Below are 60,948 nucleotides of genomic sequence, written 5' to 3'. Positions count from 1 at the left end.
AGAAAGGAGAGTGTCCACCTAGACAGGGAATTCTAGCATATGACAAATTTATTAATAAAATATAATAGACGGTCAAAGACTCTGAACCTCATAAATCCAGCATGGAACTGCTCATGGTCTGAAACCTATAGCCTGGAAGATCGTCTTTTACTATTGCAAGCAGATGGCAGTAATCCTACCCTGAGATTGTCAGATGTGTTCCAATGGGTAAATAGTCATAGACATTACAGGGTGGTTGAGGAATATTATAAGCTTGTCTGAAGAGGTGGGTTTTCAGAGAATGCTTGAAAGTTTGTAGACCAGAGGAGAGTCTTAATGTGCGAGGGAGAGAATTCCATAAAGTGGGTGCAGCCTGAAAAACTCCTGTAACCGGGAATGGGAGGATGTAATGAGGGTGGATGAGAGACGCAGATCTTGTGCAGAACGGAGTTGCCGAGTTGGGAGATATTTTGAGACAAGAGAGGAGATGTATGTTGGTGCACCTTTGTTGATGGCCTTGTAGGTTAGTAAAAGTATTTTATATTGGATTCGGTAGAAAACAGGCAGCCACTGTACAGACATACAGAGTGATTCAACAGAGGAATAACGATTTGCATGGAAAATCAATCTTGCCGCAGCGTGCAAAATAGATTGTAGGGGTTTGGGTCTGGTTTGGGGAAGACCAGTAAGGAGGGAATTGCAATAGTCAATGCGGGAGATGATGAGTGCATGAATTAAGGTTTTTGCAGTGTCTTGTGTAAGATATGTGCGAATTCTGCAAATGTTTTTTAGCTGTACATGACATGATTCAGATATAGAGTCGATGTGAGAAACAAAGGATAGTTCTGAGTCAAAGATCACACCTAGGCAGCGAGAGGTGGGGTTTAAGGTCATGTTATCAGCAGAGGTAGAAATATCTGGGATAATCTGAGAAATTAATTCTGGATAACCGCTGTTGTACTTCAGTGCTGTCAAACACTTAAATGTAGAGCGTCGGATATGGTATAACTGTATGCAGATATGTTGAATGTTATCAGAAAAATAATGTCATAAGTAGACTTTACAGAAGTTGTGCGAAATGGTGAAGGGGGACATTAAAATTATTTTTAGGGCCAGTTAATTGGAACAGCCAGAGCTGTAACTTAGAATTCTAGCGCCCTGGGCGAGAAAGACAAATGCCACCCCCCTAGCCCTCAATTTTAACCAAATTAATCTAAAATATTCCTAAATTGCGCCCCCCTTCAGCGTTGCCCCCTGGGCGGTCACCCCTGTCGCACAGCCCTAGTTACAGCCCTGGGAACAGCCCTGGCCCAAGTGTAGAAGTACCCAATAATTAGTAATACCTTTCTGTTTAACTTTGTAAGTTTTATTTCTGTCAACATTTAAAAAAAAAAAAAAAAAATGTTTTTGGCACGCATCTCTGTGTTCTGGCAACAGTTAATTAGAAACGACCCACTTCCCTTTAACTTATTCAGCTTATCAGAACTGTCCATCAGCAGCTTAATCTCATGATTAGTCATGTGTGGTGTTCTCACCAATTATGGCCGGGATGCCTGGACCACAGACTGACAGCTGACAGGCCTATATCTGTGACACTCACGCGCACAGAAGCACATTAGGAACTTCCTGCCCAGTGGCTTGTGAAAAAAAAACCACAGCAAGCACTTGACAAATTGTTAACAGTACAACCCTCTAAAAGGGAAGTTGGATGAACGGACGGGTAAAACGAAACAGTATTTGCACTTCGACTCCTGGCTCGGCCCTAAAACACATTCCCTCACTACGAGACGAGAAGGACGATGAAGATACAAACATTCACGTTGCTTTTCCTGCTCACATGGAGCGCAAATGCAATGGTTAGGTAAGTGATGGCTATGTGGGAAACTATATCAAGTGTATATACATTCACCACTAATCTTGTGTAGCTCAAAAAGAGCTTCACACGCATTCATTCTAGATCACAGATTTAGGAAGTAAAGGCGCACAGGTGATTGTATCACACTATGCCAGATTGATATCTTTCTTTGCCTAGTTAACACTTTGTATTCCAAAGAGTTAGGCTGGGTACACTCTACAGAAATTTTCTCCCGATGCGATATCGTTAACGATTTAACCAACGACTGAGTCCCGATCAGCAGCCGATTCCTGTGCACACACTATACACGTTTTACAAATGGTACCTTCAGATCTGTGCCCTTCACCTGTCATAACCATCGGCTGAAGAGATCGTGACTCTGTAAACTCTATGGCGATCTGCCTATACTGCTGGTCGTGAGTGCAGACACACTGCAGAATTGGAACGGCATTGTCCCATCACTTATAGAGATTAGTAGTATGTTTATAAAATCAAATCAAACGATGCAATGTGCAATGTGATAATCGTTGATCGTTGGAGCGTGCACACTAATGCGATAACGGTCTTTTATTGTATGATTGGCACGATATTCGAGTGGAAAACATTAGTTCATTCTAGGTGGTTCAACTTACTCTGAATTGTTTTGCAATAAATACTGTTCTGTCTGTACAATGAAATAGTAATGCTTTACGCGAAGGTCAGCATATCTGGTAAATTATAAATATGTGCTTGGAGGCCGCATTCCATTAAAAAGTAATGGAATACAACAGAGCTTATAGTCTTTCTCAGACACATTGACAATTAGACAGTGCTGTTATGATTTGTTTGAAAGCCTGTAGTAAAATATTATTTAACCCTCAAAGGAAACAAAGGAGTGTTTATGTAATACTATCCATTAAATCAAACATAGCAAAATAAACACAAATATACAAAAATATGGCATATTTTGACAATAAAATAATTGTTAATAGTTTTTTTTAAAGCGGTGCATCCTGTATTACTAACACTGGGAAGTGGTAAGCAGTTGTTTTCTGTCTTGGTGTCTGTAATACAGTTGACAATTGTTAGTTTCACCATGAGCAACACTAAGCACGGGGTCAATTGCAGTGATGATCATTTCCTATTTGCACCACTGCGGCCGCGGATGCCCCTTGCATATACCTATTGTATATACAACTACAGATGCAGCCAATATTAAGTCATGTTTTATGTTAATCCAGATGACTAACTTGAAAACCTTTTGCCAAGCTGCATTATTTTAAGCTAAATGATACATATTCAGGGGCAAACGCAGGATTTGTAGAGGGGGGTTTCCACACCACGCCGCCAGTGGGAGTGACCAGTATGCATGGGGGCGTGGCTATAATATTAGACAGTGCTTGGCTGCTCTCCAACTCTTCCTATCCCTATAATATACATGGGCAATGCTGCGTGCACTACTGTTAGGTGCACGCAGCTCTCTCTTTTCAAGCAGAGCTGTGTGAAGCAAGAGCAGGGTCCAGCCACCTCAATTATACAGTGCCCCAGGCTTGGATGGGGGGTTTCCAGGCATTAGAACCCCCCCTTCGGTTTTCCTATGATATTATAGGGCTCTAACATACACAGAGCTCCAGCACTCCATTTCTGTGACCGGTGGGCCTGATACATTAAGGGACATAAATGACAATTACTCTGCGCTTGCCCAGAACCGGACAATACTCCACAGCAAAAAAATCTTTGCGCGCCAAGGACACTACAGCCCACGATTTCAGGGAAGGGATGGGGCGGGAAAGTGGCGTGTGCCCATAGTCAATGTACAGTAGGGGTGTGCCAAACTCTAGCGCCCTCAGCAGCATCCGATTCAAGCTTCGGGCATCTCTCAGGTACTTGTTTTTCAGCCGTATCTCTTTTTGCAGCTACAGGTCTAGTCTAGGTGCCGATTACTAGTGATGGCGGCTGTGTACGCATGCTATAACGTGTTTGTAATCAGGAGCAACTGTAAAAAATGTATTTTATGTTCAGTAGACATTAAGAACAACCTAATAAGTGTATTTCATGGAAAGAAAAAAAAACAATGACTATATTATTAACAGGTGATATTAATTAAATATTTTCTTTTTATTCCTGAGTGTTCTTTTATGACTTTATTTTACACATATGTTTTGGATGTTTCCTGCAGTGTATTGTCTGGTAGAGTAGAGCAGACCTAGACCCGTCGTCATCGTCACACGTATCTTCACATCAGCTCTTCGCTGAACTCAGTCGTACGTAAACTCAATTTACGTAAGTTTTAAAACATACGCATGTTGCGCTCAGTATGTGTGCCTTAATGCATATCAGGCCCAGAGTGCCACCAGGAAAAATATTTAGATATTATCTACTATATAAATGCCTAGTGGCGTGTGTGGGGAAAAAAAAAACAAGCTGCAGCGCCACCTGCTGGGCAGAGTTATACACTGACCTATATATTTCTTGAAGGAGAAGTGACAGTTGGGAGTGGTTGGTGGTTGCCGGGGGTGACAGTGGGGAGTTTTTAACACCTTAAGTAGCTTGATGAAGGATGTGACGATGAAGATGAAGGATGAGGTGATGGAGAAAAATGATGAGGTGGTGACATGTGGACAAAACCACGTTAAAAAAGGGCGCTTGCGTCGGGAAGTAACGCTCTTCCCCTGAGGAGGCCTGGGCTAGGCCCAAATGCATGACAAGAACCTTTTTAACACCTTAAGTAGCTTGATTTGACTAGAATGCATGAGTATCATTCACGGGTTAACTTGTATATCATACTTGCCTACTTTCAGCAAGTTCTGTCCAGGAGAGGGGCGTGACTGGAGGCGGGAGGGGGTGTGGCACGGCCAAACGCGTCATTTTGGCCGCGCCCCCGTGATGGGGCCAAAATGATGAGATTCACCGCGAATCGCGTCATTTTGGGAAGGCAGTGGCGGGATGCGGGTGACTTGCCTGCTCTCCCGGGAGTCCGTGAGACCGACCCGAATTTCGGGAGTCTCCCGGACATTCCAGGAGAGTTGGCATGTATGTTATATATAGCACAGTTCTGCTAAAAAAGGAACAGAGGTGATGGAGGATTTTGACTCAGGGAAGATGGAAGAGAACAATGCAGGTCACATGGTAATGATTAAAATCTCTTCCATACGTGCGCACCATAGCTCCGCCTTGACTCCTCCTCTAGCCACTCCCACAATGGATGGAGGCCCAAAGTGGACATCTGAAGGCAAATATTGAGGATTAGGAATTGCGTTGCCTTTACAATATGCTGTAGGTCAATGTTGAAAACAAACTTACAACCCAGAAAATATATAAAACAACACTCAACACAAAGTGTCAACAATAATAATAATGACAATGGTAATAATTATAATAATAACATTGAACCACTGTGATGCTGCTACATAGTGCAGTTTCCTGATCCTGTATATAAATGTCAAGAAATATAAGATTCTAACGCAAAATCACAGCTTAAAAACGTATAAATCTTTCAAACATTGGAAAGGGATAAATGCTTAATAAGTGAATACTGCCATTAAAATGACAATTGTTAATAAGGGAAATTCAATCCATAATCAAATAGACATATATATGAAAATAATATATAGTAAAAAGTTTATTGAATATACTATGCAATAAAAGAGACAAATAAATAGTGTTTGTGCAGGATCTGTCTGAGATGTCTGCACCATTCATCAGTCCTCACAAAATTACCAGTACCTTCTGTATCCCCATAGCATGAAGCTATTACCTCCATACTTGTGGGCTAGTGTTACCTGACTGGTATACAGTGCTTCATTTACGCTATACATAGCTCTTAGCAGTTAGGCAACAAAGTTTTAGGGCTAGATTTACTAAACTGTGGGTATTTGAAAAAGTGGAGATGTTGCCTATAGCAACCAATCAGATTCTAGCTATCATATATTTAGTACATTCTACAAAATGACAGCTAGAGTCTGATTGGTTGCTATAGGCAACATCTCCACTTCCTTTTTCAAACCCGCAGTTTAGTAAATATACCCCATAGTCTCATCAGACCATAGAAGCAGAGGAGATTATATATTGCATGTGACTTGGGATGCGGGACAGACTTTCACACATGTGCAGTGAGCAACTTATAAATCATTTCCAGAGATGTTCTGACATTCACAATGAGACAAGGCTGTACCACTCACCCTCTACAACCTATGTAAATAGTTTTCCAGGTTATGTTCTACAAATGCAGTAACTGAAATAGGATCACAAAGAATATTTAAACTAGTGCTGCCTTTTTCACCAAATGTAAGTTGGATGACCACTGTCGGTCATCTCTTGTGAGTGCACCATCGGAAGCCAGTGATAGCAGAAGTGACCAGCTTGATGTTGTCCAATTTCATTATCTACATGGGCTAGACCTTGTGCTCTGTGCTGGGGCAGAAGGTCAGAATCGGTCCTTGCTTGGCCAAGATTAGCTGAATATAGATTACTTTCACTTCTGCAAAACAAAACTAAACACCATTTTTCTTTTCTGATACAGCAAATTTTTAATAGTGGTGATGCTTGTGATTTTGTAATAGACTAATATAAGTGAAGCGTTTGACAAACATTGTTCAAGTACACAGTATACGGTAGATACAAACTTAGTTGGTCAGGCAGTCTTCAGAGGTCAGGAAGATTGCAGACTTTTAAATACAAGGGTGTTATGTGGTGTCATTTCATTTGCAGTATAAATAGTGCCTTGTTTCTCGTATGACACCGCCTACAGTACTGCAGACTTTGTCAAATACTCAACAATAGAAGCATTACTGCAATACCATGTGAACTGATCAAATTGATTCATATATTAAAGCATTTTTTTTTGTTTTGCATATGCTGTTGTTTATCTTTGTGCAAAATTGTTGAATATAAATTTTTAATACATTGCTATCTTGGGAAATTTGTTTGGTTTGGTTGTTTAAAGTAAACCCTATGCAACAATTCAACAGATTACATGGAATTTATTTTTATTATGTTTTTGTTGTCTTTTGGTGCACATATAAATACCTTAAAGTTGTTTATTACCTATCTACTTGTGAGCTGGAGATTTCACCTAAAATGTTTCATTTTAGAATGTTAGAACTTTGAGTGCTCACAATCACTGATAGTTAATTTGTTGCAGGTCTCTGCAAAACAACCCCTTAGTGTTACAAAGAAGCTGATTGTTTAAATATTGGGGTTTTTTTCAGCAGGATAAAAAAATAATAAAATGCTTGTAGACCAGTTTGTATTTTCGGTTGGCAAATATAATTTACTTTGCAAATTGCTAACACAGGGCAGGATTAAATTCTCAGCGATGAGCCACGAACGTCATCACAATGTTCAGCTGCGCACATCTCCTAGTACTACGTTACCCTAACGTAGCCTATTTACCTGTTCACCTCTATGGATTGCAAAATAAATGCACGGTGTTACATCGCAGAGAGGGCTTCCGCAACCATTCTGAATGCACTCTGTAGCACATCGAGGAGAACTGAATTGGCCCCACAATATTTAGTGACACAAAGTAATAAGGAACACCATCATCATCAGTTATTTTATATAGCGCCACTAATTCCGCAGCGCTGTACAGAGAACTCATATACATCAGTCCCTGCTCCATTAGAGCTTACAGTCTAAATTCCCTAACATACACACAGACAGAGAGAGAGAGACTAAGGTCAATTTGATAGCAGCCAATTAACCTACCAGTATGTTTTTGGAGTGTGGGAGGAAACCGGAGCACCCAGAGGAAACCCACACAAACACGGGGAGAACATACAAACTCCACACAGATAAGGCAATGGTCAGGAATCAAACTCATGACTCCAGTGCTGTGATGCAGAAGTGCTAACCACTAGGCCACTGTGCTGAACACCATCTGCAAAGAAGATGGTTTCGAGCCTCTCTTGCCTTATATTTTCTGTCTGAAGAGCTTTTAGTCACGGATTAAGGGCCTGATTCATTAAGGAAAGCAAAGCAAAAAAAGAGTAACTTTTCACCTTGACAAAACCATATTACATTGGAGGAGGAGGTCAATTTAAAATATGGGGACAGATTTATAATTGGGGTAGGGCATGTCCTAGATCAACTCTAAATGTCAGTGTAAAAATAAAGCTATCAAGAATGTGTGTCCTACATGAAAAAACAGTCAGTATTTTCCTTATGTACAAAATAATAAACTAATTTGCACCCCTTCAATTGCAACATGGTTTTGCCAAAGTGCAAAGTTACTCATTTTTTTTTTTGCCTTACTTTCCTTAATTACTTTTCCTTTCCCTAAATCTCTTTGTGGACATCACTTTAACCCATCAATCTTTAAGCCGTTTACCCACTGATGTTTGAAGAAAACAAGTTCTAAAAGCCAGCGAAACCCTATGTTAAATAAGTTTGACATGCAATTGCGGACTTTGCAGTTCTGCTCTTTTCCTGAAGGTCAATGGAGTTTGACCACAATGCATTTAAGTTGCATTAAGCGCACTGAAGGGAGCGAGCAGCGTTTAGAAATATCTGAGAGAATGCAGGGTGCGTGGGACGGATGGATTGTTTAGAGAAGAACCTGACTTTCAAAATTTTTATAATACATATACATCAATTTAACAATGTCTGTAACATATTTAAGTTAATGCTAAACATTGCTTAAAAATTCATATTTTGCTGGTAATTCCCCTTTAAGATAAGCATTTGCAAGTGTGGCAGACGTTACAGGTAATGCTATTGCATCTCATTCTATCTTGCGTTTACTCAGCACAAAGGAATGTTATCAGGCAAATATTGAATGTGTACATGGAGTATGAGATTCCTCTTATGTTCTACTTGTTGCTGATGTTAAATGCATCAGGTTATATGTATGCAGAACTGTTGTACAAATAAGAGGGCACAGTATGTACTCATATTAAAAACATTGTGCAGTTTTATACTTGTTGCAGAATACGGTTTTAAGATAACACTTCTATTTCCCCTGCTCTAAACCCCCAACGACATTCACAAGCCCTTCTGAGAATCTACTTTTACATCTGCATGTGTAATATGTGTCCATATATTTTCTTGCTTCCTCTAAATGACCTAACCAATTGCTTCATGGATGTCCAAAGAGCAAGAAAAGCCACAATGTGTGACATTACTATATAACAAAAGTTGTGTATTACTGAGCTGAATAACATGCATGTTAGGAGGGAGCTGCTTCTCTACCTAAATAAGCAGAGAATGACTGACAGCTTTGTAGACTTGCTTTGCAGACTTGCTTTGCAGAAATGTAAAGTGTAGATTGGTTGATTCCTACACAGGGGCGGGGCCAGTGATGTCACAGCAACTCAGCCCTTTGACCTGCATCATATTCCATTAGGATACTGTCCTAAGGATGTATGAGGTTGTCGAGATAACACTTTAATTTTTAACAGCGCCGCAATGGAATGTCAGGGTAACACTGTATGTTACCTCCGTGGTTCATTAGAAAATTTTAATTTTGATGGTCTTTTAAGCTGACCATTCAACTTACTGTACTGTGGGTTCCATAGGTGTGGTCTATACAGTACCTTGAAACTAGCAACATTGCTTTGTTTTTCTTCATACTGGAGATACACTCTTGAAATATATATATTAGTGGATTATTATTGTGTTTTTAAACAGCTATGAATTAAATAGTTAACAATTTGAATATATAAAATTGCCATTCTTTTTTTGCATGTACTCTTACAATTGTAGCCTCTGCTGATTTTGAATTAGGAACAAAGCATAAAAAAGGAGTCACTCTTATGTACCCAAGCCTTCTGCCCTTGCTTCCTTCCAAATTGTCTCTTTTTGCATCTTACATAATATCCTACTGTGCATGGATTAACCCCAATGCCCAACATTGGCTCACAAAACTATCCATCGCTTACATTTATAATAATATCCATGCTGCTAGTCAGTTCCTTATGGTGTTGATAGATGTGGTTTATGATCACTTGTATCCCATAGTCTACCACGGTGTGAACATGAGTTTATGGGAAACTGATGGGTATGGGAAATATTTGGGGGTAAAGGACTACATCCAAAAATTGCTTCTCCGCCAGAAAAACGTTACTTTGGATCTCAGTATTTGTGAAACCATTATTACATCTGTGAATGTTACTTTAAGACATTAAGGTTTCAAGGTCCTCAAGTTAGACATCATACTCAGCTACTATTGTAAAAGCGACTTTCATTTGTCCATTGTCCTATAGACACAATAGGAGGCCGGTTAGGACACATTCAATAACTTTCCATTTACCAGATACATTAGCTATGCATTTTCTATTATTTATAATTCAATCATTTTAATAGAGGTTCTTCATTCTTTGGGACGTCTGATTCCCTTACACGTATTTTGGCAAAGGATTGCAGGAGTGTATAAAACTTTTCTGGCCATATTGAGCACATTATCAAAGTACAATGTCATGAAACTCTTTGGAATCTTCATTTAGTGAAGTCTTTATACTGTGTATATTTATTATATAGGTCAAGTGAGTGGAAAACTGATTTTATGTTCATAACGGATAAAAAGTTCCAGAAAAATGGACCCTTTATTCAAGTTACAAAGAGAACCACAGTTAAAAAAAAATTGGGAGGCTGAGGTGGATTGGGAAGAATATAGGGAATAGAGAGAATTATAACTTCACTGGATCATCATCATTTATATAGCGCCACTAATTCCGAAGCGCTCTACAGAGAATGCACTCACATCAGTCCCTGCCCCAATAGAGTTTACAGTATAATCTCCCTAACACATACACACACAGACAGATTAGGGTCAATTTGATAGCAGCCAATTAAACTACCAGTATGTTTTTGGATTGTGGGAAGAAACCGGAGCACCCGGAGGAAACCCACGCAAACACGGGGAGAACATACAAACTCCACACAGATAAGGCCATGGTCGGGAATTGAACTCATGACCCCAGTGTTGTGAGGCAGAAGTGCTAACCACTGAGTCACCGTGTTGCCCAGATCAATAGTATGTTCAATATGAGAGGAGATGATTATGTCTCTATTTGAGGTCATATTAGTCTGTATCGGTGTCAGACATATATGACCTCTAATTCCATCAGTGTTGTGTTAGAGGTCATATATGTCTGACACTGAAAATTATCATCATCATCATCATCATCAACATATATTTATATAGCGCCAGCAAATTCCGTAGAGCTTTACAATTTGGAACATACATTAATAAGACAATACTGGGTAATACAGACAGACAGAGAGGTAAGAGAACCCTGCTCGTAAGCTTAAAATCTATGGGAAAATTATGAAGGGCCTTGAAAAATAACCCATAGAATACAGGAAATTGATATGAAATAAACTTTGTCTATATTCACCAATCCATGGCAATAACACGCATTTTAAAGTAGTAACTTTCTTTAATTGAAACACAAACATACTGTATGGTGAGATACAATAAAGTAAATAATTATTAATATAATATTTCAAAAATGTGTATTCTTTGTATCCAGTTGATCTATGATGTACTACCTTCAATGACCAGTGCTCAGTTATCATAATGTTTCAAATAAAGTGATCACATGTACTTTAAAAAGTAGATAAAGCCGGTTACCATTTCGGTTTGAAAAAACATTAATTCAATAACCAGAGACCATATATGGCCTTCACACTTCAAGAAACAAAATATTTCCTAAAAAGGCATCTTTATTACACCGTAGCTTACTTTGTTCTCGCCTCACTGTCAACTCTAGCCACTAGAGTCACACCAGCACATTGTCAGGCGCCGTCCCCGCTGATCCCCTGTCAGTCGGGGATGGACGCCTTCCTTCCGGCCGCAGCGCTCTGTTGCTAGGCAATGGTCAAGCTGCGGCTTCTATCTGATCGGTCTGTCGGGTGCATGCGCCCTGCCTCGCCCCATTGCCTAGCAATGGGACGCTACTTTCCTCGCGGGATCCCCGCCTCCTGGCTCCTCCAATACTCATTGTACCTGCCCTATTTAAACCTGACTCTGGCGCCATTAGGGTGCCAGAGTAACAGGTTCATACCTAGTGTCCTGGTTCTCCTGCTTCCTTGTTCCCTATTGTGCTTCCATTATTCTGCTCTCCGTTGTGCTTGGCGACCATCCTTATCTGTGTGACCCATATTGTACTGTGACCTCGGCTTGTTGACTACCCTCTCGGATTCTCCCTGGTACCGTATATTCCTGATTGGCTCGACCCGGACCGTCTGACCCTTCTACACTACACCAGCAACTGGCTAGTAGGACCGCAACCTGCGTACCCTGTGCAGCGAAGTCCAAACCTCCTTACGTGGGTCCCTGGCGAAAACCAGGGGTACGTTAGACTCCGCACCTGCTAGTTCAGTAGCGATAATTCCGGTTAGTGTTCAGTTACGTTATACTCCTCAGAAGGCCTGCGGCCTGACACATCCATACAACATACATCTGCTTTAGCAATTTAAAAATAGGATGATTTTGTTTTTGAGCTTTTTGTCATTTTACTGTTGTATACTCAAATTTATTATAGACCTATTTTGTTTGTTTGTTATAGTATCTGGTTGAACTATTTCCTAGCACCCCCATAATCCTTCTTTCTGTGCAGTACGGAGGTAAGAGAGAAAAAACACTGTGGTTTAGCCATCACCGATGCTATAGGAAACATGGTCGATAAGAAAACACTGTTCCTGGGTTTAAATCCCAACAGGGCATGTCAAGCCTGCTACTTAGAATGTTTAAAATTGGTAAAAAAATTAAATTAACTGGTTTGGCTGGTGTGCGTCAGCATTGATGTGAGTTTGGAGTATGGTGAAATAAATCAAATTAAATGATTCTGCATTTCAGGATCCCCCTAAACAAGTTCCAATCCATCCGACGTACAATGAGTGACTACATGGCCATTGAGGAGATGTTGAGCAGATTTGCAGATCATGAAGTCCATCGTCTGGGAGAATTCCCTGAGAAACTCACCAACTACTTGGACGTGAGTGAGAAGGACTCATGTATTCATGCTCTGATTCAAGAGCAAACATAATATTTTAGGTATCCAAAATAGGATGTGAAGTGCTTCATTATTTCTGTATGTGTGTGATTGAATAAATGGATGGAGTCAAGTCAAAGAATGTTTAAAAGGATTCAGCACCTGATTGGATGACCACCATCCAATCAGGTGCCATATTCACTACATACTTCAAGTCCATGGTTAAATATCTCGCCCTGTTTAGACGTTCTGCAACCTCTTTCTGCTCTGAAATGACTCAGCTCAGTGGAGAGACTTCTAAAATGAAAGAGGGGGGCAGTTATTAAAAAAAATGGGATTCTCCCATTGCAGACAACCACTTTAATCAATCTAATCCCCTCCCAAAGCATTTAAGGTTGTGTGATTCTTTCCAAATAAGTTATGAATGTAGACATGGAAAATATTCTAAAACATGTTAAACAATGTTGATCACAACCTATATCTTGCCCACAGTTCCTTAAATGCGTACTGCCAATGTTTTTTTAGAAAACCCCAAAATATTGATGGCACTAGGTAAATAGAGTGTACTAGAGTTCCATAATTGCATACACACTATACATAATAATTAAATGAATGTATAGAATAATATTGATGTGCCAACTGGTCTTCGGAAGCCATGAAGCCATGAAGATTTTGAAAATTGAATCAAAAACAAGAATACAATTATTGGGGAACAACTTGATAAAATCAAAGGAGTCCAATTGGGCCCTCTCTCAATAAGCGACACAGTGAATATCCTTAAGAAGCAGGTATTTCAGATGCAGGTAGTATTAATGTTATTTTATCGTTTACCAATAATCATTGTCTATGCGATTTGTGTGGTTCCAAAGCACAAAGCGATTTATTTAGCAAAAGTAAAAGGATAACAGTTCAATAAATAAGCACAGCCGATACATACGCTGCGCTGTGCTGCGTCCTGCTAGATCCAGCATACAGTCATTCAGTCCTGAAGTCTGTGGTCAAAGAGACTGTCTGCTGGCCCCAGAATCCCTGCTAATATACACTCAGTGATACTGTCAAAACAATACAGATGATTTGGCATGTTTCCATAGGTTCAGGCTTCAGGAAGGTCCAGTGTAATGCAGGTCATTGGCCAGTTCAAATGATGCCATCCAAGGGTGGGGGTCAGCTCTCCAGAAGATGCATACTAATCTTCCCGCCAAGAACTAGGTCAAACTGGTCTATTAGCATTACACACACAATAACATACATGATCATTTATTCCCTATAATCCATATCTAGCATACGCAAGGTGCGATCTGCCAACTGCGGATTAATAGGGGATTAGAATGATACCAGACATGATATGTTTCCTGTGACCTGAACCTTAGATATTGCTAAAGTGCATATAACATTATAATATTTAACTATAAACTAAATAACATTTGTTCATAAACAACTGTGGATTGGAACTATTATAAAATGAACTATGTACAAGTGAATGTGTAATTGTAAGTGTATGCGTGCATTATTTATCGTGCGATTGCGTCATGACACATGGCGTACTGATCGCAATCGCACGGTAAAACAATATTAATCAATATACTTTCTTTCATCCAATTATTCAACTTTGACAGTAGTATACCCAATCCATACACTGCCCTAACTCTGGCACTGGCTTATTCTCACCGGGCCTGGGATTTGTGTAAAGACCTTAGAGACCTGGACCTACAGAGTGGCAGCGGTGGCTAGACCTGGATTTAAATTTTTTATCCCCATGTTTATTGTGTCACCGCCCATACCGCCCAACTGTCCCGATTTTGGTGGAAAATCCCAATTTGCAGCTGGCGAAAGGGTTGGAACCTTGGGTGGGGTTTTAGCCAAATCTGTTCATGTGTGGGCTGAGTTTGGTGAAACAGGTGCAGGGTTTATTTTGTCCCAACTAAATGTTGGGGGGAAGGTGGACCGGACCAATCCACTTTTCATCGCCGTAAGCTCCACCACTTAACTCAAACACAGTTTTTATGGTTATGGGGCTTGTAGTTGGATCACTCATTGCTGCAAGAAGAAACGTGCAAGATCATTTCTAATGACTGGTAGAATACTTCTATTACTTTTATGCAGATGAGATGTGGCGTGGGGGAGGGGCAAGTCCAAGGAGTTCTGTCTTAATGAATAGAGAATCGGCGCAAGCAAAAACAAAATAATTCCAAGCCTGATTCTAACCACTTCATTTTGTCCCTTGTAGGCCCAGTACTACGGTGAAATCTCAATCGGGACACCTCCTCAGAAATTTACTGTCATCTTTGACACTGGCTCCTCCAACCTATGGGTACCATCCATCCGCTGCTCGTTTTTCGACATCGCATGCTGTGAGTAATGCAGAAAACTATAGCTCTATCCACAGCACCTTCCTCTTCTGTTAAATGTCCTAATTCTCTCTAAAAGAAACCACTTTGAGGGCTTAACTTATTAATTATCTATTTACAGAGCTTAACCAGTGCCATCAATTGTTTTTAGAAATGTCTATTGTCTCTTAGGGCCAATTAAGCTTGATCTTGGGCCACCTTCAAATTAGTCGCTGCACCGAGAACAGGGAATATCATTATTTTCTTTCAGGTCTACATGGGGAATAGATAATCAGTCACATCAACGGGGAACACTTCACATAGTAAAACCAGGCTTCAAGCAGGCTTTCGGCCCTTGGATCTCTCCCCTTCTGATCTCTGGTTGTTTAGATAGATGGCTCAGATGCTATCCGGAGGTTCATTTAAATTCCATTTCAATGGTGCAGTCTCTGCAAAAAAAAAATATATATATATATATTGAAGGGAACACAGGATATCAAAGCACTTATAATCGTTTAGCACTCTGTTTTAAATCTCCCTTAGCAAGCTGTACGATAAAAACTCTGTCAAGAGGCAGAAAAGAGATTGCTTCCTTTAGGAGAAAATGACAAGCATTGCTAATCTCTAGTTCTCTACTCCCTTGAAAAAAATAAAACTGATGTTGTCAAATATTCATGGCAGCCTAATGTACTAGACATAAGGAAAGACTAATACGGCATTTTGGACTTTTTAGAAAACAGCATCTAACAGCAGGTGCCTCAGCAGCTTAGGTTGAAAAGGAACATTCTCTATAAAGGGGAATCAGATCACTAAATCATGTAAACACAGAACCTTTTGTGCTCTAACCACTGGTTGACCCATCTTTACATAGAACATCCCCATATGGGGTAATTCAAATAGAACAATTACCTCCACTGGGACATTAGACACACCCCTTCTACTTGATTACTCCCTGAAGATGCTGTATTCTGGGAGGGTTATATTACACATGAATAAGATTGGCAGGAGAGTTTTGGGAGAAAATACTGGGACTATGAGATAGAATAACAAATGTGGTTCTGTAGGCAAGCTACACTCAGAGGGCCTCATTCATTAGGGAAACTAAGGCAAAAAAATGAGTTTTTATCCTGGACAAAACCATGTGCATATTAGTTTATTATTTTACACATAAGTTAAATACTGTCTGTTTTTTCATGTAGCACACAAATACTTGACAGCTTTATTTGTACACTAACATTTAAAGTTGATCTAGGACATGCCCTACCCCAACTATAAGTCTGCCATCACATTTTGAATTTACCTCCCCCCTCCAATGCAACATGGTTTTGCCCAGGTGCAAAGTTACTCATTTTTTTTTACTTTCCTAAATGAATCACTCTCCTTTACCTTATCTGTTTCTACTCTCAATTTACCACCTTATTCAATGACCAAACAGGGAAGGGCATGATAGATTGTCTGTTTTCACTGTACACTCCCTCCTGTAGTGACTGTAGTGGGTGCATAGTAGTAAAGGTTGGGGCAAAGGAAAGCATATCTTGGGGAGAGGGGGAGATGGTGGCAGTGCAGGGTGAGATTAGGCAGATAATGGGTCAGGAACACACCTGGGTGTGCCCATCTCAGGATGGGACTTTTCAATAGTATAATGCCCCATGCCACAAAGTAAGGGAAATCCTGCGATTTTACAGCAATATGACTTTAGCTTAAGGGATAAATTCAATGAAATGGGAAAATCATTTTGGGGCGGAGTTACAATTATCTTCTACATCCGCGCTAATGATCACATCCTCATACTTGGTCTGTTTGAAACAAGCTGCACAGGTGTTGATGCAGTTCCATCCTTTAACGATCACCCTCCGCAGACTGAGGTCTCCATCGATTTCTGTTCACCCATCATTAAAGGTTCCAGCATTATTGCGTTCAAATAATAATTATAAACAGAAATTATACAACTAAGAAAAGAAAAAGCGTTTCTACTGTAAAAAGTTTTTTATTGGTCTCTTTAAATGTTTGGCTTTGACAAACCCAATACAGCTGCTCCCACCGTGGCAAGGAATCCACCCCTGCTGCATTAAAGCAATTTTATAATAACCAAAAACTAGACGAGCTGAAAACGTTCTGATAAGGAGACGTTTTGAAGTTGATAAAGCAGCTTCCAATGACATGTCTAATTTTGTAAGCATTTTCTAGACTACAAGCGTTTTTTTCTCTCCTGTAAAGCACTGAAAGGTGGAACCAGTAAAATTCAATACAATGGATATAAAAAAATCTACACACTCTTCTTGAAATTGCGGGTGTTTGAGATGTAAAGTCTGAAATCGAGATAAGTGATATCAAACCTTTTTCCAGCTTTAGCCTTGCAACCGTCATAATTCCAGTGAAAAACAAATTTTTAGGAAAAACTATGGAAAATGAAAAACTTACAATACCTTGGTTGCATAACTGTGCACGACTTTTCATAAATGGGTCAGATTTAACAATATTCCAAATAATCGTCAGCTATTTATATAGCGCCACTAATCCGCAGCGCTGTACAGAGAACTCACTCACATCAGTCCCTGCCCCATTGGACCATTAGGTACATTTTAAAGGAAAAAATATGTAGGTGGCCCAGTAACCCAGTCCAAGTTAGCCCACTATGGGACCGGGAAGGGGGAGGGAAGCAGATGCCCCCTTGCGGCCCAGCCCAGCCAACCCCTGGTTGCAGGTGTGCAAGACCCCACAGACAAGAATTGGTCATGTCGGTGGCTCTAGCCCAGGGGAGTGCTGGCAAACCTTAGCCTGGCGGGCAGGACTCAACTCAGCAGCCTATTGGGAACATTTTAAAGTAAATTAAATTCAGGTGGCCCAGTGACCAGCCCACTATGGGATCGAACCGGGGGGGACGACATATGCCCCCTCACCCCCAGCCCAGCCCAGCCAGCCCGTTGGAGATCCTCTCATAATTTGATGGACCTTGAACTTATTTGTAGGAAAGAGTGGGATAGAATTGCGGAGTCTAGAGAGTAAATGTATCAAGTTGAGAGTTTTCCTGCGGGTTTGAAAAACCAATCAGATTCTAGCTATAATTTATTTAGTACATTCTATAAAATGACAGCTAGAATCGGATTGGTTGTTATAGGCAACATCTCCACTTTTCAAACCCCCTGGAAAACTCTCAGCTTGATACATTTACCCCCAAGTGTGCAAAATTTAAAGAGACATATTCACTACTATAATATAAGGAAGAGGTGCTTCTGCATTATTAGTTTATGCACACCTATGCATGTGTAATGTAGGTTTTTTATCCACTTATTTTTCATAAATGTTGTTTTTGGTTTTTCACTTGTATCTGTTGGTTACAAAGCCACATTAAAGGTGGAAAAAGGTTTGACATGATGTATATTGATTCAGGCTTTACATCATAAATATCTGCAATTTCAATAAGCTTGTGTAGACTTCTTATATCCACTACATATTGGATTTAATCAGAAAAGGAGTAAAACGGTGTCAAAACTTGGGGGTAAATGTATCAAGCTGAGAGTTTTCCGGCGATTTTTCAGATTCTAGCTATCATTTATTTAGTACATTCTGCAAAATGCTACCTAGAATCTGATTGGTTGCTATAGGCAACATCTCCACTTTTCAAACCCGCCGGAAAACTCTCAGCTTGATACATTTACCCCCTGGTCTGTAAAAGCTCCCAGGAGAACTAAGGTCAGAAGGAGGTCCATTGAGCACATTAGGGTCATTGGTTATCAGTTAAGCAGCCATGCTCGACTTTAAGTAAATAGACCAAAATAAAAATACAGTATATCTCTTCACAATATCTACCATACTGAATATGTTGTGATATCAAATAATAGGTAATATAATATTTACCTAATAGCTTCTCCTATTCTGCTATGTTGCAGGGTTTCACAAAAGGTATAATTCTGGAGCCTCCAGCACTTATAAAATGAACAATACAGATTTTTCAATCCACTACGGAACAGGCAGCCTCAAAGGATTCTTGAGCCAGGATACGGTCACCGTAAGTGCTTCCTCAAGTCTATTCTGAAAGGAAAGGTACAATGTAAAAATGTCTTAAAAATACTAAAAATTAAATTTTCTATATGAATTGATTTAAAAAAAACAATCCCACTCAAACTTATTTGCACAATGGTCTGGTGGAAGAAAATTAAACTCTCCATACAAGATACGTTTGGGAATGATGGAGGACATCTAGGACATCTTAATGGTGTAGGAACCCCCCACCCCCAGTTGTAACTCAATATGTATCGCAATGAGGCCATACAACTTGGCAGCTGCGGGATGTACTTGGTCAAAGACGTTGTCCCACGGTACGATGTGAGCATCATGACGTTGGCTCTTACCCTGGGAAGACTTTCTCCTACAGGCATTGGTGCCAAGTTCCATTGTGTGAGTGTTACTTACATTTTTTGAATATGAGTGGGTAGACAAGTAGTTTTACAGCTTGGACATGGTTTACGATGAGAATTTGGGCAAATGTTAAATGGGTAATGGATGAGGTCAGTCTCAGTCTTATTTTTAAATTTCTTTATTTGATCCAGAACATCTTAGGATCAAATTTGTCCAGTAGTTCACCTGAGAGAGTAGGCTTCCTCTTCAGAAACAAGATATTTTTATCTTATTCCCCTAGGAAACCAAAGGGTTGAAGTAGAAGTTAATTTAGGGACTCTCCTATCATGAGTTCATAAAAAGTCCCAAAAATCCATATTTTCACAGAACAGTCGTAAATTTATTAGCTAAAATAGATGTAGCTTACCAATTTGTGGGCATGGCCTCTGTAAAATGGGTGTATAGTTGGGCAGATGACACCCATGATCAAATTTTGGCCCAATTTTTTTCAGTAGACTATTGGGAGATATACAAGGAAATGTATGGGGTGGCACATGTCTTTTAATGATGCAAAGCTGGATGCACTGTTAGGTGCTGGACATGGCAGTGGGAACCCTGTATATGATTGTGATGGAGAAGAGCAATTATTGCATGTAGAGAGTATTTGCACAAATTTGTGAATAAACCACTTATCCTCAGACTCAAACTGATCTACATAGGACAACTGATGACCATATATGGATGTAGCCCCCCCTGGTACTGACAACGCTGCTTCCCCAAAGACAATGCAGCAGTGAACGCCAACCTCCCAATCATTAAATAAAGATGGATATTTTTATCCAGAGGCTGAGGTGGTGAAAATGAAAACGGTCCACTGCCTGATATGCATTATTGATGTTAATCATTATGTTACATGATATGCTTTAGTGGTTTCTGAGTAAAACAGTATTAGAAACATTGCTTTTTAGCCAAGACAGTATTTACAATGAATCACTGATAAAGTAATGCCATGATTGGGGGAATTTCTAGTTTTAACCTATCCTAAGTAATGTGTCTGGGAAGATTTACGTGGGTATATACTTGGGGAGAGCAACTTCATTCCACGTTTGTTGATACATGGGCAAATGCAGGATTTGCATGGTGGAGATTGTCAAACAAAAACTATCAAATCTGAGTAGGGTTCTAGGATTAAACCGACTAAACTCAAGGCTGTGTGCCTCACAGCTAATATATTATCTGGATTCTATAGTTTCATTATATTCTTGTAGTACCATGCCATGGAAAAACATTAGGCCTCATTCATTAAGGAAAGTAAAGCAAAAAATGAGTAACTTTGCACCTTGGCAAAACCATGTTGCATTGGAGGGGGAACTAAAGGTAAAATGTGGGGACAGATCTATAGCTGGGGTAGGCTATGTCCTAAATCAACTTTAAATTTCAGTGTAAAAATAAGAATCTCAAGTATTTGTGTGCTACATGAAAAAACAGCCAGTATTTACCTGATTTGCAAAATAATAAACTAATATGCACCCCTTGCATTGTAACATGGTTTTGTCCAGGAGAAATCTTCTCATTTTTTTTGCCTTACTTTCCTTAATGAATCAGGCCCAATGAGTACAATTTTCTTTTTCCACTGGAACTCAAAGATCTCTTTGGTCAATCTCCAAACGACTTCCTTCCCTGTATTAATTCTTCCTTTGGATGAGGGCAGGAATTATCACGGCTATTGATTTTGCTCTGGATGGTTTATAAACCCCTGTTTCCCTTTTCTCATTTCACCGCTAACTACGCCATCCCTCATATACAACATACATGATAAGGAACCAGCCCCTGTCTACCTTACTTTGAATCTTTATATTAATCCTCAGCTACAAGATCCCACCTGATGTCCTGTGCATGGCCAACTCTGAGGCAATAACAAATTGGAGCCTCTGATATATGAAAAGTTGGAAGTGTATTTGTTCTGAGATGGGCAGGACTTCTATATGAGCAATTGTCAAAGAAAGCATCTCCAAGATATTATTCCATTGTTATTAAACCCCAGGGCTGTGAGCAAAAAACTTCCCTCTCTCCACCTCCCCTGTTTGTTCTATGGGAAGTCCTGAGCATGGCATTCTGTCTCATGTAGATTGCTCCTGCACAATCACTGTGGAGTTCTAGACAAAGGTTTCCAGTGTGCGAGGATTCCTAGTATGAATCACAATAGAGAGTAATGTGAAATGGAACAAAGTGGTTTATTTTCAACACAGGTCATACAGATTAAAACTAAGATACAGTTAATAATAAGGGAAATAACTCATGTTCATAAAATTATTGAAAACAGGATCCCAGGGTACACAGATAGCTAAGGGACAGGAGGACTGGTTACCTGGCCCAACAGTTTAACTGCAGGTACGTGTTAGACAGAGTAGGCATGTTAGGCTGGGAAGCTGGAGACTCTAGTATTCCAAGTTATACTGTGGACTGTAGATACTGGATGTCTGGTTTGCTAGATAAAGCAGAGAAGCTGGAGACTCTGTTTTTTCCAGTTAAACAGTGGATTGCAGATTACAGGTGAAGTACAGGCACAAAGAGACTGGCTTACCAGGTAGTAGCGATAGTCTACAGGCACAGGTAGCGCGAAAGACCAGTTAAGCTGGGAAGCATAAGAGCTGGATATCAGGCGGCAGTGATGGTCTGCAGGCAAAGGAAGCATGGATGTCCAGGTTAAACAGGAGGTATGAGGCACATGGGGACTCATGGGAGAGTCAGACAAAGGAGGGTCAGACAAGCCAGGGGTCAGAATCCAGGAGGTCCACAACAATACCAGGGAGAAAGAAGGAGCGAAGGGTCTGTGTCATAAGATGAGGTGCAAAACAGAGGGACAAACAGGGGTTAATACCAGGAAGTCAGTCAAGATCAGAACACAGGAGTTACACTGAGGAGCTAGAAACAGCCAAGACAATTTATGAACTGGCCCAGACTGCTGGGAGAGGCAGTCTTTTAAAGACCAGAGACAGTTGAGTATGATCCAGATCCAACGATGAGAGCTTAACCCTTAGTAAACAGTATTAGAGGAATGTAAAACAGCAAACAAAGGGGAGATGCTGCTGCAATCGGAGGCAGATTGTGGCATAGTGTCCTTTTCCGTGTTTTTGGCATCAGTATCCACCTAAACCCACCTCTTTCCTATTACGTATAAAATTCAGAGCTTTGAAATCCCTGAAATCCAGAATAATTTCAACTAAAACTCTTTTAAATGGTGTTTGGAAACAGCCTACGCTTCCTGATATGTTTGTCCTTCTCCATAATGTCATTTGGATTAAGGCCATGGAAAGCTGAACTGATGAACAAGCCCTGTGAGTTTTAACTGTGTGACTCCTGGGGACAGAATTTGTTAAATCCTAAGGAGCTCCAAAGGAGTCCATCCCCCACTAGGGAATCATACTAACCATGCTACAATCCCATTACTTTGTCTTTTTTCCTTTGTTGTGCCTGTGTGAGTGGATTGTATAAAACGGATGCTTTCCATATTAATAATAATATGAACAAAAGGATTATTATAGGGACTACATGACACAACCACAGAAAGATTTTGCACCCTCTGTTAATATGTATACTGGTTGGTTTATATGCAGTGTAGTCCCTCAATGTGTCCATCAGTGTGTCCATTAGTGTGCCCATCAGTGTGTCCATCTGTGTGCCCATCAGTGTGTCCATCTGCGTGTCCATCAGTGTGTCCATCAGTGTGTGCATCAGTGTCCATTAGTGTGTCCATCAGTGTGTCCATTAGTGTGTGCATCAGTGTCCATCAGTGTGTCCATCAGTGTGTGCATCAGTGTGTGCATCAGTGTCCATTAGTGTGTCCATCAGTGTGTCCATTAGTGTGTGCATCAGTGTCCATCAGTGTGTCCATTAGTGTGTGCATCAGTGTCCATAAGTGTGTCCATCAGTGTGTCCATTAGTGTGGGCATCAGTGTCCATCAGTGTGTCCATCAGTGTGTCCATCTGCATGCCCATCAGTGTGTGCATCAGTGTGTGCATCAGTGTGTCCATCAGTGTGTGCATCAGTGTCCATTAGTGTGTCCATCAGTGTGTCCATTAGTGTGTGCATCAGTGTCCATCAGTGTGTCCATCAGTGTGTCCATTAGTGTGGGCATCAGTGTCCATCAGTGTGTCCATCAGTGTGTCCATCTGCATGTCCATCAGTGTGTCCATCAGTGTGTCCATCAGTGTGTCCATCTGCATGTCCATCAGTGTGTGCATCAGTGTGTGCATCAGTGTGTCCATCAGTGTGTGCATCAGTGTCCATTAGTGTGTCCATCAGTGTGTCCATTAGTGTGTGCATCAGTGTCCATTAGTGTGTCCATCAGTGTGTCCATCAGTGTGTCCATCAGTGTCCATCAGTGTGTCCATCAGTGTGTCCATCAGTGTGTCCATTAATGTGTCCATCAGTATGTCCATCAGTGTGTCTATCAGTGTCCATCAGTGTGTCCATCAGTGTGTGCATCAGTGTCCATCAGTGTGTCCATCAGTGTGTGCATCAGTGTCCATTAGTGTGTCCATCAGTGTGTCCATCAGTGTGTCCATCAGTGTGTCCATTAATGTGTCCATCAGTATGTCCATCAGTGTGTCTATCAGTGTCCATCAGTGTGTCCATCAGTGTGTGCATCAGTGTCCATTAGTGTGTGCATCAGTGTCCATTAGTGTGTCCATCAGTGTGTCCATCAGTGTGTCCATTAGTGTGTGCATCAGTGTCCATCAGTGTGTCCATCAGTGTGTCCATTAGTGTGTGCATCAGTGTCCATCGGTGTGTCCATCTGTGTCCATCAGTGTGTCCATTAATGTGTCCATCAGTATGTCCATCAGTATGTCTATCAGTGTGTCTATCAGTGTCCATCAGTGTGTCCATCAGTGTGTCCATCAGTGTGTCCATCAGTGTCCATCAGTGTGTCCATCAGTGTCCATTAGTGTGTCCCCACTAGGGAATCATACTAACCATGCTACAATCCCATTTCTTTGTCTTTTGACAGAACCACAGAAAGATTTTGCACCCTCTGTTAATATGTATACTGGTTGGTTTATATGCAGTGTAGTCCCTCAGTGTGTCCATCAGTGTGTCCATCTGTGTGTCCATTAATGTGTCCATCAGTATGTCCATCAGTATGTCCATCAGTGTGTCTATCAGTGTCCATCAGTGTGTTCAGCAGTGTGTCCATTAGTGTCCATTAGTGTGTCCATCAGTGTGTCAATCAGTGTCCATTAGTGTGTCCATCAATGTGTCCATCAGTGTACCCATCAGTGTGTCCATCAGTGTGCTCATTAGTGTGTTATTAGATATTTAAGATATGCGATATTTTGTGGGCTGAAGCAATGTTCATAAGAATGCAGCCAATCAATTTACCAGTACCCGATGACATCACATGATTACTGAGTCATCCCACAAGATGGGTGTTTCTGCTTAATGTAGGCGACTGTGCACGTAACAGAAATATATACATGAATTTGCGTTTATTCTGAGAAAAAATAGACTTTGATTATAATAATTTACTAGAGATATGTAAGACAAAGGGTCACCCCTGTCTTAGAGATATTATTCCAGGTAATGCCATGCACCCTACCATTTTAATTATTAAATTGCCAGTGTGTGCATTGATTATTTACTGTATGTGAAATACATTTAATTTTACCTAGGCAGAATGAGAGATGTGGCAGGTCTTAGTCATGCAAATAAATGAGAAATACAGAAATGCAGAATGCATTGGCCAATATGTTTTACATAACTCTGTTTACACAACAAGTCTTATGTCCATGTCATTATCCTGTTCTCTTGCACAGATTGGCAATCTATCGATCACAAACCAGACATTTGCAGAGGCAGTGAAGCAGCCTGGGTTTGTATTTGTAGCCGCCCAATTTGATGGCATCCTCGGAATGGGGTACCCTACTATCTCTGTGGACGGAGTTCTTCCATTGTTTGATAATATAATGCGACAGAAATTGGTGGCAAAGAACGTCTTTTCATTTTACTTAAACAGGTAAGATATTTTTACATGGTGCTAACAAGTTATCAGGTTTACTTTAGTAGGGATTAAACTTAAAGCTTCCTTAATAAATGCCACAATGAATTTGTGGGGACAAACACTATTGAGCCAATTCTAAAAATTGTATTGGGACCAACCAGTGAATTCTCTTCCAGATTCAATCAACATTATTTACTGAAACAAGATAAACTCCTAGCGCTGGGGAACTTTTAATAACTATTTTATCATTATACCTTCAAGTGTTGTGGGGTTTTTGCCCTTTCACAAGAGCAGCTGCTACTCATGAATTAATTGTGTCAAGTAATTAAGGCTAAATATGTTTTAAGTATTTAATATATCTATCTATCTATCTATCTATCTATCTATATATATATATATATATATATATATATATATAGTGTAAAACAAAATGATATATGTTTGAGGCCCTCTGGATGCCCATTCTGAAGCTTGAACATCTATCGATGCAAAACACCTCTTGTGTAGTCACTTTAATTTACTCTAATCCTATGATCTTCAAACCACTGGGGTTGCCATAATTTTTTCACTATGCATAGGCAAACCAAGGGGGAGAGGGGGTTCCCAGTGCCTGGAAACCCCCATCCAAGCCTGGGGCACTGTATAATTGAGGTGGCTGAACCCTGCCACCGCTTCACACAGCTCTGCTTGAAAAGGGAGAGCTACGTGGACCTAACAGTAGTGCACGCAGCATTGCCCGTATATTATGTTATGGGGATAGGAAGAGTTGGAGAGCAGTCAATCACTGTCTAATATTATAGCAACACCCCCATGCATGCTGGTCACGCCCACTTGTGGCGTGATGTGGAAACCCCCCTCTACAAATCCTGCATTTGCCCCTGCTATGTGACCCTACTTTGTTCACGATATTTCTTTTGAGTTCCATAACTTTTACTTTAATAAATCATCATAGTGATTTCTTGTGACTATAAAGCTTGACCCAAAGGAGCAACTTCCTATGAATTTTCTGAGACTTCCGTTCGTTCCTAACAAGTTAGCTGTTAATATTTGTGGGTTTGATGCGAATGTTGTCTACGTTTGGTAAACTCAATTTTTATTATACCCTCTTGAATATTATTGGAGATTTATGTAGCGGTGTACGTGCCTTATGTTTATGTTTACGTCATATTTTAATAAATAGATTGTAAGCTCTCATGGTCAGGAGGACCCTCTCTAGTCTCAATCTGCACCTTCTCCGTCAACCTTGTATTGTTCTGTTTCTATGTATGACTTGTTATATGGACTGTCTGCCGCTGCAGAGCTTTGTGACGCCTTAATAATTAACCATGATGATGAAGATGATGATTGTTTGTGATAAAAGGAAAATAAATATTAACTCAAATTTGCCGTTCAACAAAGCTTCAATAAAAATTCAAGGAGTAATAGAATACTGCAGTTGTCTTAAGCAACGCTCGAGCTGTATTTTAATCTCTTCTAGAGGAAGAAATTAGCACCCTTTTTTCTTAGTTATTAGTAGTCTAATTGTAATTAATCTACAAGGTTAAGCCTTAAATCCCAGATTGTTTAGATCTATTTCTGGGAACTGTGGGGGTGTTTAAAGGAGTGGAAGTGTTTGAGGGCTACCTAGCTCTCCAGCAGCACTAGGAACTCCCCTGGGAAGACAGGACACACCCTACATGAATTGGCCACACCTCCAGTGTGGTTTGGCCTTGCCCACTTTTGGCTTACACCATTCTGAGAAACAAGGAAAACATGGCCAGCTGGGATAGTTATGCTTGTACTAGTAGGCTTTAAATAATTATTGTTAATTATTACATGTGACTGTAAAATCTTAGAATCCTTGAAAACGGCTGATACGGTATGTTTCATTTCATTGGTCAAGAGATCCTACTGCACCGATTGGAGGTGAACTGCTCCTGGGCGGCACAGACCCTAAATACTTCACAGGGGACTTTCATTATCTCAACGTAACTCGTATGGCTTACTGGCAGATCAAGACTGATGAGTGAGTACTTTACTAATATCATCATGTGCTACTGAACTACATTTCCCATAACCCTTTGCGCCATTTCTCCAGCTTGTAAGTTACTATATTAAGTCAGTTTGTGCATATCTATAAAATTACCTGTTAGAGTCCGCTTGACCTATTTTAATTTTAAAACAACAACAAAAAAAAGTTAGAAGAAGCATAGGCCTAAAAGTGGCGCTGGGGACCTTGGGTTTGTAATTACTGCCAACTCTGTATCTTGACACACAGTAAACGCTACGTTTACTGATTCCGGGGAACGTCCATGGGAAAAAAAGACTTTACGTTTTTCTACTCTCTCTCCCTAGAGTCAGAGTCGGCAGCCAGCTAACTCTCTGCAAAGGAGGCTGCCAAGCAATTGTGGATACCGGGACTTCTTTGATTACGGGACCGAGTGCAGAAATCATCGCCCTTCAAAAGGCCATAGGAGCTTCTCCACTGTTCAATGGCGAGGTAACATAGAAAAGGCAATTGTGTTGTCTATAGCTGTTTTGATCCCTTAACGGACCCTAGTGATGGTAAAGGGGATTATGGGCAATTGCGTTGTGTGGGTCTGTTGACGTGACCATAATCATCATTACTCCCCCGGTAAGAGAAGACTAGAAGTATGTAAGAGCAAAGCACTGTCACATTCATCCTTAGTGCTGTTCACAGACAGATTTGCTAATTCAGTCTGACCAGCAAGTGACCAGTGGGTGAAACTCTACAAATCCAGTTGTTTGTGAGTCAGGTCACATGACAGGACAAGGGGTCGTAGAACTGGCAATGGTCAGGACGGGCAGCAGACTAAAAGCAATCCAGGAAACAGGCAGAGGTCAGGGCAGGCAGCAGACTAATGACAATCCAGGAAACAGGCTAAGGTCAAAAGGACTTGAAGGAACAACAAACACTGGGTCAGACAGAGCTAACACCAGCACAGGTGGTAGGCAGAGAGAGAGGACAGGATCCACAAATGTATTCCTCCTATTTTGATCCGTCAGCTGATATTAAGTAATTACTTCTACAACTCTCTACATCGTATTGAATTACACAGCAAAATGGTAAAACCCAATAAAGGGATCGGTCAGCCCAAAAATAGAACATTGGTTACAATGGTTATTGGAACACATGGTAGTCACATGGTAGCAAAATCATATGAAAGGATATCAACCTTTATGAATATTTGTATATAGCGCCTACATATTACGCACTGCTTTACAGAGAACTTTTAGTTATTTGCATCAGTTCTTGCCCCATGGAGCTTACAATCTATATTCCCATCCACATGGACACACACTCTTGGGTTAATTTTGCCAGAAGCCAGATAACCTTACAGCCTGTCTTAGCGTAAGAAAGGAAACCAGAGCACCATTGAGGAAATCCACACACACATGGGGAGAACATTCATACTCTGCCATACTTGCCAACTCTCCCGGAATGTCCGGGAGACTCCCGGATTCCGGGTGGGTCTCCCGGACTCCCGGGAGAATATGGCAGTCTCCTGCATCTGTCCACTTCCTAGTGAAGTGGGCAGAATTCGGTCCAAAATGCCGCGATTCTCGTTGGGTGGGGATGGGTGTGGGGGATTTGTGGGGGGGTTGCTGCTATAATGTAGCAATGCTAACCACTGTGCCACCTAGATGCCCATATTTAGCTATATGTACCTCAAGTACTTCAGCTTGAGTACATCTAAGCAAACCCAATACTCTTATCTTCATGGAAACAAATAAGGTAGATTGGTCTTCAAAAGTAACTAATGGTGACAATAGTTGTAATTCTGAGATTGTGAAGGTTAAAATATGGAAATATCTGCTTTTCAAATGGTTATAGCAATAGCCCCAATCGTGATCCAATAAGAATTGCCGTTTGCTAGTGCCAATAATCGGCAGAACATAAATCATGGACGAGAAGCTGATCTCATTGGGCTGGTGGAAAAGAGAGTAATGTAATAGCAGGAAGCTGTTTGTCTCTCATAAAACCCTTTACACTGTATAACAGTAAGTTTACAGAGCCCCAAAGGCAGGGGAATGTTAACCTTGCTACTCAAATAATATCACTTAGTGAGCCACAGGGTTTTAAACCCTGTCTTGGTGACCCAATCTGATCCCTTGCATAAAAGACAACCTACATTCTGTGTTGTGGTACAGTGACCCAAAATAAAGCAAAGCTCAATGGTCTCATATCGATACCTATTGCCCGAGCCCCAGTTGGGTGCGCCAAACAGAGTCGTCTTAATGCATGGGCACATTGGGCAATTACCCGGGGGCCCCACGGGCATAGGGGCCCCATAGGCTTGCCAACTTTTCATTATATTATTCCGGGAGATTTATTCAGAACCTTCAAACCCTCTTTATTAAAACATTTCGGTGGACTAATCACCTCAGTATCAGCTGTTATCCGTACATGCCATCTTGCTGTTGCGAATACATATCTTGACCTTGACGAAAACAACGTACAGGTGCTGCTAACTGTACATAAGCAAGACAAAATCAACACACAGAATTTTTTTAAGCCGTAAAGCTATAATAAAGTTCTTCTAATATTTTTTAGCCATGTCAGATGCCTCCCCCTGCTTTTAATGTTTAACCACTGATTTTGTTGGAGGTAGCAATAAATATAAGCTTAATATTATCCATAATTTACATTTTTATTCCTGTGAGTGGTTGTGTAGGTAGGGCCCCAGTGTGCTGCTTCACCCGGGGGCCTATAATGCTGACAGCCCTGGTGCCAAATGCTCTCATATGCCTAAAACTAAGTTCACCGAACAAGTCACAATCGAGGCTTTTGGAGATAAGGGGGTATATTTACTAAACTGCGGGTTTGGAAAAGTGAAGATGTTGCCTATAGCAACCAATCAGATTCTAGCTGTCATTTTGCAGAATGTACTGAATAAATGATAACTAGAATCTGATTGGTCCCAACTTCACCTCAAACTTTCAACGCGCAAGCGATTGACAAATGTAGACGCTAGAACTTCCTGAGCTGGAAATATGCAAGTGTACAAAGCGCCCGCCTGCCACCACCCTTAGTCATATATATTTAAACTGATTTGTATTTCTCTTCAGAAAGGCAGAATGTTGGGCACATTTGAGATTTACATATAACTTGAACCTTTATTTGCCTGGGGGAGGGAGAATATCCAGCACCAATGCTCACACCCCTACAGCTATTTACGAACCCTCCACATTCAGCCTACTTCCCGAACCCAAAATTAATTTTAACAATACATTTGCACAGACACTTTTTTTGCGATAGAAGGGTGCAACGTTGCCAAGGAAAGTTGTAAAAATGTGAAGAATGCCCCTGCCAGTTTGCAATAATTTATGGCCAGGGTAAACCTGCAATTAAAAAATAAATGAATGTAACATATGATTGTTTGTGTCTTGTTTCCCTTAGTACATTATTAGCTGCAATCACATACAATCTCTGCCCACCATCTCATTCATTCTGGGAGGTGTCCAGTACAACCTGACAGGAGAAGACTATGTGCTGAAGGTAAGAACCCCATGCGTATCCCAGCAATCATCTGTTATTCAAATTATAAATTGTAAGGATATTGGAATGCTAAATGCAACAAGACTAAGGGCTAGATTTACTAAACTGCAGGTTTGCAAAAGTGGAGATGTTGCCTATAGCAACCAATCAGATTCTAGCTATCATTAATTTAGTACATTCTACAAAATGACAGCTAGAATCTGATTGATTGCTATAGGCAACATCTCCACTTTTCAAACCCGCAGTTTAGTAAATATACCCCTAGTACTTTTACGGAGTTCAAGGAATTCTAGGGTGACATTTTAATCTACAATAATGGCTCATTATATATTTTACTATTTCTCAATAAGGATTCAGTATATATCTTACTATTTCCCAATAATGGTTCATTATATTTCTTACTATTTCCCAATAATGGTTCATTATATATCTTACTATGCTAGTCACCACTCACACTACACTGACATGCTCACATAATGCCAACACTCACACTACGCTAGCTACCACCTAGACTAGAGTGAAGCGCTCACACGATGCCGACATCCAGACTATGATAGAAACCACCTAACACTACAGTAACGCAGCTCTGTGAGCCACAAGCAAAAATCCGCTTAAAGAACAACGCATGGAATTGAATCTGCCCACTTATGTCATAAGGTTTACATATCCCATCACTCTCATGGTTCCTTCAGCCGTAAATGAAGCTAAACTCAGCAGTATTTTAGTAGAATAATGGCCACCAGAACATCCACCATCACCTCTAGAAAAGGACCTTGTCTCCCTCTTTCCCTTCTGTCATTACAAAACAGAAGAAATAAAGATGGAGCACATTTTTTAGCACAGACAAGTGGCATGTTACAAGTGGCACGGTGCGTCAATCATGCTTAGCCTGCTATTATTTAAAGTAGATGGAGCAGTGAAGATATTTTTGAATGATCCACTGCACCCACTACTCTTTGGGAGATGTTGGTTCGCACAATTAATCTTAAACAAAATGTGATCGGATTGAATAAAAAATAGAAGTGTACCAAAACATACTTTAATTGAAGGCTAATTTTAAACTACTAAAATGTTTTATAGATGCAGCAAGCGTGAAAGGGACGCCTGGTGCGTCACACTGACATTAATGTAACGCGCTGTGGTGCTTTACGGAAATACATTGCATAGCATAAAGTGTGTTTCCCAATGTGTTAACTCTCAATTACGTTTTTTTATTTGCTGCAGTACCCTTTTTCTACCACCAGATGTCATATTGCACTGGAAACCCCCAAAAACTATGTCAAATGTATAAATAAATGAAAAAAGGGCAGGGTGCCCCCCGCCAGAAAATTCCACTTTGACGGGGGACTCCATGCTCAGGGTCCCCATGTTTTACTAGGAAATAACCAATGCTGTCTAGTCCTGGGTCTGATTATAGCATTCAGAGGGGTGAGAGGGGGGCTGGGGTTTTATTATTATTTTTTTTACATTTTATTATTTATTAACCATAAAAAAGATGCAGATGCAAGTGATCGTTATCAACCTGCTCCAGATGCATCTATAGTTCTTCCAATGTGGAGTGAGAGTCTACCAAGTAGCCAGTACTGGTACAACAAGCAAAAAGTATTGATTTCTGGTGTTATGGTAACCTATTTATTGCCACATGTATTAATGCATTAAGGCCACAGTGTGATCCTTAGGGGTATATTTACTAAATTGGGGGTTTGAAAAAGTGGAGATGTTGCCTATAGCAACCAATCAGATTCCAATTATCATTTATTTAGTACATTCTACAGAATGACAGCTAGAATCTGATTGGTTGCTATAGGCAACATCTCCACTTTTTCAAACCTGCAGTTTAGTAAATATACCCCATAGTGTCTTAGTTGAAGGTCCAAAATCTAATTTAGGCCCCGCTAATATTTTCCTATCCCTAATTACGCACACGGGGCCTGATTCATTAAGGGAAGCAAAATTAACATATTGTACTTTTTTTTTTAAAAAAACGTACATGAATCTGGCACGTTCACATTCAACTAGAAGCGGAACTAAGGAGACGTCTCTTGTTGAATACGGATGTAGATACGCTCTGCATACCCGGCACTTGCCGTAATAAGAGAGATACAGCACACTGCCGGATATGTGCAATACATATGTGGAGTATAAAGTCCCAGCAGAACGCACATCAAAATAAGTATTCAATTATAGTCACCTGTCACCCCCCACCCCCATGAAATACATGTATCAGGATGTTATTAATGTCTACTGTACATAAAATGCATTTGTACAGTTGCTCCTGATTGCAAACACATGTTCTAGCATGGATAAACAGCCAACTTCACCCAGCGCCGGTGCTAGGGTCCTTGGCGCTCTAGGCACAGTGTGCCGCCCCCTCCATGTGAAAATCGCGCCCCCCCCCCGTGTGAAAATCGCCACCCCCCCTTTAAAAATCGCCGCTGCGCTTCCCTCCCCTCCCCACCCTTCCCCACGTCTTTCTTTAAATTACCTGCATGAAGCTGCTCCTCTCTGCTCTGTCTTCTCCCCTCCACTCACAGACACTGTCGGGCCGTGATGATGACATCATCATCACGGCCTGTCACGGTCAATGAGCGGAGGGGAGAAGACAGAGCAGAGAGGAGCAGCTTCGTGCAGGTAAGATTCAATAGCCCCTTCCCTCCTCTCTTCCCCGTGGATTTCCGTTTTTTCTTAATTTCGAGGCGCCCTGCAGGTCCCGGCGCCCTAGGCAATTGCCTAACCTTGCCTAATGGGAGCGCCGGGCCTGACTACACCTGACCTGTAGCTGGTGCGAGTCAGACGATTGAAAACCACGTACCTGAGAGAATCCCGGAGCTTGAACCAGATGCTGCTGCATGCGCTTGAGCGTGGCACTCTCTTATTTTTCAGTGATTATGTGCATATGCCATTCCCCTCCCAGTTCCACCCATGAAAACATAATGTCATAAGTCTCCTTTACACTCAAAAATGAGTTGCATACACTTGCGCTCTCTGGCTTATAGCCCATTTCTGGACATTTGCAGAGCAATTTCACGCGAAATAGGGCAAGTATCGGCATTTGCGTTCCTTAATGAATAGGGCCCACCATGTGGACATTTTACCAGCACTGCTGCCCTTTTGGGGGCTTAAAAAAGCGAAAGTCAGGACATGCTGGCTTACACAGCCACGATGATGAGAAAGAAACAGGCATATTTAATATATAGGAGTCAAAGTTGGGCCCCAGGACCCAAGAGCACTCTTTTGGCTGCCACCTCTATAACTATGCTGTATATTCTACTTTTTCCTGTCTTATTACCAGGGCTGGAATTGCCAAAAGGCGCAGTAGGCTAGAGGGGGCAGTAGCAAAACCTGTAAAAGGACCTTTTAACAGGACTCAGCGCCTTTTATTAGTGATCCCATTTTCAGAGAATGTAGTCATCCAAGATCCAGGGTTCAAGGACCAGAGAGCTATTTGTCCGAAAGCCAGGGGTCAAACACAGGAAGGCAGCCAGGAATAACAGGATACAGCGTGCTGGTGCAACAAGCTCAATAAACTGGCAATGTGCTGTTTACAGGAAGCTGTTTACATAGGCCTGAGCCTGTGGTAACAAGCTTCAAATGCTGGCATCTCATTTCTAGCAGAAGGTCATTAGGGCATTCTCTGATGCAGGTCTGCACAGATGACATGGATAGCAGGTTGTTAACTGAGACTCTGGCCCACTATGCAGAGGCTGCACTGCTGCAAACCAGAGTTCACATTTCAAATCCAGCAGCACCAGATCCCTCCTGGGTATTGGTGGTGTCAGATAGCATGAAAAATCCTGTGTCTGCAGCAGAATAGCAGCCCTGCCATGTTAGAAAAGAGACATGATTATAAATGGTGACTCCTGTGTGCGAACAATGAGCCTATCAGGGTATATGAGACTCAGACAGCAGGGTAAGACAGGGTCTGCACCAGCCGAGAACCAGACATGTGGAGCATTAATGGATCCATTCATTTCAAGGGGATTTCTACATGTAGCGCATGCTGGAAGTTCAATTGAAATGAATGGGAGAAATTCAGATATTTAGAGAACATGTGCTGGTAAATCTCTTTTTTGACTCACACAGAATCCAAATATCCAAAATGCATTGAATTGGCAGATTAAATTGTTTGGTCAATTAATTCACTTTTTTTGAGGACTTTGAGTTAAAACTCATGAAAAAAAATTATCTTTAGTAGATTTCCCCCATATCTTGAACTAAAAATACAGCCAACTCTCTGACTTGAATGGTGCAGACTTATCTAGATCTAGAGCAACATTTGATTGAAGCACCAGTATAGCCAAGAAGAACTCACTGGTAGAGTCCACCGTATATGTGCCTCTCCTTTAATAAACTTACTATAGTATCCTAGGCTTGAGTAATCCTATCACTCAACTGTTTACAGCGTTTCTCCACCCTTCTGGCGATAAAGCCCGCTTCCTGTATTTGACACCAGTTTGGTAATGGGAGATTTGAAGTCTTTCTTTATTGTAGGGAAAGTGACATGTGAAAGCTTCCGTTACATAAAGATGGATACAGTATGTGTTCTATACTGTCTCCTCCATACCATCTGAGTACAGGTGATTGGAACCTCCGCGGTTCCTTTAACGGGACAATTAGCGATTTAGGACCAGTAATATTTTTTTTGACAAATGTTTTGTTCCTTTCCTGTTGTAACCAGAAAGAAAAGTAATTTAGAAGAGATTTCAATTTGTTGTATTTATCGACTTTCTAGTACAAAGTGTTGTTCAAAATCCCCATTTTCTTCTACAAATTTTAACAATTCTGTTGGTAAATTGATTTGAACCCCCGAACCAGACAAATTTTGATGAATCCCAAACATTGATAAATTGTTTTACTTGTCTCCTCTTCTGAGCCATCAGAATATAGTTCATTTATGTTTCTCCAGTATGTTTAAGAACCGCTTGTTAATAGCGATCATTTCTCTTCACACAGATATCAAAGATGGGGAAGACCCTATGTCTTAGCGGATTCATGGGCCTGGATATACCGCCACCTGCTGGACCATTGTGGATCCTTGGGGATGTCTTTATCGGCCGGTATTACACGGTCTTTGACCGAGACAGCAATCGGGTTGGCTTTGCAACATCAAAATAAACCCCACACAGATAACCTCACGCGTCAGAGAAATTTAAAGCGAAATGCGTATTGCGACAGCTATGGACAATGAACGAAGCTTCTATCTTAAATTTTTGTGTAAGAGAGATAAGAGTATGTACCATTTTCATTTTCTTTGCTATTTTTGCCTGTTTTTCCCTCCTATAATGAATAAAAACAATAAAACAAATGAAACAATATTTAATTCAATATGTTATCACGTAAAAACCCTAACTGTCCTGAAAAAGGGGTATTCCTTTAGAGTGCACAACTTAATTCGCAAAATGATTCCTAGTTTAACCAATACAATGCAAAACTGTGACAACTGGTCGGGTCACAAAGGCATAAAATAGCCCCCATCATGAAGGGGTTAATAAGAGGGGCAATGCATACCCCAAACTTGGATAATCAGGAAACAGTCATCATATTTAGGAAAAAGAATGACATATAGCTATTTAAGTGGTCTGGTGTTTATAGGCAAGCACAGAATGGGATCACATGTGCCCAGAATCCCCCTATTAGACCAGACACCCTAATAACAGCGTTCAGAATGACTGCGCCACTATCTCATAAAACATTTACACTTGTTCCTCTTTGTGGGCGGCTGCCAAAAAACCTGCGCTTGCCCCTGGTGCTATGACCTGAAGGATAGACCTGTCTTTTTCAGCAATGAGGGAGCAATATTGTACACACTCAATGATATTCAATGACTTCCCAGACTCAAAACATAAAATATTAAATTAATAAACTAATTAATGTTCCCCATATATCATTGATTAAAAATGCTTGTAAAGGTGATTGTGAGTTACATTATATCGCTTAAATGGAATATGTATTGATCATGTCTAGAATACAGTGTAACACAGACAAAGATTTCCATTAACATTCCCTGATGGCACTATAGCTCCCAACCCTTTGTTATATCTACCCCTTTATCAGTCATTTGCTCTTGCGCCTATTTAGATGTGGACACAAACTAGCGCATCTAGTATATGCCCACATCCTGGTTTTTAGGTGCCTCTACTGGGCAAGCTCCTACTTTTGTAGGATTAGGGGCAGGGGTGCCGAGAGAGGGATGCAGGAAAAAAGTACTGGGCCCTAGGCCTTCCTAGGGTCCCTGGCCTGCCTGTGTAGTGGGAGGAGCCTCCAAACTGATGTGGCCACACCCCTTTCTGCAGCTGTGGAAGAGGCCCCAAGAAGCTGTTGTACCAGGGCTCTAAATTACTGGAAAGGTACATGGGTCCAACTTACTAACAATTTAGGGACACCCTTTCCAATAATTGCAAAGTTTCCATTTTTTCCTAATGTGCTGCTAGGTTTAGGCTTATTCATACTTACCAACTTTTGCAGCCAGCTCTCCGGGAGGGGGCTCCATCTTGGGGGTGGTGGCCATGTGAATCACGTCATTAGACCACACCCCCTGTCAATCTTTGCCCATTTCAGCCTATCGGTGGGTGGGGGTGGGCCAGGATGATGCGTTTAGCCCCGCCCCCACCCACTTCACAAACGAGGTGAGCTGGACCTGGGATCTTGTCCTGCTCTCCCGGGAGTACTCCCAAAATTTCGGGAGTCTTCTGGACATTCCGGGAGAGTAGGCAACTATGGGCTTATTGATATCTTACATGAATCATGTGTGGGATATAGTGTATGTCACTTCCTTGTGTTTGTATGTTCTTATTACATTGGTCAAAGTGTTTGTAGAAATTAACTTTCCCATACAAAGTGCAGGATGGGAGCCCCCATGACACCACTCCTGGTGAATCGCAACAAATTAGCCCAAAACGATGTACGAATTAGCCTTTTTATTAACCTTATGTCTTCCTGTAAAATTTATATCCTATCTCAGGGAAAAATATGCTGAATGTCTGCCCAACCCTCTCAAAAAACATATATCAGGAAATCCTACCCTAAATTAGCTATGTGCCACCCTTTGGATCTCATTTAAACATTCTACCACAAATAAAATCTCATTTGTGTACGTGGACCCGTTCATGCGTGTGCCTGCTCCAAAATAGGCTCAGCACAGGGGGTGAAAAAATGTCTTAGCAGTGAAAGGGTTAATTAAACACAAATAGTGGTAGGCACAAGAATCCCTGCTGATACCAACGATTCAGACACAGTGCTACTGTGTGCACAAACCACAACCCATTTACATACCAGGAACATCATAGCAATAAGATAAATTTTAAAAAAAAATGCACCTGACTTTTTAAAATTAATCATATTAGCCATTTATTGTGTATCTCTTCCATCTTAATTAGTAATTAATGACTACTGCTTAATGCCATCATTAAGGCTCATCCATAAAGCGCAAAATATGCAAATTAATATTTGTGCAAGTGCACCAAATTGTCCGCTATGCACTTTTTTAAGTTAATGAAATCACTCCCAGGAAAGTGGAATTGCGTCTAGATTTAATGAAAAATGTGCATGTTGGAAACAGTAAAAGTGTCACATCAGAGCCCAACCTACGAACATTTTAATCATTCATTCCAACTTTTTAGTTTTCTCTAAAAGTACAGGAAACAGCCTGGTTTAGATCACCTCTGAGTATGGGGGAAAATTTTTAAAAAACTGAAACTTGTGTTCCGTGGATAGTATAATTATAATAAACCTATTCACATATCTTATAAAACAACCACATACATATAAATCTATTGAGGACTATTACAATTAATAATAAGGAACATGTAGTCCTTAAATTATGTATTCAGTTTCCTCTGAGGAAATTGCTTGTAAGCAATGAAACGCGTAATACTGTGCTAATAGATTGTGATTGACCTGATACTATTGTATTCTGGAGCTTGTGTTATTTTGGATTCACTACAACTCCTGTGTCCCACCCCCTTTCTGCAGAATGGACCACTCCAAATCTGAAAACTGGCAACTGTGAATGCCCAAATAAGCCCATCTCATTGTCTGAAAGGGGAGGCAGAATAGGCTGTCATTTTAAGCTGCTATTTTTGCTAATGAAAATCACAGTGGCAGTAACAGAAAATATAAAACTGTTTTATTTGCAATATTGCATGCGAGCAACATTTGACAATAGAAAACTTACACTATTAAACAAACATAATATAATCAAATATAACAAAATGACTACATTCACAAGGCAACTAATAAAATAACGTAAAAGCATACCACAGTCCCTAGTTTGGCGGGGCTGTGCCAATATGTGGTCCCTGAACGGGGCGCGACTTTGTTGGATCTATACAGAACATCAAAAGGGATTATTTGTGTTACAATTTTGCATTTTTCATTAGTTATGTAACAGCAAGATATATAACGCACACAGAGCCCCATGTAGTGCACAGCAGGTAAATATTTATTATTGCTTTTTATATAGCTCTACAATGTTAAACAGGACTTTCCAGAGGATGTTGAATCCTGTACATCAGTTCCTGCCCCACAGGAGCTTACAGTCTAAAGTTCCTACCACAGACACAAATACATTTTTTGTACAAAAAAAAAACCTAATTAACCTACCAGCATTTTTTTGAGGACTGTGGGAGGAAACCAGAGCACATGGAAGAGAAAGACACAAACACGGGAAGAACATACAAACTCCATACAGTCAGTGCACTGCACTAGTCAGAACCAAATCTATTGCCCCAGGGCTGTGAGGCAGTAGTTGTGCCTTCATCTTAATTTGGAGGAACATATTGTCATCATCACCACCATTTATTTATATAGCACCACTAATTCTGCAGCGCTGTACAGAGAACTCACTCACTTCAGTCCCTGCCCCATTGGGGCTTACAGTCTAAATTCCCTAACACACAGACACAGACACACACACGGGTCAATTTGTTAGCAGCCAATTAACCCACCAGTATGTTTTTGGAGTGTGGGAGGAAACCAGAGCACCAGGAGGAAACCCACACAAACACAGGGCGAACATACGAACTCCACACAGATAAGGCCATGGTTGGGAATTGAACTCATGACCACAGTGCTGTGAGGCAGAAGTGCTAACCACTGAGCCACCGTGCTGCCCATTATAGAAGTTATAATTCGAAATTATAGAAAAATACTCCATTATTACCTACGTAATACCCTTAGTACATAGATCATTATGTATAAAGTACATGCATCTGTTCATGAACAAGAAACCACTTCTATTTAATTTATCCAAAAAACAGTAAGATCAGATTGCAGCTTTTAATAACTTCGTCTGCAGTTTGATTACATTTTTTAAACATATCACAGATCAGGATTAAAACCCAGGCAGAAAAGGCCGCAAAGGCTGCTCTTAACCCGCCCAGCTTTGCCTGTCACCATTTGATAGGTCACATGGTAACGATGGCAGCTCGACTTCTGGACAGAACAGGCTGTTTGGTTGGTTGACAACTGGGCGATCTCAGAGACACAGCAACATTTAATATGCTTCCCTGCCCCATTTTACAGCCATACACCAAGGGCAGCGCCTGCGTCACTTTTGTTAGCATACAGTAAAGAAAAATATGCAACAATGGCTTAAAAGCCGCTCTGCCTAACAGGTTTTCATCCGTATTAGCAGTGATTTGCTTTGCTAAGTGTTTGGTTTAGTTCAAAGGCACCTTATTTGATCATAGACAGAATTGCTGCCGCTAGTTAATAAGACACCTTGTCTCCTGTGTAATCGGCAAAACTACAAGTGTTCCTGACATCAAAGGATGGAAGCAAAAGAGAAGCAAACTCAGTAACAAGAATGATAACTCCAGTATAACACATTACAGGTGATTTACCCCGTACAAGCGTGATCTTCGTGTTCTGGGTCACCATTGGTTGCATTAGTGTACGAAAGCCTGTGAGGGCCATTTGTTGAAGAGGGGAACGAGTACACACTCAGCACATGTGCTATTTCTTCCCCATTAGTTATGTCAGCTGCTACTTTTGTGTGATTTGATCTATTTATATGGGTGATGACATGGGTTAGTGTGTAAAGATGGAAGCTAATTCAGGGGTTCAAAGGTTTGCTCCTGGTGATGGGTGTAACTGAGTGGATGAAGGCATTCCTGGCACTGGCCCTGGGGCAATCCTGGTTTAGTAACCCATCAAAATGACTTGAGTATTTACACATCTTTAGAGGTGTCATCACTATCATTTATATAGCGCCACTAGAGAACTCACTCATATCAGTCCCTGCCCCATTGAAGCTTAAAATCTAAATTCCCTAACGGACACACAGACACACACAGACTAAGGTCAATTTAATAGCAGCCAATTAACCTACTAGTATGTTTTTGGAGTGTGGGAGGAAACCGGAGCACCCGGAGTAAACCCACGCAAATATAGGGAGAACATACAAACTCCACACAGATAAGGCCATGTCGGGAATCGAAACTCATGATCCCAGTGCTGTGAGACTAACTACTGAGCCACCGTGTCGGCCATATTGCATTAGCCATTGCATTTGCACCATTCACGTACACACACCCTATATACAGAAGAGTATATATAACGGCAAGTTACCAATGTAGGGTGGCGCTGATAACAGTCAGTTTGGGAGGGTGACAAGGGAAGGAGGTAAAAAAAAATGGAAGCATTTTGGTGGTTGCTCAATATTGCACCCGGGATGGTAGCTATATACAGCTGTGACTGCTGTAACAAATATATGTATCAAAAACAAACAAAAGTATCAGTAAATGTAACAAACAAATGTATCCGTGTTTGGCAAAATACTAATATTTTACAGATATTTACAGTGCTTACAAAAGGGGTTACTGTGGGATGAGTCATTTAAAAGTTAACATCCAAATTTGCAAATCTCCTTCCTGCTTTACTGGCAGATGTTTGTAATAGCTTGTAACAATAGTTTAAAATACCTGCTGATATGTTATTACCTATAGAGGACTCTTCCTTTGATTAAATGTCTTGTTTTAACTTATTGCTACGATTAAGGATAATATGTGGCACTTTTGAAGGCTGAAGGGCCACCCATGCTGCCCATGAAAGTGTATAATGTTGCGTATCACTAGTATATAAAGAGATCTGGGGGTAAATGTATCAAGCTGAGAGTTTTCTGGCGGGTTTGAAAAGTGTAGATGTTGCCCATAGCAACCAATCAGATTCTAGCTATCACTTTGTAGAATGTACTAAATAAATGACAGCTAAACTCTGGTTTTTCAAACCCTCCGAAAAACTCTCAGCTTGATACATTTACCCCCAGTAGACTTTGGCCAGACACTTTCTAAAGACAGCAACCGTCAACTGACACCTGTAGGCTAAACAGGGGCACTGCACGCCATGAACGAAAATAAAATAAAAAATGACCCAGAGAGCAAGCAAAACACTCTTTTTAATCACAGTGTTGCAATACTTCCTAGTGAAATAATTAAAAAGTAATTAAGCATAATAGTTTAACATAACGTATCAAATGTATTTCTTTTTCATTGATATTTTCGTTGTATTTTTTTACATTTATTTAAACTAATTTTTGATTATACTGAACCTTTAAGATTTTATAAATGCAGTAGCTGAAATCCACTATATTACTTACTTAATATAAAAATCTACCAGATTTCACAGCCCAGTCATCTGCAGTTTTAAAAAAGCGTCCTCTGATCCAATGGACACTCTCGTGCATTTGTGTAAATGTGGGCTCGGATTCTGCCTATCTGAAGCTCGTGTAGTTGCTAAACAGATTCAATTAGATTACGGTGTGTAAGAAAGTGATAGAAACCTGCTGTGACAGAATGAGGCAGCAGGGCTTATCAGAGGATGGTGCTCAGCTATCCCGATGACCCTCTCCAACACTCAGACCTCATTCTATGAGAAACACTATTTAGCCAGTCGGGTAAACTCTATTTACACCAGAACATCAACATCCGACAAATGTCAGGATTCCACATCTATTTTTGAAATGCAGGTTATTTTCTGATTGTTGCTTTACTTCGCACTTGTAAAAAATAGAATTGAGAGAAATTATTTATTCTTTTCTGTATTTAATTCAGGTTTTGGGATTTCTAATTAATATGCATAAACAAAAGCAGGAAATTTCATGTCAAACATGGGTAAAGTACGTGTAATATGTACGGAATACGTCTGGGTTCATCTGTACCTATCATGGAAAAGGAGATGACGTTGAAAATTAAAAGTTCTTAACTGAACCCCGTGGTTTGCTGATTCAAACAAAAATAAATGATTTTCTCAATAGTTACAGTAAATTCAACTAGATTTATTTAATAAATGACACAAATGAATATGTGGAATGAAGTACAGAAAGTTTGCTTATTTCTAGTAAAGCTCAAGAATGCCAAATGCGAGGCAACTGATCAGTTTCTAAGGGAGCAACTCCAAATATTTAAATAGGGATTAGCACAGAGGCAAATATGGCCCCATTAGGGGTGTATTATGAATTTTGTGGGCTTGTGTGCAAGAGTAGAGCTTGCCACATCCCCCACATGGGACAAGGGGGAATGGCGGGCAAAACATATGTCACAATTGTCCTCTCTAGTCTGCCCATGTCTCATATGCTCCTCCCACCATTCTCTTCTTGTCACGTGTGCCACAAGCCCTGCCCCCCAACAAGCCACGCCCCATGATGCTGTGTCAGGTGGAGGCAGTGGCGGATCCAGGGGGGGGGGGGGGCGATCGGGGCGATCGCCCCCCCCTACCAGTGGCTTGCTGCCGACAGCTGCACACTGTGCAGGTCCGTTTAGCAGTGAAAGTGTGCTGTCCCGCCGCTCTGATTGTGTTTAAAACACAATCAGAGCAGCGGGACAGCACACTTTCACTGCTAAACGGACCTGCACATACTGTGCAGCCGCCGGCAGCCTTAGAACACAGAAAGGGGGCGGGGCCTAAATCGCCCCCCCTAAAATCACCCGGGGTAGGACAAATGTCTGGGTCCGCCCCTGGGTGGAGGAGAATTCTAGTGTCCACAGAAGCTGCAACCTCTGTTGCTCCATGTGGGAAAGAACACTGTGCGGAACACCAGTAGCAATTTTGTATACTAAGCCTCCAGGCCATTGCTTCTATGTGAGCTGAGGACTGGGGAGATTCACAGGCAGCCCCTGGTAAGTGTAACCCATTCCCAGGGTCGGGTATGGGCTGAATGCCCACCTAAAGGCACACCACCGTGGAAAAGAGAAAAGTTTTAAAAAAACACAGCAGGGAGATAGGGGATGTTCTCTCGTCAAGACACTGTTGACTAGGGGTCACTACTTCTGTCAGACTGATCTGGGACCGTGACTGTGTGGACATTGGCACCTACGCAGACTGCAGCTTTGTGGACCTTGTAAAAGCAGGAAGACATTGAGCTCAGTCCATACCCCGTAAATAGAGGAGTGAAATCTGCAGCTCAGCACCTGGGATTATGCATCAAGGTGCATCAAAGTGACTGAAACAAAGATGTTGGTGAGGTATAGCAGTGTGTAGTTTACGGTGTTGTAAACCATCTTTATTTGCAGCATATTTTCTATTATATTCTGTGCTGTGTGTTTTATAAATATAGTAAAAGGGTGTGTCTTTACCCACTATTTGGTTTGGCGATTTTACCCACATCAAGGTCAGGAGTGATGCATTGGGCTGACCTATAGCAGACCAGTCAGATGGCAGGGCAAACAGAGTTAAACACTACTATGGTAAACACACAGCCTCCATCCCAACATTAAATCAATAGCACCTATATTTAAAGAATAAGCCTTCTTCCCCCCAACTAGCCCCACTTTTAAATTACTAGACACAAGCCTCCTGTGCTCAGTAGGCTGCAACAGCCGATCTCATGATCATTGAAGCAGGAGGTCAATGGCAGCACATTACTGGATGTAAGAATCATGTAATCGCCTCAATAACAATATCTCAATAGAAGATGCCATTTCTGGGCAGTGGGGCACACTGTTCTGGTGTTACAATTAAGTTTGTATGCGTGCACAGCTCCCATGCCGGGATTGGCTGAGTAGGTGCACACACCTGAGATGCATTCACATGACTACTCCGAGCCTTCAGATTTCTGTCTATGTAGTAGGGGCTCATTCATTCATAAAATCCTCAATGATATTAAATTATATGATTAGTTTTTTTCAGCCAGGGGTTGTCCAACTCCTATAATGCTAAATCCAGACTTGAAAAAGACCATACATGGCTCAAAACATTGCTACCATATATGGAATACATCATCTTTCATTCCCTGAGTGCTGTCTGTTTTTTCAAATTTGCATGCGCACATTCTAAGTAGCATTCAGGGATGGGAAGAGATTGAGTCTGGTGGGGGTGGGGGTAGTTGCAGTGACAACTAGCACCCCCATACTTGGATTAAACAAATTCCATCATATCATAATACACATTTGTAAATGAACATCATGAGACAATTACAGTACTCCGGCCCTTTCTCTCCCAAGATGCCACCAAATGCCTTACTGACTCTCTGATTATCTCCCGCTTGGACTACTGCAACCTCCTCCTTACTGGCCTCCCCCTCTCTCATCTCGCTCCCCTTCGATCAGTACTTAACGCAGGCGCTAGGCTTATCTTCCTTTCTCGCCGCTCCTCTTCTGTCTCCCCCCTCTACCAATCCCTCCACTGGCTCCCCTTCCCCTACAGAATTCTGTTCAAGCTCCTCACTCTTACATACAAGGACCTCGCCAACGCCACTGCACCCTACATCTCCACACTCCTATCTATTCGCGCTCAATCCTGCCCTCTCCGATCTGCCAATGACCGTCGCCTCTCTTCCCCCCTGATCACCTCCTCCCACGCGCGTATCCAAGACTTCGCCCGCGCTGCCCCCCTCCACTGGAACAAGCTCCCTCCCTCCATCAGGACTTCCCCTAACCTGCCCAGTTTCAAACGGGCTTTAAAAACCCACCTTTTTCTTAAAGCCTTCCAGTCTCCCACTTAACTACCTACCTTATCCTCTGCCTCTCCCCCTTCTTTCCCCTTTCCTGCCTTTCTCCCCTGCGTTTCTCCGTCTGTCCACCCCTCCCCTTAGATTGTACGCTCCTCTGAGCAGGGCCATCTCTTCTCCTGTTTCCACCACTTCTAACTCTGCTTGACCATGTAAATAAATCCTAGTCGCAGTGAGGTGCAGACGCAACACACGTCAAGACAGGGCTAAAACTGTGTGGCAGGAATTAGGTGGCGCAAGCGGTTTGCTAGCTGCGGGAACTGCTCGCAGCTCGATAGGGTATTAAGAGTGTGACGCAACTGTGGTTGCTTGCCACTCGTAATACCCTACCAAGCTGCGGCACACTCCCACTCCTACACTTCTTAAACCGACTTTGCGTCCAACTCTAAATGAGGTCCATAATGAGCGCCTCTCTATTTTAGTTGCTTACTTACTGTTTCAACCCTACAGGTTCTCTATTTAGAAGATCAACGAAAGATAATGCTTGTTGCAAGCCCTGGATGACAGGTTCTGGGGGTGTTTGTATTTAAGATCACCTGATTTACAAATTTGAGAGTTGTCCAACCCTTTGGCATTCCACAGATATATTGGGGAGGGAAATCACAGGATTTTTTTTTACTGTAGCCGATAAGTCAACAGCAAACAAAGGCTCTTATAGGTTTAACGCAAAGTATAAAAATTATCGGAGAAGGTGGGCCTAATGGTAAACCAATCTGATTAAAATCCATTTATCCGAATCCTGGCATAAGGATTTTTGCACAAGTTTACAGATTTTAATAGGCACGTCTCATCCAATCCCATATGCTCCAGTAACCTGGCTATGAACTGCCAATTCTCCTTGTCAAATGCTTTATCATGCGTCTGTGGACAAAAGTGTGGTGTGAGTCGTTAAAGCCAATACTTAATGTATCAAATCAATAATATTTGTGGTGTTGTCTCGCACCTCACAGCTTGTGACAAACCCTATTTGGTGGTAATATATTATATTTTTCAATAAAGTTTTAAGGCAATTGGCTATGTTAATTAAAGAAATATCCCTGTAACTAAAAGTATTGCCTTCATTCGGTATTACTGAGATGTGTGCCTCTAATGACTGTGGGTGTAACTGATAAGTACTTAAGGTTTTGTTTAGAACCTGTAGGACTATAGCAACTAGTTTCTCCTTGAAAGTTTTATTGTATGTTATTGTAAACCCAAGACGTTTACCCACCAGTGAGAAAGTATTTGCTTCATCAAGTCTACTTAAAGGAGAAAGGGTGTACTAAAAATATAAATATATATAACTCTATACATTATTCTCTTTGTAGTCTATCCTCAGCTGATGGGGTATTATTAAATTGTGTAGCTTAGTATAATAAGCCTGAAATGTTTCGCTATGTTTCCAGTCTTGTGATTAATAATGCTTTTATCGTCTTTAATCCTATAGATGTAAGGCCCCTTTGTCTGCAATGCAAAAGGCCAATTTGCTCTTGATATTAACAGTTTGCTAAGAGTACTTCTAGTTTCTGCTTATTCCCCATGTGTTTCCTTATAAAGGGATGCTTTGCATTTTGTTAGTAGGGATTTAATCTTCGGGACAAGCGATTCCTTCTGGCTTTCTCTCTGTGGGCCTGATTCATTAAGGAACGTAAATGCCGATATGTGCCATATTTTGCATAAAATCCCTCTGCACATGCCCAGAAACTAACAATACTCCAGAGAACGCAGCATCTACCCATTCCCCTCCCCGTAGACTGTAGTGAGGATCCTTTGAGCGCAAAGGACCCTCACTACAGTCTATGGGGAGGGGAAGGGGCAGATGCACATAGTCAATGCACAGTAAGGGCGTGCCAAGCTCCAGTGAACGCAGCAGCATCTGATTCAAGGTCTGGGCATCTCCAAGGTACGGGTTTTTCGGTCATATCACTTGCACCAGATGACGGTCGTGTATCATCATCATCATCATCACCATTTATTTATATAGCGCCACTGATTCTGTTGCGCTGTACAGAGAACTCATTCACATCAGTTCCTGCCCCATTGGGGCTTACAGTCTAAATTCCCTAACATACACACACAGACACAGAGACTAGGGTTAATATTGATAGCAGCCAATTAACCTACTAGTATGTTTTTGGAGTGTGGGAGGAAACCGGAGCACCTGGAGGAAAACCACGCAAACATGGGGAGAACTTACAAACTCCACACAGATAAGGCCATGGTCGGGAATCGATTTCATGACCCCAGTGCTGAGAGACACAAGTGCTAACCACTGAGCCACCGTGCTGCCCAACCTCCCTTAGATCTAGGGCCTGATTATCCAATAGGCTGACTAGGTTACAGCCTAAGGTGCAAGGATTTTGGGGAGGGTGCAAAATTTCGGAGGTGCAAAGTTGTGAGGAGGTTTAAACTGAAATCAACAAAGTAAAAAGTAAACATGAAAGAAAAATGTAGTAAGGTTTTAATCCTGACGTATTCCCATGGTAAAGGCTGAAGACAATGAGTCATCTTTGGGCGTGCGCACGAGGATAAGTGACTAGGAGAGACAAGGGTGGCGACAGGCGCATGGGTGACACCCCCCCTCCACTTTCACATTCTCACCCTCAGTAGCGCTCGTTCGTGTCTGTTATACAGTTTGAATTGTAATGGAAACTAAATGAGTGATAAAGATTGCTGTAACACATTTAAAAAGCCAAGTGGAGCTGAGTGTGGAAAACACAGGAACATAAACATTGGTGGTGGGTGGGGAGGTTAAGGAATTTGGGGCCTGATTCATTAAGGATCTTAACTTGAGAAACTTCTTATTTCAGTCTCCTGGACAAAACCATGTTACAATGCAAGGGGTGAAAATTAGTATTCGGTATTGCACATAAGTTAAATACTGACTGTTTTTTCATGTAGCACACAAATATCAACTTTAAATTTCAGTGTACAAATAAGCTATCAAGTATTTGTGTGCTACATGAAAAAACAGTCAGTATTTAACTTATTTAAATTTAAATTTAAGGGTGAGCTCAAAGTCAAGGGCTCTATGAGCGTACTAGCCTGGGGCGGCCTGAGCCTTAATCAGACCCTGCCTAGAACTGCAGGGGGGGAAGGGGTGCCCATAAGGACCTACTGCACCCTCTAATACAAGTAATAATATAAGTGAGTGACATATAATGAGAATAAATAAATATATAAATAAGTGACCGTGAATACGGCCTCAGCCTTTCAGACAGATTTCATAGGTGATCTTATAATACATGTGAAACGCTGAATATCTGAACACCACTGTCATCTACAGGGTCACGTGCCGGAGTTTCTTATTTCAGTAGTGAAGTGTTTATTATAAACCTGCTGTAGCTGTATTTAGATTATATCACCTCCCACATGACGTGCTGATGTGCTGATAATTGAAAAACAGTGGCTGATTCTGAGCAGCTGTACTGACTGATTCCGTATGAATTCATAAAAACTGCAAACCCTGAATATGCTTCAGCCCGGCTCTTGACATTCAGAACGAGCAAAAGCATACTACAAATTGAACAATAGCCCTTCACTCCTACATAGACCAAGCTGCACACTGAGAGCTTAATGCAGATAAGAGGGATCATGTAAGCAGTCTGTGTGTATATTTATAAACAACTGCGGTGCAAGTACAATGCATTATAGAAGCCAAAATAACCCAGTAAGGTTTCAGTTACCAAAAGTGAAGAAAGATCGTTGTTACATATACTGTCTTATAAAGTACGGGTTCTTCGACTCCAATTTTTAAGTAACCCCCAACAGATCTTATTTTGAGGATTTGCTAAATCATGCACCGGTGAATTAGTCTATTTCATTGGGTCACAAATTACCCAAATTCTTCAAGCAACAATCACCTAATTATTTTATATTATTATTACTATTATTATTATTATTATTATTATTATTATTAGGTCAAACAAAACAGTTGTTTCTGATCATGTTTTATAGTATAAACAGATGCTTATAATGTAAATATGTTCAACCTGCTGTGATGTACATTTGTTTTAGAACTTTTACTTTGTAAACAATAATGTAAGGGCAATTTTGTTCTGAATTCCACATTTTCTTTAGCACAAACTATGTAAAAAGATTTCTTGTCTCTGAATGAGTTGGAGACTTAACTTTTGCTGCATCAGTGCTCTGATACTTATTAAGGACTGTAGTTGAGACACCCTGTTGTAGGTAGATGTTTTTGGCGAGACAAATAGGGAAATGCATTTACTACTAACACTGCTATGTCACATCCCATCAAGGTTCCCTAGCTGCTGGCAGTTCAGTTTCGGACTCTCGCTTCTGAACTGCGTTGGAATAATGAGGCACTGGTAGCTACCTTTTGGCAACGCTTAAATGAACGCATCAAGGACGACTTGGCTGCACGTAACCTTCCATCCGATCTGGACGATTTAATCTCTCTATGTATCAAGGTAGATATACGCCACAGAGAACGTAACTAAGAGAGGGACCGCTCTCGTCGAACCTTTCCTCGTCTGGCCCCACAGTTTCAGTCTCCTGTAGCTCCATGAGATGAACCAATGCAGATAGGCCGGTCCCGTCCCTCCCAGGAGGAATGAGACAGACGCATCAGAAACCACATTTGTCTTTATTGTGATGAGGCTGGTCATGTCCTCTCTTCTTGTTCCAAGAGACTGGGAAATGCCCCATCCTAGGCGATGTCAGGGAAGTTGTCCCAGGATCCAGATCCACTACTCCCTACGCCCCCAAAGATGCCAAATTCCTTATATCTGTAGTCCTTCTTGCATCGGATGGTCCCTAGCAATTGTCATCCTTCGTGGACTCTGGATCTGCTGGGAAATTCATATCCGCTGAGTTGGCCTTCAAGCTCCATCTCTCCATTCACTCATTGCCACTCGTTGCCTTGGTTCTGACTGCGATAGATGGCAACCGCATCACCAATGGCTCCATCGATCGTATAACCGGTCCAATACAGGGCTGCAAACTGGACCCCAGGAAAGTAGGAGCGATCCTTGATTGGCCTCAACCTTCTGGCCTTAAAACCTCTCAACATTTCACCGGCTATTGCAATTATTACCAACAGTTTATTAAACAGTTTTCTTCATTAATCGCAACCATCACCTCCCTCACTCGCAAAGGGGGACAGGTGAAGGACTGGCCCAAGGAGGCCATCATGGTCTTTAAATCGCTGAAGGAGGCATTCTCTGTTGTTCCTATTTTAAAACATCCGGACCAGCACAAACCATTTTATCTTGAAGTAGATGCCTCCTCAGTTGGGGTGGGGGCAGTTCTCTACCACAAAGATTCCTCTGGCACCTTTTTCCCTCATGGGTTCCTCTTCAAAAAAAATTCACCCTGTGAAGCTAACTATGGTATCGGTGACAAGGAGCTCCTCGCAATCAAAGTAGCCCTGGAACAATGGCGATACCTGTTGGAGGGGGCTCTCTACCCCCTCACTGTTTTCACTGACCAGAAGAATCTCACTTATCTACATATACACATATATATATACATACATACCATACACACACACACACACATATATATATATATATATATATATATATATATATATATGCACATATACACACTTGTGCGTGTATGCATGTATGTATGTATATATATATATATATATATATAAATATATATATATAACAAAGACAAAAATACTCTTTGTACTTAACACAAATTAGTGAATAAATTACCTCAGCAGGCTGCTGCCATTCACTCTGTGTTTCACCCACGGCCTGATGCTAGCCCGCGTATTTGGAAGGCTCCAACACGGCTGCACATGACGTCATGATGTCACATCGCACGTGACAGACCATGCAGGACTCCCCTGGTTCTGGCTGACCCGGTCTTTTTTCCAGGGATGGGTGTTCCTGCTAGATAGTGTAGTCGCTGTACCCACACATGGCCATTACCCCCTGACCCTCCATGTATGAACACTGGGGGACAGGTAATGGCGCAATAGAATAGTGCTGTAACCCATAGCAACCAATAACATTGTAGCTGTCATTTATCTAGTACAACAAACCCAGAGCGCTCAATTCTAGAGATGTACAAACTAAAAATGTAAATAAATGGAAATAAATCAATAAACAATGGAAAAAATTAAAATCATATTGACTATCATGAGTGATTCCCCTATGGGGATATTTGTATACATATTGTGGGTCTGTGCAAATTTGTAAATAAATATACTGTGTATTGCGGCTCTATGTATTCTTAATTCATATCCATATTATGTTCTATATTATGCACTCAAGGATCATCATTCCAATTCACAGTTCTTTTTAAATTCAATTTCAATACTATTACTATTCATATTTTATTTTATTTTAATTTTATATTTCTATTTATCAGTATGTTATAAGTAATATTATTTTTATTCATATATTTATTTATTTATTTTTCATTGTTTATTGATTCATTTCCGTTTATTTCGATTTTTAGTTCGTACATCTCTAGAATTGAGCGCTTTGGGTTTGTTGTTAATATTGCATTGTGGAATTGGGAGTTCTGCCTATAAGCTGCTCGTTTTAGATCTTGTTTGAGTGATTCATTTGTAGCGCTTTTCCATTGTTATTTATTAATCTAGTACGGATTGGAAAATGAAAGCAAATCTCTGATTGGTTGTTGTGAATTGCTGTAGCTGTTTTGCCCAGTAACTTGTACACCATTTTTTCATAAATATCCCCATTGTACCTTAACAGTAAATAGTCGTTATTGCTCCTTGTGCAATAAGGGCAGAATTAGGACTCCAGACTTAATACATTTCTGATTCATTAATATAATTCTATTACTATTATTTTATAGATGGCAACGGTTTGTTCCCACGTCACAACTCTGAAGATATCGGTGCTCAGGAGCTAGTTGAGTCCCAGAATGTGAATGGTGGGACTTCTATGTGCTGTGTCCCCCTAAGATGATACAATGACATAGTCGCCTCTGTCTCTAATTTCCAGTGAAAGTCACAGATTGTACAGACGTGTAACGTATTATCAGATACTGATCTGTTTCTACTGCATGCAGTACCGCCATGGCCATGACAAGATGGGGGTGTGGCCACGTAGCGATGGGGGGGTGTCACCACTTTAAAAGCGCTACTGATTTGGCCACGCCCCCCTGTTCCGAGGACACCTATCCACATGAAGGGGGGTATGCAATAAAACGTTAGATATTAGTATCACTTAATAGTCTAACACTATTATAGGAGTACAATTGCATATAGCAGCCACCACCACTTCCAGTAAATATCATATTATTTATGTAGTCAGAGTTTCCGTACGTTAGATGTTATTTAGGTTACTTTTACATCTATGTGTGATTATGAATCTGTTCTCACTTGAAGCATACCTCCCATCTGTCCCGAGTTTGGCAGGACATCTCAATTGGCGAACAGCAAAATGGGAGTGGCTTGACCAAAGAGGGTGGGGTTTACCCTACAATTTTATATTATGTGTGGGTGGAGTTTACAAAAATGTAATTTGGTGTGGAGTTTAGACAGAACGGGTGTTGGGCTTACTTTGTCCCGATTTTGTGATCCTAAAAGTTAGAAGGTCCTTTCACATGTTATTAACCACACAAAAACTGCATGAAGGAAACGGCAGGTCACAGACACGATTATCCCATGGACTATATACCACCATATTACTAAATGTACGAACAACAAACATGAATCCTGCTGTGTCCAAAAAGAGACCCTGTACAGAGCACAAAGGGATTTCATTACTGTACTTTTATCCTGTTTTCTTATCTAAGTTTAAAGTTCTGCATGAATTAAAAAGTGAAAAAAAAACATTTCAAGACAAGATTTATAAAATTAGTCATTTAGTAAATTATTAATTTACTCAGCCTCTCGGCTGGGCTGAAGTAGCTATAGCAGCTAAAAAGTAATAGCATAAGTCTTCTTGTAGCCCTTCTTATTATGCCGCATGGATTCACCCAGGGAATTCTCCTATATCTTCCTACATTGGGTTCCTCTACCATGACACTTCTCTCTCTGTCATCTCCATCGATATCCATGCATACCTCCAGCCTCCCTCTGAATTCTATCCATTCCTCCTCTAAAATGCTAGTGCACAACTCTGCTCTTCCTTCCTCCATCATCATCTCCAAGCTTAAGTTTATGAACTGAGTGATCAGTAATCTCACCCAATGACAATGTGTGATGTCATAAAGCCCAGAAGCATAAAAACATCTGAGTGATTGTGACATCACACTACATCATCAGCGGTCAATATGATCGGATGTCAGTTTTTCCTGACAGTGACCACTCGGCTGTCTCAAACTTTCCAATAGGAAATATAAAATAAAAAAAATGTGTGTGTGAACGATCTAAAGAAGAGTTTTGACTCATAACTGAAATCGTTAATACATTGCTCACTGCATGTTGCCATATTTCCGAGAAAGGTTGTTCTAGTGCCCATCTGAATAGATACACTAGTGTGGTACCGACAATGTATGTTGCAACTAATGTTTTTATTTTTAAAATAAATGGAACTGACAGGAAAGCATTTCCATACCTTTATGCAAAGGCCACTCGCTGATCTAAGCGTTCCATTAAAACCCCCTATTGCACGTACGAATTACTGTGCAAAAATATACCAGATCTGTATGGAAAGTGACATGCAGAGAACTATTGGCCAGGTGCTTTTTAAAGAAAATAATACCAAACTTAATTTCAAAGGCATAGCTCCTCTTGAGATGTTAAGGATACAGGAAAGAATACTGTAATAGATCATTTTTGAGATCGAGAGATTGGTTTGATCCAATAATGTACGAGCCCTGTAGACCCACGGTGGATGGACTGTAAAGAAGCTAATCGGAAAGGATTGAGAAACATGACAGTAGCTTTATTAAAGGATCTTACAAGCACTGTGCCCTCGTACTCCCAGGTCAGAGCATGGGAAAACCATTCTCTATTGGTGGGGTATATCCACAATTAATGATCTACATTGATATATTTTATCAGTCTATTGCACGAGGGATCATTTTAATGCGATTGACCTTGGAATTTCTGTTCCCTTTATGGCTGCAGGATAACACTGGGCATCTTTAGAGTATTTGGTTTAAGCTGGTGCTGGTCTAGCCGCCCCTCTTACATATTAGCATCGCTTGATTTACCTATTTTTAATTTACATCCTACTTAGTTAGCCCTACACAAACTAATATTCTCCATAATACAAATTGCCTATATCATCACATCCCCCATTTTTTTTATTTCAATTCAGGACTGTAATACATCCAAAATCCATTGTTTTTGGACTTGTCAGTACCCATATATTGGTTAGAATAACCAGGTAACACATAGATCTTCTCTCGTCGCTCCACATCTGCCGTGGGGATACCCCCCTGTGAAAGTGCAGTTGAGATGCTCGATACCACCCTTATGGGGGGGTCTTGTAAAAAGCCAGAGTAAAGGGGGGGATCCCCAGGCCTGGAAGCGCCAGGGGGCATTGAGGGCTCCCTCCTACTGGTTGTGGTGATTACAGCTGGAGTTGACGGATGCACTGCTGTTTTCTTTGCCACCTTTCAAAAGCTTGTAAAATAAAGCTGTGGCATCTTTTTCACCAAACAAATCTCATGTCTTTATTTCAAGGATGAGGGGGTGGGTAGCAAGAAAGAGGGGGGCATCAGCCATTTAGAAAGATATAAGTGTGGAAAATAATAACATGGCGTATATCTACAGTATAGTACACAAGTGGATGTGTTGCCCACGGCAACCAATCAGATTCTAGCTAGCATGTTCTAGATTGTATTAGATAAATGATAGCTAGAATCTGATTGGTTGCTGTGGGCAAAGGGCCTGATCAACCAATAGGCTGATCAGGCTGCAGCCTGGGGCGCTGGGACCTGGGGGACGCAGCGCCGGCAGCATCTAAGATATTTTTTACATTTTTTTTTTTACTATTGATTATGTGCCAGGAGCTGCCACTTCTCCTCCTCCACGTTGTCGTTCCCTCTTAACCTCCCCTCCTCCCCTCTTCCCCTCCTCACTGGCTGTCGGGCGTGATGTCATCATCACTTCCTCACAGTGTCAGTGAGGAGTCCGGCAGAGAGGAGCAGCAGCCCGAAGACAAGTTTCAGGTAAGGAAAGTATGGTGTATAGGGGAGAGAGGCTTTTTGCTGCGGAGGGGCGGGACACTGTGATGCAGGGAGGAGGGGGGCAGCGTAATTCAGTGATATGATGCACGGGGGGCAGTGATATGATGAAGAAGGGGAGGCAGTGGTGTGATGCACAGGGGGAGGCAGTGGTGTGATGCAGAGGGAGGGGGTGTGATGCACAGGGGGGGGCAGTGGTGTGATGCAGAGGGGGAGGGGTCAGTGGTGTTATACAGAGGGGGCAGTGGAGTGATGCAGAGGGGGGGTCAGTGGTGTGATGCAGAGGGGGGAAGTGTGTGCTGAAGGGTAGCAGTGTGCTGAGGGTCAGAGTGCGCTGCAAGGGGGGCAGTGCGCTACGGGGCAGTGTGTGCAGCAAAGGGGGCAGAGTTTGTTGCAAGAAGGAAAGTGCTGAGAAGCAGCATGTGCTGCAATTGGGGGCAGTGTGTGCTGCAAGGATGGCAGTGTTCTGAGGGTCAGAGTGCGCTGTAAGTGGGACAGAGTGCTGAGGGGCAGTGTGTGCTGCAAGGGGGACAATGTGTGTGTTGCAAAGGGGACAGTGTGTGCTGAAGGGGGACAGCAGAGTGTGCTGCAAGGGAGAAAGTATGATGGAGGGGGATTGAGTGCGCTGCAAGGGGGACGGAGTGCTGACCCCATAACTATTTTTGTAGCCATAAATGTAATTTTTTATTGTGGGTGATAAACAAGTGCATATCATCTGCATTTCTAAAAAAAAAAATATCACCGTCAGCTGAAAAATGCTCAAACATCTATACTGGCGTGGAACGGTGACAGCGTCTTACCACTTTAACGGCCGGCCAGTGTCCTGTGGTTGGCATTAGCAGAACTGCAGCTCTAAAACGATAATGCTTTATTCCAGAGGTGGAACTAGTTAGTTGTGGACCCAGATGCAAAAATTTGCTCCCCCCCCATACACATATATAGACACACACACAATAACAAAAAACTCCCCCTGTAATAGCTTTTGGGAGACCTCCCAGACTCTCGGGAGAGTAGACTAAGCTCCCGGATTGCGGAGGCTCCTGAAATGTTGAGCTGCACCTATGTGCAACTGATTAAATTCAATTATTAGCTTTCACATTTAAAAATAGACCTTTTTCACCTCAACCTACCACAGTTTTAAATTAATAGCATTCATAATTAATAAATAAGCATATTCCCCCTAACCTGCCCCTAAATTTAAACAATAGTATTCAGATTTTATAAATACACATATGTCCTCCCACACAGCCTTAAATAGGCAACACCATGACCCACTTACATTAAATGTCCCCCATTATAAAATAAATAGACTCAACCATCATCCCACCAATAAATTAATAGTTACCACCCACCAATAAGTGATTAAACCCCACCCCCCATTAAATTATTAACTCAAGCCTCTACCCACATTACATTAACCCCTCCTCCCCCCCACAGTTACCTTCTTCCATTCTGCATTTCAGAGGCAGACTCCTATCTACCTCTCTTGCTGCAATTACACGTGGGTCAGCACGCATGTCAAGTGGTGCATGCCCCACATGTAACACATAGGTGTGTGCAGTACATTTCATTATGGTGTGCAATCAGGGAGGACTAGAGAAAGATACTCTGCTCCACAGCTCCCCACAGGAGTGGTGTGTCTGGCAACACCTAGGTATCATATTATGCCACAAAGTAGTGCCCCCAATTCAGACTATGCCAAACAGTATTGCCGCCTGTTCATATTCTGCCACAGTAGTACCTCCAATTCATATTATGCTACACAGTAGTGCCCCAATTTCATACTATGCCCCACAGTAGTGTCCCAAGTTCATATTTTGCCCCACAGTAGTGCCCCAAGTTCATATTTTGCCCCACAGTAGTGCCCCAAGTTCATACTATGCCCCACAGTAGTGCCCCAAGTTCATACTATGCCCCACAGTAGTGCCCCAAGTTCATATTTTGCCCCACAGTAGTGCCCCAAGTTTATACTATGCCCCACAGTCGTGCCCCCAGTTCCCATTATTGTCCCTATTCATATTATGCACACACAGACACATTATCATTAAACACATACACAGCTCTGTTTTCTTATGTGCACGTTGACCCACCTCTAGTCAGCACACAGACCCTTCAGACAGAGCTTTCACATACAGTCCTTCGTTCCACACTGATTGGAGGAGGTGCTGCTGTTGCAGCAGCGCCGCCGCAGCTCCATTTCTTTAAACAACTGAGGTGTGTGTTAGAGGGGAACCACAGCCGCCTGAGCAGAAATACAAGCAGGAGCGGATCACCAACTAACAGGTAATCCGACGAGCGGGCAGCCGAAGAGGTGGCGGCAGCGGGCCCCATTACATCCATGGGCCCCGGTGCCTTGCACCGTAGTTTCACCACTGCTTTATTCTTAGAATAAACTTGTAAGTTGTCTCTCTGTACTCGGCTCCTTCTCATGACTGCAAACAGCAGAGAATAATTACACTAAGTGATAACTGAAGAAGGTGGTGGGAGAGTGGTGATTAATGTCCAATGAGGAGGAAACTTTTAATAGTATACATTAGAGATCAGCAGCTCAGATTCAGAGAAATCCCACAAATTCGAATTTTGGGGTACCAAGTTGAACCGAGTCATGATTTGGTTTCTCACGCCAAATTCGGATCTGAAAACGAGGCAAAACTTAATTTCAAGTAAAATGTCGGATCTCGTGAGTTTTGGAAGGATATTTTCTATGTACAGCCCTCCATCCTGTTCTCAGCCGCCCTTTTAGAAGTGATAGCATGTGGGTAGGACGTTTTCCGCAAGTGTTTGCTCATAGAGTGTCTTGTAGACGGCTGGACAGGGTGAAAGAGTCAATGTATATTGAAATAGCTGTGATTTTACTGCACAAATCTTAACAGTCTATTTACAGTTGAGTCTGCTGGAAATGTGCGCTGATAACTTGGGTGTAAGAGAGTGAAGAGTAGACAGTCAGTAACTATTGGTTGTAATAGTACAGTGTTGGCTAACCTATGACAATCCAGTTGTTGTGAAACTACAAATCCCAGCATGCTTTGCCAATATATAGCAGCTTATTGCTGGAAGAGTATGCTGGGACTTGTAGTTTCACAACACCTTCAGTGTCACAGGTTAGCCGACACTGTAATAGTATATTAGTAAACTAATTACTAGTGGACAAAAAACATTCTCTCTTGCATTTAAAACCAAGTGTTTCAACCTGAATGCAAACGTGTGAGGGGCAGTATCAGTGGCATCTGAACCAGTGGCAGAAGTACCATTGGTGTGGCAGGTGCTGTGCACCGTCCCATGTACAAAACAGGGTATTGTTTGACTCTGAGCAGCACACCCTCCCAACAAAATATTCTTTGCAGCTTGGAATTGCCTCTTCCCTAGACTCTATCAATCATGGGAAACATTCTTTTTTAAAACTGCTCTTCCCCAGAAACAGAACTTTGGAAGGAAAAGAGGTTGCAGGTTACACTCCTCCATAAAAAAACAGCTCAATAAAGAACTAATGAGTATGGGTATTGTCACAAGATGGTATTGGGGTTACCGTCCTCTGAGGTAGACGGTTGCATTTCAGCCAGATAAATCGCACGAGACCAGTACCTCAGGTTCAATAGTCTCGGCTAGTTTAATACAGCTGGCAAGCAAAACAAAACATAATAAAAAATCCTTGCCATCTAATGCAGAGATATTCCCTCTCTAGAGTGAGGGGCCTAGTGTCCTCCACTTAAACCAAACAGTGGACTTTTCAGATCAAAGTTGCAGTCTCTCTCAGGAGCCATCTGACCTCCTCCCCAGACATTGAGAGACTCACTGAGCTGCCTTGCAGCCTTTTAACAGCTTCTTTTAACAGCAGGTGCAACTCCTGATTAGTCTGCTGTGAGACGGAAGACCCGGACTGGGCCTTATGTATGGAGCTTACCTTTCTCTCTCCATACATAACACCAGGGACCCTTACCATATTTCCCTACAACTGAGAAAAGCTTCTCAAAGCTTTTCCTCAGACACAAACAATCTCCCTGGTGTTCTAAAATACAAATTACAGAAATTTAGGACTTACATGCCTGCCATTCACCTCTTTCCCAGTGCTTCTATCGCATTATTTTACGTTATCACCTTTGAAACTCACCCAAATTTCGCTTTCAATTTTTTCAAAAGGTTTAAAATTTTCTCTCCTACTAGGAAGTTTGATAATGTTATCAGATTGAATAAGTCCATTTCTAACCTGGCATTAAAGCGGTTTTTCATTTGAATAAAACGGATTGTTATTGTGATATTGAGGTTAAAGATGAGCGGTTCGGATTCTGTTTAATCCGACAGATCCGAGTTTTGGGGACCCGAGGCAGTCCAGGAGCCATCTCAGTTTCACACGCCAATTTCTGATCTCAAAATGTGCAAAACGTAATTTCTGGGAAAATGTCGGATCTCATGAGTTTTGGACCCATAGACTTTTGCTTTTTATCCGTCCCTCCTGCTCTCATCTGCCGATTTAGAAGAGCTATCATGTAGGGAGGAATGTAGCTGCAGTGCTCTGCTCTGGAAATTGCATGTAGAAAGGGTTAGCCAGGGTGAAATAGGTCGTTTAGATAGGAAGCAAGCTGTCGTTTTACTGCAGTTTATTTATGTAGAGCTCAGTCTGCTAGAATTGTGTGCTACTGATCTATAGGGTGTCAGATAGTTTAGTGGCTGCTGGTTGTTATTAATAATATTACAGCATACTATTAAATATACTAGTACAGATATCTGATCTAGTATTTAGTGGATAAAAACAGGGTACTGTGAGCAGCACACAGCAAAAGTCAAATACTAAATAGATTTCTTGATTTTAAAATTCAAAGTGTTTTAAAATGTGGCGTATTGGGTATAGTAACAAGCAGCCTAGTATCAACTAGTAGTCAAATGGCTTGACACCTCATGCAATCTTTATTGTCAACACCTTCATCATGAACCACCTCATTAGAAGTACGTAGTCCAGCATCCAATTTTCCAATTCATGATTCCTAAGAGGTATCCTTGCATGCTGCAGCTGCTGCGGCTGCT

General features: G+C 41.4%; 1 protein-coding gene across 1 annotated transcript; it reads left to right on the top strand.

Moving 5' to 3' along the window:
* The first annotated feature begins 1,552 nt into the window (after positions 1 to 1,552).
* On the top strand, positions 1,553 to 36,232 carry LOC142107358 (cathepsin D-like). The gene is made up of 9 exons (XM_075190751.1): positions 1,553 to 1,840; positions 12,615 to 12,753; positions 14,978 to 15,101; positions 18,968 to 19,086; positions 25,233 to 25,432; positions 27,300 to 27,422; positions 27,752 to 27,896; positions 30,819 to 30,917; positions 35,871 to 36,232. Exons 1-9 carry the CDS (start codon positions 1,779 to 1,781, stop codon positions 36,030 to 36,032), a joined length of 1,173 nt encoding a protein of 390 aa, XP_075046852.1. The 5' UTR covers positions 1,553 to 1,778; the 3' UTR covers positions 36,033 to 36,232.
* The last annotated feature ends 24,716 nt before the right edge of the window (positions 36,233 to 60,948 follow it).

This window comes from Mixophyes fleayi, chromosome 11 (genome assembly GCF_038048845.1).
Source record: "Mixophyes fleayi isolate aMixFle1 chromosome 11, aMixFle1.hap1, whole genome shotgun sequence".
NCBI classification, from domain to species: Eukaryota; Metazoa; Chordata; class Amphibia; order Anura; family Limnodynastidae; genus Mixophyes; species Mixophyes fleayi.
Note: the sequence above shows the minus strand (reverse complement) of the source record. Positions and strands in the feature narration are given on the sequence as shown.

What these genes read in the sequence shown, in the direction of transcription:
- LOC142107358 (XM_075190751.1), top strand. Translation starts at nt 1,779, where the DNA reads ATGAAGATACAAACATTCACGTTGCTTTTCCTGCTCACATGGAGCGCA. An exon ending in AGCGCAAATGCAATGGTTAG is followed by an intron (nt 1,841 to 12,614) that starts GTAAGTGATGGC and finishes TCTGCATTTCAG; the next exon opens with GATCCCCCTAAACAAGTTCC. An exon ending in GTTTTTCGACATCGCATGCT is followed by an intron (nt 15,102 to 18,967) that starts GTGAGTAATGCA and finishes GCTATGTTGCAG; the next exon opens with GGTTTCACAAAAGGTATAAT.